This window comes from Gouania willdenowi, chromosome 16 (genome assembly GCF_900634775.1).
Source record: "Gouania willdenowi chromosome 16, fGouWil2.1, whole genome shotgun sequence".
Taxonomy (NCBI): domain Eukaryota; kingdom Metazoa; phylum Chordata; class Actinopteri; order Blenniiformes; family Gobiesocidae; genus Gouania; species Gouania willdenowi.
Genome location: NC_041059.1, coordinates 24,988,538 through 25,060,626, shown reverse-complemented (window position 1 = coordinate 25,060,626; position 72,089 = coordinate 24,988,538). Strand labels below are relative to the sequence as shown.

Sequence of the window (72,089 nt, the reverse complement as noted above, 5' to 3'; positions counted from 1 at the left end):
GTCTGATAGACAGTAGGGATTTATATCCGCGCCCAACCCGAAACCGACGGTTAAAACCTATTTTTTTCCTCATACAAATGACATATTTACACTTGTTTTAGTGGTAAGCCTGGTGTTATTAACAGACAACTGTTAATGTCATCATCAGATCAGCGTACGGGGAAACAATCGCACGTCAAACACAGGTGCAGAATGCGATTGTGCGTCGGCATTCTACACCTAATGCGTCATTTTGTGTGTTTTCCCCCCCAAATCGGTGATATCTTTTGGCTATGCTGCTGAAAATACATTTATGATCATGAACTTTATTTTGTCCACACATAATTAGCTATTTAGTGGTAGTAAATTGTTTTATGTTTTTTTGTGATATTGTCATATTGTTATATTCCTATCAGATTTAAGTAAATACTCGATTATGGATATGGAGATATTTATACTAATTGAATGATCCAAGCTGAATAAAGGTTAATATAAGCTGTAGAGAGGCCACGCTGAGCATCTTTAATCCATTGTCCAAACATTGGCCAAACGCCGATGTCTCTGCGACGTCTGCCCAATGAGCAAACGCTCTCCATGATATGTCTCGCCGATGCAACTTCATTCATCGTGCCGACATCGGCGAGAGTTGTGTGCTATCAGGGATTGGATTACAATATGCAATACAATAAAACAAATTAATTTATAAAATTACATATTGCAGCTTTAAGTATAAGTACAGTTACTGAATGAGAAATATAACGAAAAAAGTAGAAGAACCCATAAAAGCAACTCAATTACGGTAACGTGAGTAATCCATTGCTTTCACCTCTGTTAGTAATAATAGCTTAGTTATTTTGTTTATCATACAAATGAACAGTTTTCACATAAAACATGAGAGCCAAACTAAACCAACTACGATACATTACATAAGGACAAAGGCATCTAAAAAAAAACACAGTTAAATGACTAAATATAAAAACGAGAACCAAAATATTCCAATAATATACATTCATATTTGACATGCAGCTGATTCACTGCAAAGGTTCGAACTGCAATGACGTTTTTGAATCTGAAAAGGGTCTAGAAGTTATGTTAGATTTATGTTTAAAAAAAAAAAAAAAAAAAAAAAAAAAATTGAGTGCAAATTTTCCGACACTCCTGAAGGCAGCACAGGCTCCACCGAGCTGCTCACCGCTGCGGCCATTTTGATTTGGACTCTCAGTCACAGCCACAGCGAGACTTTCCACGGTAAGACGAGATAGATGTGAGAAGAGGCTAAATTTAGACCTTGTTTTCGCTCACGTTTCACCACAAAAACATCTGCTAAATGTATAGTAATGTGAGTCTGTGGATATTAATCGCACTGCACCGTTGCCAGCTATCGTTTCCATTGAGCTAAGCTAGCTTACAAACGCGCGACCCGAGGCCACCTCAGAGTATGACTTCACATCGCTTGGGTTTATTTTTGTCTCCAAACGTCAGCGTTGGCACATGTGTTTACTTATGTCATAATGTTTTAGACTATCAAACAGACGGACTTAAGGTTTCCCAGTGTGTACCATCTTAGCTAAGGCTACCATTGGCGAGTTTATCAAACCGAATTCCTGTGTTAGCTTAATGCTAGCCGTCGGAAGAACACTCCTCTCTGAGGTATTTATTTGATGCTGACGTCAGGTTTCCTTCTGGCCCTAGGTAGACGTGATGTGGGACCAGGGTGGACAGCCCTGGCCTCAGTGGCCCCTGAGCCAGCAGCAGTGGATGCAGTCCTTCCAGCACCAGCAGGATCCAGGTCAGTGTGGGATGCTCGAACAACAAGGGCACCTTCAGCATCAGAACTTTTTTCTTCTTACCTGAACTCATTCAGTGCCAGCCATTTTCAGAATTTTTTCCCTCCTCAGTGTCAGCCGTTTTTGAGCATTTTCACTGATATTTAAAGACCCACAGAATATTTTGTACAATGACGATCTGAAATCTAAACCAGATTCTGAAAGATTAAAGTCTCTACTTTCATCAGAAAAATAATGGTTTCTCATTAATAATGTTTCGTTCTTCTGTAATCTTCAGTTGAATAGAGGCAAGTTTCACACAAATTGCCAGTTTGTGACAAAAAGCTGAGAAAAACTGAAAAAAATCTATTAGTGACTTTGAAGCAATTTTTTTTTGCTTTAGGTACACCTCAACATTGGTTTGCTTCTATAAAACTACAAAACAGCACTCAAACTGGGATTTTGATTGCAAAATTATTGTGTTTTTTTGCTATTTATGTCAGAGTTGAATGGATTCAACCACACAGACGTAATTTACTCTTCCTCCCCACACGCAGAGATTACCCGTTTAGCCCGGTTAGATGATGGTTTAATCTCACGATCGCAGCATAATTATTAATCAACTTAGGTCCACACATGTTCTGTGTTAATATGTGGTGCTGTGAGCTGCTGGATACTTCACAATATTACTCCGTAGCACCATAATATCCCTCGTCCTGCTTCTTTCTCCTTAGCTAATGGTAGCATCAGTGGCTAATCTCTCATATAAAGGTGCGCTATTGCGACCTTCAGGGCACCAGTTGGTCACTACATCACCCTACAGCTTAGATATTGATGAGCGACCTTCATCAGGGTGTATTCTAGTAATCCCCGTGAAAAAACGTAAATGACGTAAAAGTACGTCAGTGGCACTGAATGAGTTAAATGTATGTTGATTTATTTTGTAACAGCTATATCCACTCTAGTGATATATATTGTGTTGTACTCCTGACCCTCAGGTCAAGTGGACTGGGCTGCTCTTGCACAAGCATGGATCGCTCAAAAGGATTCTACGGGACCTGAGCAGCCCAACATTCAGCCTAATGGCCAGGACATCCCAGGCATAGAATCAGCTCCACAGAATAACCATGGAACCTTCCAGGGTGACCAACCCTTTGGCAGAATGTGGCAGCCAGGTAAGCATCTGCAGTGGATCCCAAACTATTTGTTACATAATCTAGGAGTATAAAACTTTCTCACTTTTTATACAACACCCGTATATCCGCCTTGTGTATTGGCCATTACTGCCATTGATCTGATATATCAGTTTGGTTCATACATAATTTAATTACTTATTATGCAGTGTGGAATGTTGGAAAGTGCTTGATCAGGTGACATCAGTCAGAGAACAATTGTAATTTATTAATAACTAGTGATGCACTGAACTGAAAAACAAAGACCACAGCACAAAGAAAAAATGCGCCGTCTGTTCACACGATTGTTGACATTTGCACAAAGAGATGCACTCAAGTCTCTGTTTACATATTTTATTTGCAGAACTGTCAACCTCAGTGGAAAAGTCTATTTACTGTTAAAGGTGCAGTCTGCAACTCTCAGATCCCTCTCTCCCCCTCCCTCCCTCTCTTGCCCTGCCTCCAAACTTTCCTAAGTCCCTCCCTCAGAGGAGCTAACAAGCTAACGTTAGCCCGACAGCAACATCACAGTAATATAAATGCTCTGTTAAAAGCATATTACTGCAGCGCTTCTCTCTCTCAATGTGCACACACGTCAACAGCAGCAGCAACAACACAGTGTCACTTACAGCAGCCACACGGAGGCTACTGTGCGCACACAAACACATGCACTACAGAGTTCTAGTGTAACAATTACAAATCAAACATAATGTAAATCAAGCAGCAGTAATTACCTTTCAAGCAGAAAAGTCGCCAATTCCATCTTCTACTCCTACTGTAAAAAAGACGGCGCTCTTGCTCCGTGAAAGGGGCGGGGCCTGTGAGCAATTGCTGTCAGTCCATCAATCACAATTCTGGCTCTGATTGATTCTTGCTCGGTCGTGGTGCATTCTGGCAATCTGCCAAAGGCTGCAGGAGCAGCAAGGGGGCTCAATGAGCCTGTTTTTTTTCACACAATCTACAAGTTTGATGTAAAGCTGTCCTTACATAGTGACAGCACAACAGCACTCTTTCGCTCTCGTGTGATATTGCTTATTTTTATTCAAGGAGCACTTTACTTAATAAATGCACATAATTTTTTTCCCAATTTGTTTTATACATTTTGATATTGTGCAGAGTGACATCTGTTAATAACGGTGCCTGTGTGACATTTGGCATGTGGCTTTAACTTGTAACTGTTTGATTTTAAGGGTTTTCTTCTGAAAAAGATAAATTAACAGGTACCCTATGCTGTATTAGTTTGGGGGAAACTCCACTTATGATACAGATCAGATATTATTATTTGAGTATTGTCGTTCTGGTTCAATTTTATGCATCGAAGCATCATCTTAAGGACGAAGGCAAAATATGGCTTAAAAATATTGAGATATTTTGAAAAGGCCATTTCACCCAGCCCTATTTTCTATTTGTATTTCCCAGAGTGGGGAATGCATAGCCAGCCCCCTCCCCCGCCTCCGCCTCCTGACCAGGCCTGGGTCCCACCAGGTTCAGGACCAATGGACGTAGTGAATCCCAGTGAGGACAGCAACAGCCAGGACAGCGTGGAGTTCACCTCTGAGGCCCACCACGGGGTTTACCCTCAGAACAGCCATGGGTATGGGGCTCAGCCCGACAGCTACGCCATGGCCCCCATGGCCATAAACCAGTTTGATTATCAGGTATGCAGATGCTACAGTGGAAAACTTTATTTTATTTTGGTTTACGTGTGAAAGCCAAGTAAAAAAGAAGAAAGTCTGTTGAAACATTGCTGGATCCCAGAGTAGATGTGTACAGCAGGAATAATTGGCCTAATGAGCTTCCGGCTGGCATGGCAGTAGACCAGCTGAACTAAACCAGCTTTATAGCTTTAAACTGACTAGGTTACTATCCCTGGCAGGATTCAACGATGAATGCCAGCAGGTAAATTCAAGGGAGAGACGATGATTAACAAAAACTATCACCATAGCAGAGGATCGTTAACAGTTGGAACCCTTTTCTAATATTCAATATGTGTGGCTTTCCCACAGCACGGAGCTGCTTCATCCTTCACGCCCACGCCCGCCGGCTTCCCCTCCCCGTACTGGCAGGGCCCCCCTCAGAACAGAAGAGACACCAGACTTCCAGGCTACAGAGATCATCCCAGATCTCCAGTCCCGCTTCCTGTCAAGCCAGAGGCCCCGGCTCCTCTTGGTAAGTCCTACTCACCTCACAGAACTACAGTTTGAAATAATCTACAACAAAGTGATCCAGAAGAACCAAATATAACAGTTAAAACTCCTGTTTGTCCTTAGATTAATAAGTGCTTTTACAATGACACTGTATTTTAGTTAGGATCAAAATTTCACCATAGTATAGCTTATAGCCTTAGGGCCTAAACATACTCCGGAAGAACGTACGCGGATTGGTCATCAGAGCTTTCGCCAGAGAGCGGAGAGGGCTCAGCGAGGTAATCATGTTTATGGCCCCGTTTAGCGGCAAATTGGGAGCGGGGCGGTGCCTTCGCCGCTGTGCCCTTCCAGGTCATGGTATGTTTGAGCCTCTGCACACAGCAGAGCCCGGACTCTCCGCACTCCTCTAAGCTTAAATACGTCAACGGTGATTATGGTTATGTAAGCAGAGGATGCACACAGGCAGCATCTGGGGCATCTAAAGGGCTGCCGGGGTCCTCAGGTAAAGATGGGAGCGTCCGAGCCAATTACCTGTAGTAAATAGACGGCGCGGCTGATAAATGTGTTTTTCGGTTATGCAGATTAAAAAGAGTTAAAACAACCCGTGCACACCTGGAACTCCCTTTTGTGTCCAAGTGTGCAACAATTATTACGATGGTACCGATTTAAAAAAAATTAAAATAAAACTGAAAATCCCCCCTACGTTGCTGAAAATTGAGCATAGGGGCACCATCGCTCTGTAGGGAGAAAAATTTCAACATCGGAGGCCCCTACGCTCAACAGCGCTGGCAAGAACCCTGCTATGGATGCAAATGTAAATATGAGCAGCACACATGTCTGCGTGCTTTCAGCAAAATGTGTTATTAGTGAGAAAAAATATGTAGTGTAGCTCTGTGCCCCAAGAAACGAAAAAAAAAAACAGTTAGTAAATGACTAGAAATGAAATGGTGAGTGTTTTTAATCTTGCTATGTGCACAAGTGTAAATGCGAGCGCCGTAGTTGTGCCTGCCTGCATTTAGCACAATTAATCATTAGGCAGTGCTGAGCTCTTTGACTTTGGTAATAGACTAGTCCAGACTCTATGCTGCATTCACACTGCAGGCAAATGTGACCCAAATCTGATTTTTTTGGTGATCAAGTGTCCAGATCTGATTTTTTAAAAGCAGTGTGAGCACTCAAATGCGACCCATATCTGACTTTTTCAAATCAGATTCAGGCCACTTTCATTTGTGGTCCTGAATCAGTTACAGATGTGATGTTTTTCGATGCGACCTCAGTATGAATGGTGAAGGAGAATTTAATGCGCATTTAATACGTTGAAGTTACCATTAACAGCTGTGAGACTGCAGCAGTAGTAGCAGCCTGCAGCTCTGCTGCATTCATAGAGTTCTAAATAATGTATAAATTGCACATCAAATTTCAATGAAATATATTTGTTTGTGGGCCATAGTGTAGCAAAATGTTGAAAAGTTAAAGCGGTGTGGATACTTATGCAACCCACTGTAGATGGTTAGATAGTTCATACTTGATTTTTTTTTTTATCACTTTACTTAATAAACTAACAACATTTGAAGATTAAAACAAAAGCCCACACAGGATATTAGGAATATTTTTTTTTTTGCTGTCTTGAATGTTCGTATGGTTTTAGTTAAACCTAAAACCATACGAAGCTCTAAACTGGGTTCTTGAAAATGGAGACATTGACCTTGACAAACTAGTAGGGAACGATACCCTTTTGTCCCGATTCGATTTTAATCCCTGTTTTTGGGTGCCGATTCGATTTAAATTGCGATTTTGATTTTACAAGTATTGTGATTCTACAGTGACGAGTATAACAATTTTAATTTTATTATCCAAACACATGAATCCTACACTTCTAGAAATATGCCACAGTTCCAAAAAACATTGCACGTCACATTCAGTCATTCACTGATTTATTATTTCAACTGAAATGTATAACAAATAAAACCTCCCATTATAAAGTAGGTAAACATGTACAAAACAACACATTTGTGCAGAACTTTTTGAAGTTAATCAAACTGAAACTGTTCATGTTCATCAAGCTATTGTTGGGGAGTGTAAATGTTTTTGTGTAGGAACAGGAGATGATCAACATGCTCTGTTGTTAAAGTGCTCTGCTGAGAAGTCACAATGTCTCCAGCACTAGAAAACGCACATTCAGCGGAAAACGCTTGTCCTTGGTATGCATAATTTCTGCTTTGCCAGCTTTGCAAGAAGAGGATACTCACGGTTTTTGTTTTCAACCAGTGGCAAAGGAGCTGCAGTGTTATAATTTTTAACCTCCTCTTCTGCAATGTCAACAGCTGACTTCTCTGGTTGTACCGGAGCCTGGATCGCATCTCCAAAAGTGTTGCCGAGTAATTCAGCCAATGCACCTCTTCTTTTAGCAGGTGGGGGTCCCTCTTTGTCTAGTTGGTTCTCAGTTTCCTTAGCTGGTGCACCATCGCAGTGATCCTCCTGGTCCAGCCTTTGCACTTTTTCCTTATAATGAATATAACACAGTGACGGGAAAAATATATTAACACTCAAATGAAATGTTCCACTTTTGACAGTTTTAAGGTTGTTTGATTTTGTAAGGTTATTATGCAACGTAAGCACACAAAAAATTATCTTTAACTCACGCACGCATACCCAACTAAAGTTAGCTCTCTCATTTGTATTTTATATTTTATTTAACTGGTGTCCATGATGCTCAGTGACTTGAGCTTTAGCGACCACTTTTGCCAGTGTTTCTTGCTTCAACTCATCGAGCAGGAAAGGCAGGGTTTTAAAACGTGGGTCAAGTACTGAAGCGAGGTTGGTCTTCTCCTCATCGGACATTTACCTTTTTAAAAGGTCTTCGTGAATGGCCTGTTTCATCTCTCTAACAAATGTAGAATCACCAAGGGTTTCATGTGTAGCTCAAAGAAGCTGTGCCTGTAGTGGGGCTATGATGGACTAGCTTCATTACCAAGATAAACTCCTCAGCATTTGAGATGTCTCAGTGAAGGTGCTGATCACAGGTGCAGGTTTAATCACGGGTTTTGGCTTGCCAAAGGGAAATCCCGCGCTGCTGGAAATCTTCCTCAAGTTTGCGATCACTTGTTGGTGCATTACCGCCACCCAGTGGTCGTCCACAAAAATGTGAAAACTACAATAAAAGAAGAATCTATTTTTAAAATTGGCATCCAAAAAAATTGCAATAAATCTTAACATTTATTATTTTTTTCCCCAGACCTAGTTACATGCCATGTTTTTTTGGCTACTCACACTATTTACAGTTCCAGCCAATCCTAGTCAAATCCTAATGTTGACTTTTCTGTAGACTCTTGTTTCCTCTTGTGACTCCTCCTTTGTAGAAGTGGTGAAGTCACTTGGACGAAGATTTGTGGAATTGTTTTTATTGCCTCTAATTATCAGATAAAGAGCTTGCTCAGTTCAAGCCTCACTTTGAGACCCACTTGTCAAGATCCAATGTTCTTTTCACGCTTGGGTGTAATATATTATTTTTAGAAAAAAGTTTTAAGTGCATAATAGTTGAAGCTAAAAAGTAAAACTCAACAATTGTAATTTAATGTCAAATGTCGTTTTTATTTTCTCCCTTGCAACCAGTTTCAGTACAGTCAATACAGCAATATTATAAATGTATAGTGAATCTCATCGACCATGCCTGTTAGCCACTTCTTGCCTGGACTCATTGTAATAATTGTAAGCTAAAGGTACACAGAATGCAATTGCATTGCAAAACTAGGATTTAAATTTTTGGTGGCTTTTATTTATTGATTTATTTTGGGGGGTTTTCAGATGCTGTAAAAAGACGTACGCTACCTGCATGGATCAGAGAAGGGCTTGAAAAGATGGACAGGGAGAAACAGAAGAAGCTGGAGCAGGAGCGCATGGAGAAGGAGCGTGCAGATACTACCAGAGAGGAAGGCAAAGAGCATGTGGTGGACGGTGAACGAGATGGGCCACGTTTGCCCCGCAAGAGCAAGTTTGTAAGCATTATGATTTTTTCTTGTCTGTAAAGTATTTGGCTGTCTTAGAGGGACCTTAAAGTTTCAAAGATGTATCACCACACATAACCATGAGGCACTTTTTGAGATATTGAAGAGTTATCTTATTTGAGCCTGTTCTTCTGTCTACACCAGGACAGCGATGATGAGGGGTTTGATGACAACGATGGTGAAGAAAAGCTCTCCGTTAAGAAGGAATTTCCTGGCCGAAGCCCCTCCCCCCCTGCAGAGGACAGTGAACCTGAAATGACTGACGAAGAAAAGGAATTTCATCTGGTAACATCAATTATTGCCACAATGACTATGATGTTTCCAGGAAGGATAATCTCTTTAAAACCTCTTGTTTATCTCTGCCTTTCACATAGATGGTTATGACTAAAACTCTTCTGACTGAGATTCTCCTTGAGGTGACTAATGAAGAGATCCTGTATGTGGCGAGAGAGACTCACAGAAAAGCAACTCGAGGTCTGCTCATGTCTTTTGTGTATGCATCATCTCTGCTCATCACCAAGACAATAGTTTTAAATCTGGAGCTTATGTGCACAACAATCTCTTCAAAAATAGACAGTCACACACTATTTCTGGGTAACTTAGCAACAGAAGGGATTGCTTGATATCCATTTTTAACCATTCTCTGCTAATGCATCTGATGGAGAGTGGAGAAATGATTGTGGGTGACATGTTTTAGAAACCTTCGGCATCCTGCTGTAAGACTGAACTGAGTCCAAGCTCTCGCCTTTATTAACTGATTGCATTAGTACAGATTGGCTCTTTCCCTCCTGTTCGACTGTTTTGAGTTGAATTGCGTGAAAGAAGTTTGTTTGTTAACTTTGTCTCTTTTCTCCACTTTTTTTTTGTTCTTTTTATTTTGTTACCAAGGGCAGCTCTTGTGAATAGTCCTTTATCTGTGATCCCCTTCTCTAGTGACTCATGCCTTTGAGAAAATGGCAGTATGTGTTTTAATCTGTTGTTCCTGTTGTTGATGTGAATCAAAGCTCCTGCAAAACAGCTGGCACAGTCAAGTGCACTGGCTTCTCTGACTGGTCTCAGTGAGTATTCCTTTTTCTGTCATTTGGGGGTGGGAAGGGGCGGGGGCTAGGGGTCAAAGGCTTATTTTTAGATAACAGGTTGAAACGGTTGGTACGAGACAGGAAAACCAATTCCCTAATTTCAGTTTAGAATAAATAATAATTAAATTACTTTTTTTTCTTTGCGTTTTTATACATTAAGCATGCAGTTTGTGCCTTTAATAAAGGGCTTCTTGTATTCAGGTTAATGTTTATTATCAAGGTAGATTATGTGCCTTCTACCTGGGGTTTGTGTGCGGATTAAACAGGTTTCTCAACTGAAACCTGCATGTAAGAATAGACTCCAGTCCATTTCCAATACTCAGCAATGTGGGGGCTCTGTTGTGGCAGGTGGACTTGGAGACTATGGTTCTGATGAGAGTGAGGATGAGGATGGCCGCAGTGGTCGGGGATCCGAATCGTCTGATACAGATGAGGAAGAATTGCGACACCGCATCCGGGAGAAGCAAGATGCTTTCCGCCGCAAAGAACGGGAAATCCAACAACTTCAAGAAAAACAAGCACAAGAGGCTCTGCTTGCACGTGGTAAGAGATACATTTTATCTACAACTAACATCCCACAGTGGCACCAAACTAAAATGTTAACTCAATACATCAAAGTTCTTTTCTTGCCATGTTTCAAACTACATACCTAGTCTGAGGTGATTTTTTTACACCATCTATACCATACTTGGACTGCGCTTGGTTTTTTCATTCATTCAGCAGTAAAGGATATCTATGGTGATTTTTAATTGTAAGCTCTATCAGAATATCATAAATCATATTAGACATTTAATTGGGTAGCGCATAGTTTGGAATTCATGTTCAAACTGAAAGTAGAGGAAGTTGGTGATTGTTGAAAACTTTAAATGGCATTTTCACATTAAATACTTTACCAAGAATTACCATCACATGAAAATACTAGTTTAATACTGCAAGACTGGTTTCAAATAAATGTTTCTTTCTGTGGTCTGCATGCTTCTTTTAAACATCTTAAGATGTAGTTTGGACTTTACTTGGACAGATTAGGAAAGCTCAAGCAACCAGGACAGGTGGGCTTATTTAATGAAACGTGGCTTCATTTGACAGTTCTAATTATCTTAAACTATATTTGAAATTGGTAATTTAAAGTAATGAAGAATAAGATTAAACAAGTTTAAAAGAAAAACATGTTCTTGGATAAGTCTGTTTGTGTAGTCAAGTTAAGACAATTTAAATAAATAAAATTGGGTGCTAACAATATTTGCTATATAACAGTAGTCCCAACTACTTTAAACACAATTCATGTTTACTTTGAGTAACTAACACTGAGTTTTTAACCTGTGCGTTTGTTGTGTTTTAACAGAAGAACTGGCAAAGGAAAGACTGAGCAAAGAAAAAGCGGAATATGAAGAAACCCAGTTACAAAATTCACATAAGCAGGGAGTAAAAGACAGGGAGGCAGAGGCTGTTGTTGACAGAAGAAGGTCTCGTAGTGAGAGGGAGGGAAGCGAAGCAAAGCACTCAGGCAAAATGAAAGAGCGGTCAGGGAGGGGTGCCAGTGATTCTCCTACTAATGGTCACAGCAGTAGCTCCCGATCCTCGTCTAGCCGTAGCAGCAGCCGTTCTTCCTCAACATCGTCCTCTTCCTCGGCTTCTTCTCGTAGCTCCTCTCGATCTTCTTCCCCTAAAAGAAAGAGGCGACGTAGCCATTCTTCATCCCGTAAGGGCCGGCGGCGCAGCCGTAGTCGCAGCTCCCACAGGCACCGCAGCGAGAAAACTAGAGACAGGAGGAGGAGCAGCGTCGAGCGATCGAGCCGACACAAAAAGGACCGCAGCGACTCAAGGGAGCGCAGGAGCCGCAGGAGCCGATCCCGGTCTAGATCACGAGACAGAGAGAAGGCTAAGGCTAGAGCCAGAGACAGCCGCAGTCGAAGTAGAAACAGAGACAGGGAGAAAGGTAGAGAGAAGGAGAGGAAAAGAAGTCGGGAGCGCCAGGACAGCAGCCACAGACGCAGCAGTAAACATAAGCAAAAGGCTTCCAGCAAAGATAGGGATAGAAGAAGGGAGCGTAGTCGGAGTCAAGAGAAGGACAAGAAAAAGAAGGATAAAGACAAGGATAGAGAGAAAGAGGCAGATAAAAAAGAAAAGACAAAAGTTAAAGAAAAGGGCAAGGATAAAGGAGGCTCTGGTGATGCAGAGGAGAATGGTAAATCAAAAAAGAGGAAAGGGAGTGACTCGTTCCTGGACTCCCATAGTGACAAACGCTCTCGACAGGATAGCAAGTCCAGCAAAAAGGGCTCTGCCAAAGCTAGCAAGAAGCATTCAGACTCTGACTCCAGTAGAACTCCCACCCCAGATGTTAGCAAGGAGAAGAAATCTAAAAAGTCTAAACGTAGTCGCTCAAGGTCGGCGGATAAATCTCACAAGTCTGGTAAGAAGGCAAGCCGCAAACACAAGTCTAAGTCACGATCAAGGTAGTATTCGTTTTTTTCCTCTTTTCTAACTGTTCTAATGTGAATGTTACTGAGATTAAAAAGTTCACTGAATGTTACGGACTGAAAAATACAGCCATCAACTGCATCAAGTCTAATGCAATAAAGGGTTGATTCCTTAATGACAGTTTCATTTGTTAAATATAAAGCTGCTGTGTCAAGCTCCCTTATGTTTACATCTAGAAAATGGCTGATTTGAGTGAGAACAAGTGTGGCATTGTACGGAGTGTGTTGTGCAGTGATCTGTTTTCCACATTCTGCAGTCCATTACATTTTTGTGACAATAATCCAGGGACTGCATGATATGGGAATGGGGGGAGGGAGGGGGGTTTATTTGTGCATGCCTGTGTGACGTCTCTGATCTAGAAGGTGGACAGTGGGCTTTATTAATCCTATGTCAATGTTTCTCTTTCAGGTCGTCATCCCCCTCTCGTCGTAGCAGGCACTGAGGAGCACAGTTTACATGACCTGTGCCCTTCACCATTTTTAATTCCACGAGTTGAGCAGCCTTGTCTCATTATAGAGGCAGTTGTGTAGGTGAAACTCCCCCATGCATTTCTGTCATTGTAAATATGCTTCTTTTAAAGTGACTGAAGAACAAGACTTTTGGAATGGTAGGAGTTTTTATTGGTATCATAACAGGATTTAATAGAACACTTTAAAGTTCAGTTGTATAATTTTAAATCACAAACTTAACACTTTCAAGAAACTGAAAAAAAAAAAGTTGTAAGATATCCAATAAAATTGTTTGCTCCTTTTTTGGACTCCTCATTGGTCTGGATGCCATAAACCGTTGTGTTAAGAAATGCTTATAGAAGTCCATTCAACCGTATCTGTAACAAAAAAGACAGTTGGTTTGAAACATTGAAATGGTTTTAAGGCTTTGACATGAACTAGAAATATCTGAGCACTCTGGATCTGCTTGCTTAAATATGCACAATATAAGGCAGGAAACAGCATCTCTGAACTGAAGATGGGATGTGGTCTCTTGTTAGGAAAGAATGTGGTCCAATTCCCATAAGTAGCAGTAGATCTTGATTACTGTTCCACATTTAGTTTAGGGTGTTAACGCTAAACACTGGTTTGTAACTTTAAATCATCCATCTCAAAGTCAGAAATACTATAATCTCTGATTTTATATTTTTGTTTTTAACTGACCAAAACTCAGTGTTCTATAAGGGCATCCCAATTCCATACCAGCAAAAGAGTATCAGATTATCTGTTTCTACATCTAAATATCTCCAATGCATAATTGGTTTCTAATGGATTTATTAAGGTCATTTTTCAGAGTTTTTTTTATTTTATTCAATTGTAAAAATTCTTGTGTTTGGGGTTGAAATGTATTTACCCATTGGTCAGTTTTTCCCTCATACCTTCTGTTGCTGACCATTTTCCTGAGTGACATCACTTGATAAAGACAATAACATTTCACACCAACACGAGCATTAAAAGCATGTGTATATTTTGTGAAAATATCAGAACAATATCAACCCAAACTGAAATCTAGGTATTGTATTGGTAGTGACAAACTAGTATCGGGACACCCCTAATTTTAGAACTTGGACCCATCACATGGCACTTTGCATTCAACAATTTTCAATAATTTATACTTTGACAACAAAAAGCATAGACAAGGCAACCAGAATATATTACAAATAAAATATATGTCACATTTTTATATTAAGGTATGGACTGTATAGTTAACTCTGTGCCGGGCAAGTCTTTGCAACTGTCATCTACATTTTGTGGAAATGGATCTCCCGCGTACATGCCGCCTTCACACAGGCCCAGAGCGTAGTCTGCTAACCACTCTGCTTGGCTCCTGGTCTCTTTTACTGCCTCAGTAGAAATTGAGCATTGACCAGTCATCACTGTTCCTGCAGCTACAATAGCTGCCACCTTCTCCACCATGGACTCCACTGCACCCCTGACTGCCTCTGGTGGTATCTTGTACCAGGAGGATACCAAGAGGTCCTTCAAATCATCCAAGTTATGAGGAGAAGCTTCTAAAGATCTGAACTGCAGTTCAAGCTCATCCCAGAGATGAGAGATGGGGTTTAGATCTGAGGAGTTTGGAGGCCAGCTCAGCAACCTGAACTCATCATCGTGTTCGTCAAACCATTCCCGGACACTGGGACAGGGTGTGATGTCCTGCTGGAAGACTCCGTCCCCGTTAGGGAATACTGCAGCCATGAAGGTGTGGACGTGGTCTGCAACGATGCGCAGGTACGAGGAAGGTGATAAACCATCGTCTACGCGGATACAAGCCCCCAAAGTGTCCCAGCTGAAGATGCCCCACAGGGTCACGCTGCCCTCATCAGCCTTCCGTCTCTCCACGGTGCACGCTGCGCTCACATCGTGCGCAGACAGCCGACGAACACTGACCTGTCCGTTGGTGCAACTTAATGCATAGTTGGACACCCCGGACCAGGTCACCTTCTTCCACAGCTCCAAGGTCCACATCTGGTGCTCTCGGGCCCAGTGTAGCCGCTTCTGACAGTGCACAGGGGCCGGTATAGGCACTGACACCGGTCTGCGGCTCCGCAGTCCCAGCCGCAGCAAAGCTCGATGCACCGTGTGCTCAGACACCTTCCGCCCGCGGCCATCGTTAAAGTTCTGGGTGACTTCTGCCACCGTGGCCGCGCTGTTGTTCTGCACCAGCCGGGTCAGCCTGCGCATTCCCCGCTTATCGATGAGGCTCGGCCGACCACAACCATGTCTGCGGCTGCTCACCATCTCTTCCGGGCCAGCCGGCAGACCCTGGCCACGGAGGAGCGAGAACATCCGACCAGCCGAGCGATTTCTGACAGGCTCCGACCCAGTCCCCTGGCTTCTACGATTTGAAACCTGACGGACTCGCTCAAATCTTTACCTTTTCCCATGTCTCCCAGATGCAGGCAGCAAATATACACTGCAGGGGGGAGAAATATCAGGTAGAGAGGATGGCAGCTGTAGAGAACCGTGGTATTTCCGGTGACAGCTCAGAGCACTTCCGGGAAATAGTGTCAGTCAGGCATTGATGTAAAACGTACCGCCTCCTGTGTGGCGTAAACCGCAGATGATAAGAGAACGTAAACTATTTACACACCATTGGTGTGACGCGGTTTGAGTGTTGGCTCGTGCACGCAAGGGGTCGAGAAAGAGCAAGAAGACAGGGAGACGTGATTGGTAAAAACAAAAAACGGAAGTCTTTCTTCATTTCTGTCAGGATTTAGAGAAAATTTCAACCAAAAACTTCAAAAGTATATCTGAAGAAAATTACTTACTCTAGCTTTAACCAATAGGTTAAAACAAAAAGTTGTTTCCGCCCGGTCTCGAACCGGGGATAACCACTACACTACGGAAACCGCCGTGTCTGAATTGAGTTGTTGGGATAGATATAAGTTTCGTTTTTGTTTGTTTTTTCCCGTCGACTCCTATAATTTGGTCTATCATCACAGTTTCGCTTTGAATATTTCATTAGCTGTAGTAATTCAGTAGTAGCAGTTCAAGCTATGAGAATGCACAGCATATTATTGGAGATCATTGTTAATGATGGCAATTTTTTTTTTTTTTTTTTTTTTTTTTTTGTCACTGCAACCATCTAATAAAATATCTTGAATGCATTACTGTTGACATGCTTTCATTTGATATTGACACCGATTATTCATGCATTTGTGCCACATGAAGTACTAAGCAGTAGAATGAAATGTATAAATTACAGCGGTAAACAAAACAAATACAATTGCATATCAGAGTAGGCATCTTGTAAACAACTTAATAAGATCATGCTTGTGTCATTTCTCGTAAAACAACGGATTTTTTTTTGTTTTGGGAGAGCGGGATTCGAACCCTCGCACAGAGGAGCTCTTCTGTTCAACATATTTTTTCTACGGGTATTCACCAATAGTACATTTTGCACAGCTGGAAACGTGATAACCACTACTGTCTGTTTCGTTGCTTCTTTACATAAAAAGAATTTTCGCATAATCATGTCTTTTTTCCCCTCATAATTATGACTTCATATCTCGTAATTATGACTTTCTTTTTCTTATGACTCTCATATTTATGACTTTCTATCTTATTTTTATGACTTTCCATAGTGATTTTTTTTTAATGGCAGAAATGAGCTTCCATAAATATCACTGTTATTTGGATAGCTTGTATATAATTTAATGCACTGGTCTCGCGTGTCTTTTTAATAACTTATTTACACTGGGGTATGACAAACCAACATAGATGAGCGCATGCACATTTCTCAACAGTAGGCTGTCATTTGACTTGTATAAAGGGCCTTTGTAGTGTATATACACACAGTATAGATAAAAACAATTTTATATAATAAAAGTAAATTATTTCCATTCTAATCTAAGTAGGAAGCCTTGCGCACATGTCCAACCACTTTTTTAAAAACAAAAACAAAAACAAACAAAAAAATCAGCAAACTGACAACTTTATTGAGGCCAAATAAACATGATGGTGACTACAAGCAAACCAGAAGTTCAGATGCAGCTCACAGCAGTGAAGTTTAATGTAATAAAAATCAAATCTATTGCACCACAATAGAAAATATATTATTATATATTATTAACCCCAATGGTATTTAACCACTCCAAAATTGCTTGCTGAGCTGTGTCAGACGTGAATAAATCCACTTTCTTTAGTCTTTTTTACAGTTGATGGTAGACTTTTATATAATTGGGCTGGATATCAGATAACCCAGACAAATTTTACCTGTTATAAATTATATTTTGGAGTAAAATATCAAGGTCTTGGACCATAAATAATAATGTTTGGGATTAATAAAAAAAAATAACTTGGAAAAAGCGTTGAATAATTTAACAGTTTTGATTAAAAAGTACAACGAACCTCATGATAATATAAAACTTATCCCTTACTCTTAGGAGTGAAGGTAAGATTAAAGATAGAAAGGAAAATGAGGATGAGCGATATATATATATATATATATATATATATATATATATATATATATATATATATAAGATGTTGATTTCTACGTTAATTTACACTTGCCTCTATATACACTAAATGTCCATCAGGTGGCAGCAATGAGTGCACATTTGACAGCTGCACTAAAAACCTCACAGGCGAAGAAGTCAAAGGTAAATATGTTAGCATAAAGAGGAGCTGGACAGACTGAGCACCGTTTAGATATGTATTTCAATAAGCTCCACCGGCTGCTCACTGGCCTGTATAGCCTTAAAGCTGTCCCGGATAGCGGTGTGCTTCGCGGCCTAAGCTGGACTGTGGCCCGCAGAGAGCGGACAGTGAGGAGGAGGAGGAGCGGCTGTTCTGAGAGGGAGCACCGGGCAGGCCCCCCTCTGACCGGGTACACAGCACCCACACTTCCACTGGTTTTCTGGGGTTACTCACACAAACTACCACAAAAACAAGTCAACTTCTTGACTTTTTACTTTACGTTAGTTTTCCAGAGATGTGAAAATGCGGAGTATATTTAAGTATCACAAAATCTACAACATGACATTGTGATACCTACAGGTGATTGAATAACAGTGACTAAGCTGTTTATGAGTGGATGATATTAATGACACAGCAGGTAAAACTCAATACAAACTGACAGCTGTAACCAGTTGTGTGATTTGGTTTTACTTAGCAGAAAAGTTTTAAACACTTTTTCCTACTCCTACTTTCAAATATAAGTGAGATAATTGATGTGTCCTGTAGTGCTGGGCGATTTTGCCTAAAAAAAGAAAAAATTAAGTTTCGATTCGATTTTTGATTTTCGTTTTCTCTAATGCACCTTAAAATGACTGCAGACATCAGCTAAATTCTCAAAAGTGCAACTTTATTGCTGTGATTGTCCTCAGAGTTAAATGCATAGAACAATCCCAAAATAAAAAGTAAATGAGGCTCTGTCATTCAACAATTTCATGCTTTAACCCAGGTTTAAGTAAATAAGTAAGTAAGGTTTAAGCAAAAGTGCAACAGCAATTTCACAGTAGCTTAAACTTTCTGATTAAGAAATCAAATTACATATTTCCATTTGTTTTAATAGATTTTGGAAATTTAATATACATTTTTTTAAAACTTGTTGCTGTCTGCTGATGATGGGTCCCAAAAGCAAGACCAGTTCAGAACCCTGGTTCCTATTGGGACTGAGTTAATCGTATAAAAGCACCGTTAAATAAGTACAATAAATTATCTTTGATTAATCTTTATTTATTATTGTTTTTAATTATGTGATTGTGTATTTATATATTTCCTTTCCTTCTCCATTTATTATGTTTATTTTTTTTCTTCTCCTTTTAATGTAACAGCAAGCTCGTCATCATTACAAAATTTGAAAGAAGAAAGTTTTGTTTCATTTAACTCATGGAATTTAGTTTTTTTTTTTCTTTTTGATAACTCTTAGTTTGTCTGTGGAATTTGTTAGTTCTGGGTTTTTTTTTTTATTGTCAATTGTTTTTATTTTCTTCTTACACAAGGATGGACAGTTATGGAATTATGTTTGCATTTCTTAATGTGTTCATACTGAAATCTTTGTTATTAATATTATTATTACTGGTAATTTTACTCTGACCCTCCCATAGGAGGTGAGGTCCTTTGATGGCTTCATGACCTTTCCTGACACATTTATTTTTCATGTTTCTAATTTACTTTTGTAATCCTTTTATAATGTGTATAATCTAAACTGATTTTTTTTTCTTTTCCTCTATCCCTTCTCTCTACCACACACACATAGAGTATTGTAATGTGTAGAAATTGTAAATTTGTTTCTCGTATGTCAACTGTCAGCGTATTGTACTATGTATATATGTTGGGGAAAAAAAGTAGCAATAAAATAACCTGTTCGTACACTTCCAATTAATTCAAGCAGTGTTGTCTAAACCTACTCATTAGAGCTGCTTTGTGCTTGCTTGAAACAGTGGTATACTACTAAAGTATGTGATTATACAATTAAACTAGTCAACTAGTTGAAAATGTACTAAGGTTTCTTAAAAATAGTTTGAGGTCCGAAGGATGACATGAAGAAATATTTCTTCAAATTACTACCCTCCTGCCAGTGATTTGTGTAATATATTTGTTGGTTTGGTTTGTGTTTTTATGGTTCAAATAAAGAGGAGCTACAGTAATGTGGGCAGACTACTGTGCCTCAGCAGCTGAGTGTAAAAGAGCAGTAGTTTGTGTCTGAACAGATTTCAATCTTTAACGTTCAAATTTATTCTGCAGTTTTCCAACACTTGATGTTTCATACACAAGGCTGTCATTAAGTGTCTGCTAAATTATGACACCTTTGGAGCTATGTTGTCATTTCTTGGGTAAGTTGAAGGGATCTAGTGGGATTGGGTATGGTTAGAGGTTAGGGTAACAAGGGGTTAGCGTAACAAACAACACTTAATGACAGCCTTCATGGCACCTTATTATCCCCTGCCACAAAGTGTGGAAGGGGGATATAGGTTTAAGCTCCGTCCATCCGTGCGTCCGTCCGTCCTAGTTTGAGCTCCGTCCGTGCGTTCATCCGTCCGCGTTAAAGGGGACAGCTTTTCTGAGAAATCGTTTAAGATAGGATAACCAAATTCGGTGTGTGGCTTTAGGGTATCAATACCTTGATGGAGTTCGAAAATGAAAAGCGCGCAAATATTTTTCCCAGAGTTATTGCCCTTGTTTTGTTTTTTGGACCTATTCGAGGTCTCTCAAAGGGGACAGCTTTTCTTAGAAATGGTTTAAGATAGTTAGTAATTTTATATTCTCATGTGATAATATTTTCTTATGTATACATCTAAGTTCTAGATTTAGGACATTTAGGAAAAGGTTGTGAGTTATAATGACAACCATTCTGGCGGGGGATGTTGATGACTGTCTTCTTGTTCATGCTAATGACAGGTGTCATGTTATAAGCTTAATGTCAGGTGTCATGTCATAAGCTTAATGTCAGCCTTTATCTATAAAACTTTATGTAAAGTGTTACCGCATTTTCTAAATCTACAAGTAAGATTCTTTGTATATTTTATTATGAAAGAAAGTCTTGGTTGTTTTTGAAAATAAGTAAGATTTTTTGTAATGATAGACTTGACTTCAACCAAGGCCAAACCTGTGAAGTCTGCATGGTTTGCATCTTTCAGTGTTTTTTTTTTTCATTCTGAAAAAAAGCAACAGTTTTTAATCATTTCACCTTTATAAATGTAACTTTTTCCACACAAACACAATTTCTGTGCAATAATTTGGAAATTTCAAGATGCTATTAATCGTGATAATGTCAGTTTTGCTTATAACTAGGTAATTAAAGAAAAAAAAAAGTTCATCACACCTGTTATTTGTTTATCTTTTCTTTGCATAGTGCTCGAGCAGTTTCTCAAACTACAGTGGACCCGGATGAGGTGAAAAGATTCCAGTCGCTGGCCAGCAGGTGGTGGGATGAACATGGAGAGTTTGCAGCTCTGCACTCCATGAACGACCTCAGAGTACCTTTTATACGGTGAGTTTTTGTTCCATATGGTTCTTTCCTGGAACGGCACAGCTCTGTCACAGTTGGCACAGGTGATTGATTATCAGGGGTGTTGATGAATAGCGTCAGCAGCCTCCAATGTGCACATGGACAGTCAGTCCATGGACAGTCAGCATATCAGGCATGTATTTAAAGTGACAGGGTTTCTCCAGCCATGTCTGTGTTTCCAGCTCACCCCATCCTGTATCTGCCCATGTTTGGGGGGCTGGCTGAGTTGTTTTTGATTGATAAGATCTGTTATTGGTGTGCTTTTCCATCTACATGACAGTATTCTCCCAGATGGGCCTGTGAGCCAGATTCCCTGCCCCCTCTTTGTGCTCTTAGTGGTTGTAGGGGTAAGGTTGGTGATGTGTTCTTATGATGGCAGCCTGACAGATTCAGAGACGATTCTGTCTGAGTGAAGCTGATCAGTCTCTGCCTTCAGGCAGTGTTTGAAGAAGCAGCAGCAGAACTGCCCCTGACGCAGCTCAACGTTTTCTACTTAACGGTTAACCCTGCTGTCCTTTTTTGATTTAATGGTTCCTGTGATTAGTTTGCAACAATGTGGCTGATTGGGTTGACTTTACTGTAGTGGATATACAATAGTCTCAGAGGGTGGTGATATTAGTTGTCAGAATACACCTGAAATTAAAGGTATAGAGGAGCATTTTCTCAAAGTTTAGAAAAGAAACGCCCTCTCCCCTTTTTTGAAAAAGTGCACATGCGCAACACTCTACCTGCTCCCAAGAGCGAACGCCTATTAAACAATAGCGAGAGAATGTGCACAAGCCCGGTTTTCTTCGTGCACAGCTCTTTTTACAAGTTGGTGTTGGCATCGCTCATACAAGCTTACGAGAACGAAGAGCTTCAATAAATGGCTGAAACCATAGTTCACAAAACGCATAAACACTGGTAAAGGTGCGTTCACACAGAATGCGACTGTAGCGACTGCAGTCACTTCAAGTGGTGTGTGCGTGTGTGTGTGTGTGTGTGGTCATATCATAGACAGTGTTGCTTTTACGGTTTAAATGATCAACTTACAGGGTTACTAAAGGATGAGTTTATGCAGAATGTAGGCTTATTCAAGACATTAACCATTTAATTTTGCCCCGGTAAATTCAAGAGGTCCCGGCTGCAGACCTTCGCTGCAGCCGTTTCACTGTAGCGGGTGGGAGGGGCTACTGCCATGGCTCTATAGACAGTGACGGCTGGGGGAGTTGTTGCTTAAAAAGTTTAAATTTTTCAACTTTGAGCGACTAGGTCGCGCTTGACTAGTTGCTCAAATCACGCAAGTCACATCTCTTGAGGGGAGATAACTTGAGGTGGCATCATTTATATTGATTTGAATGCAATCTTGTCGCTTCAGTCACTCCAGTCACGTTGGGTGTGAACGCACCTTTAGTGCGCATGCACAGCAAGTACACTTGTAAATAGTTTTTTGTGAGGATTGTTTATGTTCTTGTTCCATGAATATTTCAGTTCTTTGGCTACAGTGATAATAAAGATGATGATATATCCCTATCATCATCAATAATAGTAATAGTAATAGTAATAATACTAATGATGATGATATTAATAATAATAATAATAATAATAATAATAATAATAATAATAATAATAATAGCAGTATTAAAATAATATAATAAGAATGCAGTAACTATAATACAATAATAAAAACAATATTAATAATAAACATATTAAATAATAATAAGTTAATATAAGAATATAATAATAATAATATAACAATAATAAAAATAGCAATGATGTTACTAATAATAAACAATGGGAATACCAGTATCTATAATAGAAAATATAATAATAGAAATAATAATATGATAATGAGAATATAATGATAATTATAAGAATAACAATAACAATTATACAGTAGTAGTACAATTATATAATAATTGTCATATGCAATATATAGCCTTAAACAATGCTGTCAATAAAACTATCTATCTATCTATCTATCTATCTATCTATCTATCTATCTATCTATCTATCTATCTATCTATCATGTCTGACATTTATTACAAACAAACCCTGTGAAAATTGCTTAAGAATTGAGCGATTAATGACAACTTGAATTGTGTAAGCACATCATTTCTCTATAGATGTAATGCACTGTAGGAGACTTTCACATCCTCATTGTCCAGTTAAAGCTATGTAACTTCCTGTGACAACCTGCTTTACTTAGTTAATAACATGGAGTACTGGAAGCCAGGTCTTCACGATCAATTAAGATCTACGTTTTTTTTTTTTTTTGCGTCGTACTGGATTTTACAGCTCATGAAAAGCAATCGTATGAGAAGTCAAATCCTAGCACCTATTGTGTGCCAGTGCATCCTGCAACAAATTGGTTTAATCACAGATTAACTATTCAGTTGGAGCCTGCAGATTAGTTCTTATCGAGATCAATCTAAGACATAGTTTGCTATGTGCATTTTTTTTAAGGTGCTTTGATTTTTCCCGTCTCCTCTGCAGGGATAATCTCCTGAACGTGCACAGAGCACGACATCCTGGAAAGCCTCTTGCAGGATTGAACATCCTAGATGTGGGCTGTGGAGGAGGACTTCTCACTGAGGTAAGAACACGTGTCATTACAAAGAATCGTCTAAAACCAGAGCAAACAAAGGAAAACATGGTTGAACTGTGTTTGAACTACTTCTTTTTTTGTCAGACCCGGTGGTTTTGTTTTGATGCTCATGCCTATTTTGTGTTTGTTTCAGTGTCAAACATCACACATGCACATGTAGCTCAGGCCCTCCTTGTCACCCTGGTGCTTGTTCTCTTTTGAGCTGACTGGTCACGGGTGTGGTGGATAGGACAGCTGATCGTTTACAGTTGTTTATCTGTTTGTTAGCGCTGATATCTGCGCAGCTCGGAAACAGCTTCCATGTAAATTGAGGACATACAAGCGGTCCTGTATGATCAGAGGAGACAAAATCAGGCCCTGCAGCTGCGCAGCCCTGTCATGTTCCCTCGCTGATGCAAACAACACAAAATGCCAAAAAGTGTCTGAGAATAGTGGTGGTTGCTGTGTGTCATGTCACTATATGGCATTCCTGCAGCACGGATCACCCCTTAGAGGACTGACGCTTGCCCCTGGAAGAGGGAGGGTGTACATTTAGCTTGTGTCCACGGGAAGGCCCTGCAGTGCATGGTGCTATGTCTGTTTTTAGATCAGGAGGCTTGTTAAAAGCAAAGGGCTGCTCGTAGAAAGGACTTAAGAATGTATGTGTGTGTGTGTGTGTATCCATCACAACATGTGTACTGAATAGAGCAGGATAAATAATGGTGGGTGTGAATGTGTACTGATGAATACATTTTTCTTTGTTTTTATCTGTGAACATTGTTGTCCTAAAACCCATCTAGGTGATAAACACAAAGGTGATGTAATCAGAATCAGTCAAATGCAGGTACATAGTAATGCTGCCAGTATCCAGTTAGCATTTGATGCTAACTAAGCTCACTTGTGTCTTGTTTTTTTTTAATTTGAAGGAGAATGCTGATAACCAGCTTCATAGTACAGCTGCTATGTGATTGTGAATGTCTGGTTACATCAAACTGGCTAACAGGGAGATATCAGAGGATATTTATGGGTTGCTTCTGTACTGCCTGTCCTTTACAGCCCCTTGGTCGCCTTGGAGCTACAGTGTTGGGCATTGACCCAGTGGAGGACAGCATTGGCACTGCCCGGCTGCACTCCTCCTTTGACCCAGACCTCCGTCAGCATGTCTCCTACAGTGCCTGCACCTTGGAGGATCTCTGCGCTAGAGACGAGCCTGAGGTGGCCCAGTTTGATGCAGTGGTCGCTTCTGAAGTCGTTGAACATCTGGCTGATGTGGAAATGTTTGCCTCCAGCTGCAGTCAGATGCTGAAGGTGTGTATCTGTGCTGTGTGTTAAGGTTTTGCACAAGTGGAGAAGGGAGCACCTCTTAATGAGCACATGATGGGTTGGTTTAGTGTGTGTGTCATGCGGGTGTTGGTGTGGGGTTTTACTGAGTATGAAAAAGCAGCAGCATCAGTGGTGCATCTGAGGGGAGCTAATCTCCTGGTTCAGTGGGACAAAGGAAAACATCACACTGATCCTAACCTAATACTCTCTACATTTGGGTGAGGCAGAACTGGCTATCACGCCTACATCTGTGGTTTTTCCATCTTTTACTCTTTGAAAGTTAACATGACTGCAGGCTCTGAATGCAGAGACGTCTTAATATGAGTGCCTGCTTTTTAGGATTCATCGTGAGCTTCATGCTTTTAATCTTGGCCTCGCTCAACTTAAACCCTGAGGTGTGTTACATTTGGGAGTCTTTCCACTAAAAGCTTGAAATCCAGCCTACAAATGCCCTCCTGACACAGAAACAACCACACAGTGCACTTTCACAGCAGTGTTGCTTCAGAGAAGCACGACTGAACCCTTTCCTCTTCCTGTATGTGCAGCCAGACGGTTCGCTCTTTATCACCACTATCAACAGGACCAACCTGTCCTACGCTCTGGGGATCGTCGCAGCCGAGCAGCTGCTGCGCATCGTTCCCAGTGGCACACATGACTGGGAAAAGTTTATCAGCCCCGTGGAGCTGGAGCGCCTGCTGGAGTCCAGTAAGTCCTAAAGGTCTTCACACAAAATGGAGTGGTGTAAATAATAGATGATCATTTTGTTGTTGTTTGCACTTAAAATAAAGATATATAGTGCGGCAAAAAAGTATTTAGTCAGCCACCATTTGTGCAAGTTCTCCCACTTGAAAAGATGAGAGGCCTGTAATTTTCATCATAGGTATACCTCAACTATGAGAGACAAAATGAGAAAAAAAAATCGTTTTCTGTAAGTCTTCATAAGGTTTTCACATACTGTTGCTGGTATTTTGGCCCAATCCTCCATGCAGATCATTGTCGTGCTGAAAGACCCAGCCACGTTTCATCTTCAATGCCGTTGCTGATGGAAGGAGGTTTTCACTCAAAGTCTCACGATACATGGCCCCATTTATTCTTTCCTTTACACGGATCAGTCGTCCTGGTCCCTTTGCAGAGAAACAGCCCTAAAGCATGATGTTACCACCCATATGCTTTACAGTAGGTATGGTGTTCTTTCTCCTCCAAACACAACGAGTTGAGTTTTTACCAAAAAGTTCTATTTTGGTTTCATCTGATCACATGACATCCACCCAATCCTCTTCTCATCATCCAAATGCTCTCTAGCAAACTTCAAACGGGCCCGGACATGTACTGGCTTAAACAGGGGGACACGTCTGGCACTGCAGGATTTGAGTCCCTGGCGGTGTTGTGTGTTACTGATGGTAGCCTTTATTACTTTGGTCCCAGCTCTCTGCAGGTAATTCACTAGGTCCCCCATGTGGTTCTGGGATTTTTGCTCACCGTTCTTGTGATCATTTTGACCCCACGTGGTGAGATCTTGTGTTGAGCCCCAGATCGAGGGAGATTATTAGTGATCTTGAATGTCTTCCATTTAATAATAATTGCTCCCACAGTTGATTTCTTCACACCAAGCTGCTTACCTACTGCAGATTCAGTCTTCCTAGCCTGGTGCAGGGCTACAATTTTGTTTCTGGTGTCATTTGACAGCTCTTTGGTCTTGGCCATAGTGGAGTTTGGAGTGTGACTGTTTGAGGTTGTGGACAGGTGTCTTTTATACTGATAACGAGTTCAAACAGGTGTCATTAATACAGGTAACAGTAACAGGTCTGTGAGAGCCAGAAATCTTGCTTGTTTGTAGGTGACCAAATACTTATTTTACCAATTATTCATTACAAATCCTACATGTGATTTTCTAGATTTTTTTTTCTCATTTTGTATCTCATAGTTGAGGTATACCTATGATGAAAATTACAGGCCTCTCTCATCTTTTTAAGTGGGAGAACTTGCACAATTGGTCACTGACTAAATACTTTTTTGCCCCACTGTAAACAATGTCCACTCATTGGACAGTTTGAGGAAGTTGACTCTTTTCTTAAATATTTGCTTACAATTCCCATAGTTCTGTATTGGATGAAGATGCCTGAGTATCCTGAGGACTGCAGTTCCCATATCATTTTACTAATACCAGGTTTTCTTGTGTTTTCCTGTATTCTGTGTCTTTCTTCAGATGGTTTCTCAGTGCAGTCTGTCCAAGGAATGCTCTACAACCCAGTATCAGGAGCTTGGTGCTGGACTAACAGCACTGCCATAAACTACGCCCTCCACGCGGTCAAACTGAGTTCTGGAGCCAGGGACAGTGGCTCTGAACCACAGGAGAACACGACTCACACCAGCACCAGCATCTAGGCAGGAGGTCCACCATCACAGCAGTGAAGTAGAAAGGCCCTGTGGGACAGCTGGGATGTGACGTATCACAGAGCAAACAGAGGGGTTGGTTCAGAGACACTAGTCTGCTCCACAATGATGGAGTTTTACAGAAGGCTGAATAAAAGTGTGTTTGTGTACAACTGAATGTTCCTTCTCTGAACTTTGGATCTTTGCACTTCATCTGAAAATCTATAAGCCCTAAAAAAAGTTGAATGTATTTGATCCAAGATGATGGAGTTTTATCATTTATTTCAATGTCAGACTGAATAAAATCTAAGTTCCTTAACACAAAGTTAATTTAGTCATTTTTTTGGTTATCAACTGATAATCATTACAATAGATCTACTGTAGTTGATCCACAAAAAATTATGTTGTTAACTTTTAAAAACATTTTTGAGGCATTTGGGAATGACCTGTTAAATAAATAAAGGCAGACAGGTGATATGTTCTGTGGAAGCTGCTATAAACTGTTTTAGAAGAATCTATTTCCTTTTTGAAAGAGCAACAGCGAGAGACGCTTTGTGCATCTTTAGACGGTAAATGCCGATGACGACATAATTTGTTCCCGTGTGATTGGCTAAAACAAATCATGGTGGACAGGCGCTTCACCCAATCAGCTTCAAGCATTCTGTTCATGTTCCTCACTGGTTCCGAAAGGATTTGCCAGACATAGACCCAGATCGATGTGGAGAACTCGAGTTAGAGGGAGGGCCACACATCAATCTGGCTCTTGCCAGGTTAGAGATCCTGCCCCAAGAGAAGGAGTTCAAGTACTTCAGGATCTTGTTCATGAGTGAGGGTAGAGCAGGAGACAGAGGCGGGATTGATGCGGCGTATGCATCGATACATCGTGGTGAAGAGGGAGTTGAACCAAAAGGCAGAACCAAAGCTCAAGAATTACGGGTTGATCCTCGTTCCTACCTTCACCTACGCCATGAGCTTTGGGTCATGACCGTAAAGACGAGATCGCAGGTATAAGCAGCAGAAATGAGCTTCTGGAGGAGCCGCTGCTCCTCCGCGTTGAGAAGAGCCAGGTCACGTGGCTCAGGCGCCTGATTAGGGCGCCTCCGTGGTGATGTGATCAGGAAGGAGCCCCCGATGAAGATCCAGGACACGCTGGAGAGACTGTCTCTGCTGGCCTGGGAATGCCGCAGGTTCCCCTGGGAAGAGGGAAGTCTGGGCCTCTCCGCTAAGGATGCTGCCCCAGCGAACCGACCACACAAGAGAGGTAGAAGATGGATGGATGACTTACAATGTCGTGACAACAACGCTAGCTTAAGTCATTTACCAAAAGATCCTTGCTCGTCTCAGCTTTAAGCTTAAAACGTGCAGAGTAACTTCTGTCCAAGATTGTTCAATCATTTTTTTAAATATTTTTTTTTGCTTCACATAAACATAATATAAACTCTATAAGTAAGAGCTGTGGTTGAGTCCTTACAGCAGAGGGAGCACAGTCAGCTCCTCTGGGAATGGACTGGCCTCTCAATGTATTATATAATATAAATATCTGCCAGGGAGTGACGCTCTCATGATGTTCTAGAGAAAAATGTCCTCACGAAGTCAATAATTCGCTCTTAAAGGAACAGTGTAATAATAACACCAGGTCTGATCTGACCTTGCTCAGCTCACATTTCTTGGAGCGATGAACCTAAAACCATCAAGACACGTGACTTTACCTCACATTCCCACGTATTAACCCTCATGCACGATGCGCGCTCCCGTCAGCTCTGCAGCGAGGATTCTAGAGATGAACAGACATTCCTTCATAGACTCACAGGAACCGCTGAGGCCGAGCAGATGTGAGGGTGTATGGGCTGTTTCTTCCTCTCCAGCCCCCGGTATGACCTCCACACAGAGCCATGGTTCACTTGCTGCTGAAGCTCAGGATGAGCATCTTCCTCCACCTGTCGAGATGTTCCACAGTGAGTGATTAAAACACTGTTTTCTTTCTAACTGTTGAACTCAAACAGGTAGATTATGTTTCTATTTGGCTTCAAACATCAGGTTGGCGGGCTTCAGCTGCCACGCCACAAGGTCTATTTGTGAATTTGCCTTGAGATAATATATATATATATATATATATATATATATATATATATATATATATATATATATATAAATAATATAAAAATAATATATATATATATATATATATATATATAGGAACAGCAAAGATACTGCACAGAACCCTCAAGGTCCCAGGACCCGAGCTTGGAGGAAAAAAGAGACGCGGAGGGTGAGGAAGAGTTTATATATATATAGAATTTTTGTTGGGCATCTTTCCTGTTTCATCAAAAATTTATTTGTTGCCAAATCTGATGTCTTTGTTTTTGTTTAGAAAAATATTTATTAAATAATAAATTATTATATACCCATTTTTAATATGTAAATTACTACATGAATGTAAAGGGAATGTTTTAATCACTTTTTGTTTTGTAATTATTTGTAATAATAATAATAATAATAACTAGGCAAGACCTGTATTTGCAAGGTGAATATGTATTTGGCAATTGAAAATTGAAAAAAATGGCAAAAATGACAACCTGTATCTGTATTTGTTGCCAAGTTTGTTGTTTTTATTAATTAAATTCAAAGTAATAATGCAGGAAAAACAGAAGACTGACTTTGACCTTAAATTTCACATTGAACACATTGAAAGGAAATGTTGTTCAATGGTACCAGTTTGAGCACCGTATCTCAATTTGTGGCCAAGTTATAAGGAAAAAAGTATTTTTTTTTTTTGTTTTTGTTTTGACTGAGCTTCGTCATCCTGAGAGCGTTGAGGTCTCATTTTGTTCACTTTTCTGAAGAGTTCATGACCTTAAATATGAACATGGTCACACATTGTAAGGATGTTGTTCAATGGTAGCATTGGCTACGTTATAGGGGAAAAAAAACTTTTTTTTTGTGACGTCATGAACTTTGACCCTACCAATCTTTTTACTGGTAGAACGTACAGCTTCGGTCCAAATTAAATAAAATTCTCCACTTGAGATGAGCTTTTCATAAATGTAAGCATTGAACTTGTATGATAAATATTCGTTTCATTCATTTTTAACACCTGACGTGACCTTGACCTTGACATTTTGGCTCCAAAAAGGGTCAACTGCACATCCTTGACATTGCCCCTATAAGATGACATACAGTATGTGTCATAAGTGCTGCATTAATAGCCTAGGAGGAGTTCTAGGACTAAGCAAAAAGCAATTTACGGAAGAAAAATAATAATAGGAACTCCAACAATTACAATTAGTCTTCGGACGAAAAATATAGTTTTACCTCTCTTGTGTTTGTCTTTTACTTTGTACATTCAGTCTAGAAAATGCTACATTATTTTTAGTTGAATGATTCTGTAAAGCATCTGTCAAACTCCTACGGTCCAGTTTGGTCCGTCGGAGGAAGGAACATTAATCATTTTGTAAATTACCAAATAATTAAGATGTAAATATCTGTCTCTCCAAAAATACAAATTCAATGACACTCCACAGTCAGCTTTAATCACAAATTATGGCAGGAGCTTTTTTTTTTCAAAACTCACAAACATTCGTTTAAAAATTCCATTATTTATTGATTGGACATTATTGGTGCCTTACATTAAGTGTAAACTCGGTTACAATAATTTTGAAAATGCCTCCCAACCGCCACCTAAAATCTGTATCTGTATTTGGCCTCTGAGCAAAAATGAGTTTTACACCCCTGCTAGAGACTATTAATCCACTAAAACTACTTTACAAAGATTACTTTTGGTTTTCTCATTTAACACTTTGTCCTTTTACACTAACTATCCACAGAATTAGCCACTGATTGGACTAAACTAGCTATGATTAATTTCGGTCTTAACAAACATTTTTGTCCTTATGAAGTCATCACACACTATGAGGGAAAAAATAATCAGTCAACACTGTTTTTGTAATAGCATTGTGCATTGGTCCCAATTCAATCCACTAAATGTATCAATTTCCTGTTTGATCATGATCAGATCAATGTGCACATGTCAGAGAAGCCTACCAGCCAATCAGCTCTGTCCATCAGTGGGAACCACTGTTCTCACCTGAAGACTGGGGGCTTTGGTAGGGTGGGTGTCTCCATCACTTGAGCAAGACAATAGGTCTGTTGCAACAAGTCAGCAGAGTTTGTTATTGGCAATCCGGAATATTCTCAACTCTGTCTTCAAAATAAAAGCACAAATAAATGACAATATATTGGTGTTTTCTTAACCTTGTCTGTTTCCTCTCTATGGTATTATTTTTAGACTAGTTAAACAGTAAAATAAATTGTTTTTTATTTTATTTTATATTCTCATTAACGCATATGATACTACAGAAAACTACAAAACAAATCAACAGTGAGTGCAGACTGTATTTGGACTTTACCATTTAAGCTGATTACAAACTGTTATAGATTAGACTATTAGCCTTGACATGAGTAGACTACAGTACTTTTCCTTTGCTGAAAGCTAATTTCCCAACAATTCACCAGCACAACACTCATCTTAGCTGCTGGACAGTCAGCAGCACTGTGATCATAAGACATGCTTGACCTTCATATATGTCTAAAATAAACGTGAATGCAATCTAAAGCAGTGATGTGTGATCAGGTTTATTAGAAGCGTTACAGATGAATTAAAGACACAACAGAGTAGCTTTTTCACTTTTTGATTAGGTCGATTTTTACGAGGCAGGAGTACTACCTGCCTCACTGGGATTTTTTGATCGATCTGGAAGACAAAACCCACATTAGTAACACATATTATGTACTATATTATATACAGTCAGGGCATATAATAAAAGTTTAAAAAGAACCCATTATGCTGGTAACATTCAGAGCCAGCCATGTGCTTTAATTTCTTAGCATGCCTGAGCAGTTTGTGAGGGATGGTTCAATTTAAGTTTAGACAAGAAAGGTAAAATTGTAGTTATTTTAATGTAAATGTAATCTAAATTTAAACTAAAATATTTAGATTATAGATTAGTGGGCATTTGTTAATATTTCATGCCATTATGAATGAACGTTTGTTACCTCATATTCTTTTTTCCCTTCATTCTCTATTTATTATTATTATTATTATTATTATTATTATTATTATTATTATTATTATTAATACTGTTTTTGCACCAAGCACCAAAACATATTCCTTGTATTGTAAAAATTCTACTTGGTAATAAAACTTTTCTGATTCTGATGTCACTAATTCAAGGGGGTTTTAAACTGTAGGAAAGCGAAACCATGCTGCTTTGAAAAAATAACAATAATTTAGCTTGGTTTAAAAGAGTAAATGTCACACCTTTGGGAACATTGCAGTGAAGTAGAAAAATATCAGCATTTGATCGACATTTATTTTGAAACCCTTAAAGCGGAAACTCCTGCCTGAGCTCTGTGAACAGCTTGGTGGTCCGTGTTTATTAACTGTGTAGCGGGCTGAGGGCTATCAGCATCCAGGGGAGATGTTTGCCTCCTCTGGTGCTCCGAGGACGCCGTGAGCCCTGCTGGACCCCCGGCTAGGGCTGGGCCGATGAGGCTCCGCGGCAGGGCGGACACGGGGCGGCTGTAACCGCTGGAAGGGGACATGTACTGGGCTGCGGGCTTCGCCTCGTCCCAGCCGTGTGTGGTGGAGCTGGGGCGGAACCACAGCCTGCCTCTGGGCCAGCAGCAGTCTCTGTATGGATACATCATCGCCCTTCCCTTACAGGACTACGGAGGCATCATGTCAGTGCTGGGCTCGGACTCCTGGTGGAAGAAGACCCTGTACGTCACCGGGGGGGCCCTGCTGGCTGCTGCCGCCTACCTGCTGCACGAGCTGCTCGCCATCAGGTAAAAGTCCTGCTTTATTTTTATCCTGCGGAGGGTGGACCATTACAGCAGGGCCGCTTTAAACCCGAGGGGGGGCTCCTCACACGGGAGTAGCTCGGTCTCACTCCCACTGTTTCCTCTTTGAAGGACACTGGGTGGAGATAAATAATTTATAAACGATCGAGTCACGCATCTGCTCGTGTGCCTTCATCGACGGCACCTGAGCGTGAATTAAAGGAGCGCTCCTCTCCTCCCCATAGCGGTGCGACCTTTGATGAACCATGAACACACAAAAGATGATCATACAGTAAAATATAAAAGCACGATGCACTCAGGCTGTGTTCAGTACCGGTTCATGGATTTTTAGACTTAACATTGCATTGTTACATTTGTCTGTTTGCTGTCATTTTTGTTTTGTATAGTTGTGTGATGTGTTGCCTTAAATTGTAATTCAAAAGACAATGTAAGATATGATAAGATTAGATAACCTTTATTGTCCCACAAAGGGGACACTTGCAGTGTTTCAGCAGCAGTATATGAATAAAACAGATAAATAAACAGCGTAAATGAAAAAAATAAATAAAATAAGAAATAATAATAAAAAGTAAGATATTCACACACGGGCCTGTACACAGTACAGAGAGAAATATAGAATACAATGGTGCACGATGGACATTGCACAATAAAACCAAAACACTATATGCACTAAAATGGCAGATTTTTTGAATTTGTACCAAATGTTTTTTTGGACAGGCTTCTAAAGTACATCCTGTTACAGTGGCCTGTATATTTTTTTCTCTCTCTCCTCCTCCCCCCCTCCCTTCATCATCCTCCTCTTCCTCCCCCCAGGATTAGCTGGGCAACCTTGCGTAGTTTTGGTGCTGCTGCTGAATCACGTGCAGGCTGCTGAGGCTGGAGCTGCATCATCTGCTTCTGCCATGTGATGCTGTTGTTGTTGTTGTTGTTGTGGTCAGGACTGGAAATCGTGTCTATAATGGGATAAGTGTGATTTTTCTTTCGTATATTGTGTTAGTGTGATCCATACTAACGCTGTAGACACTGAGAAATAGTTTCAGCACCAAAAGGTTGTGGACAGCTCATTTTAAAAGTGCCACAACAACATTATAGATGGAGACCATTCATCGTTCCTATTGTTAGGAATGTTTTTGTTTTCTGTACTGTATGATTAATACGAACCTTCTCGTAAATCTGCCTGTCTTGGTTTTGTGAATAGTTGATTTTAAATTTTAACTTTATTCAATAATTCTGTGTTTACTCGTGGTGGTTAATCTGCCCATTTTCCCTCTTCAGTTTCGATTATTAAAGTCTCGATTAGATTACAAACTGATTTTTGATTAATAATGATTATTCATTCAATCGCAGATTATTTATGATTATTGATCTTTCCATTTTTAGTAATCTGCTAAATTATTTGACTTCACAGCCCCTTCATTATTGTGTAGTGTAATTAAAATGTGCCTAATTTGTATTACAATTTGAAAAATTATCAATAAGCAATCTTTGAATTTGAAGAACCTAATGTTTACAGGTATCTCGATCCGATATTGATATCGGATATCGGCCCGATATCGATATTGGTCATCGGGCCGATATCGAATTTTATCGGACTGCATTTAAAATCGCAGATATAAGCGCTCCGATAAGTTTTTCTTGTTTTTGTCCCCGCCCTCAGTTGTACCCACCATATACTGACAGTAAAAAATAACGGAAGTGAACTTGAATTGTTGACTATTGTCCTCTGCTTGAGTAACATCACTTGATCAAGCCTTTTCTAACATTCCACACTACAAAATAGGTAAGAAAAGTATTTATGATTTGTGCTAATATTGCATCGGATTGATATCGGTATCGACCAATTATCAAGGCTACAATATCGGTATCGTATCGGAAATGAAAAAGTTGTATTGGGACATTCTAAAGAAAAACTAGATTTACAACAAATTATGACTTTTCAATGAAAAACCAAAACAGAGACATTAGACATGATATAAGAGTAATTGTTTTCTCATTCTAAGGTAAAAAGAGAAGCATTGTTTTTGTGACTATTCTAGTTGTATGACAGAATGTAATTTAGTCAGTAATTATAAGTCGGATAGGACATGAGTTTTTTAGCCTAAAACACAGAAAGCAAAGACATTGCAGAGATTACAATATGTTCTTTAAAGTGTGATTTGCTTGTATTATAATCAACATAATTCATGAACTTTCTGCTGCGACACAGTTACAAATGACCACAGAGGAAGGTCACTCACACCATGACCCAGCACTTCTGTTTGTTGAGATGCTGAGTCATCATTTGCACATGCACAGCACTGGTGTCCACACAGAGTTACTGCATCATGACTAAACAAAAACTGTGATTCAGTGACTTGAAACGCTTTGATGATGCACAACGATTTGTATTAATCCAGTTATTTGGCACTTGGAAAAACATGCACATTTTTTTTTTAAATACTTTTGAACATATGTTTTCATATCTTCCAGTACTTGTTTTTGTTGTTATTTTGTGCTTACTGGGAAGATTACAATGAGATCATCTTCTTTTTAACTTGATCCTGAGAACAGACAAAAAAAAACCTTCTTGAGATGATCTGAATCCTCCGTGAAAGTCAACCAAGCTTGTTTTCCAGAGGTTAATTTCTGATTATCTTCCACTTCCTGTTTGCAGAAAGGAGCAGGAGTTGGACTCGACAGACGCCATCATCCTCCATCAGTTCTCCAGGCCAAAGAACGGCGTTCCCAGCCTCTCACCCTTCTGCCTCAAAATAGAAACCTATCTGCGGATGCTGGATCTACCGTACCAGGTGACAAACTTTTATTTACATCTGATAATTAATCAGTTTTATCAATAAAACCAAGTGTATGTGTCAGAAAGTGCAGATGTTTCATATTCAGTGGTAAGGCTGGGCAATATATGGAGTTTATATAACAGTTTTTCAGTGTCACTGTGTGCGCTGTAGAGATCCAGAGGTCTCCGTGGGTCAAAAACGTTATAAACAGGACTCAAAACAACTGGTTACCGTCCCTGCACTCTGAACAAAAGAAACTAATAGTTAGGGTTTGATTGTACGCATCAAAGCATCATCTCAAGGCAAGGACAAAATATCGATATATATATATCGCATATCATGATATAGCTTGAAAATATCAAGATATTAAAAAAATCGTCCAGCCCTACTCTACGGTGGCTGAGAAGTGCAAAACACATTTACAAATACCACAACACATTTACAAATTATTGCAAAACTTTTCCAAATGCCACAACAAATTTACAATTTTGAAAACAAATATACATAGTTATTTAAAAAAAAAAATGCAAATAGCAAAACACTTTTACAAATGTTGAGACAGATTTACAAAGGCACATTGTAATTGTAAAAGTGTTTCCATATTTGTTCATTTGTGTTGCAGTAATTTGTAAAAGTGTGGCGGTCATTTGTGCATATTTTATATATATTTTTTGACAACTTATTATAAATTGCCTCGTATGTTTGTGTGATAATCTTGTGTGTTGAAGAGCAAGCTGAACTGTGGTTTTCTATGAACCAAAATAAGGAACCCATGTTGTATGGGATAAGTAGGTGGTGTTTATAGGTCTCTAAGGCTTTCCATTGGTCGATTTTGTATTTTTTCTGTTAGTAGGTGTCAGTTTGTCTTGTCTCTGCCTGTGGGTTTGGTCTCCTGTGTTTTTCTAACACTCACAGCCTTGTTGTGTTCTCATGCAGCTTGAGAAAAACAAACTGGCTTCATCTCATAGTAACTGGATATTTAAATGCATATAAACAGGTTAGCTCAACTGGAATGGAATCATTCTTATCTTGATTAACACTCCCAGATAATGCAATTGACAATCGAACTGATAGTTCACGTCGGCATGTTTGTTCAATTGAGCCTCGTCATCATTTTCTGCGCATGCATGAACTGTTTCTAGGAGATTGAGTTTTCTCATACCTACTGATGTTGACTATTGTTCTCTGTTAGAGTAACATCACTTGATCAATACTTTTCTAACATTCCACACTACAAAATAAATAATAAAAATATGTATGATTGGTGCTGATATTATATCGAATCAATATCGCTATCGGCCAATACTCAAGGCTGCGATATCAGTATCGTATCGGAAGTGAAAAAGTTGTATCGGGACATCTAGAATTTAATTATTGTTCATCCCTGTCAATGATTATAATTAATGTAAACAGTTTCTATTCTTCCAGTGTTTTTAGCTTTAGATGGTAGCATGGCTTTAGGTTTTTTAATAGTTGACTTATGAATAGTACATTTTGACCTTCATGGCTCCAATTAAAAACAGTTATCGGACCTTTTTCTGTGTAACAAACAACAAAAAGTACATTTTCAAATGCAATTGTTTTCCCTCCTTTTGCAGAACTACTTTGACGGGAAGCTCTCACCTCAGGGAAAGATGCCCTGGATCGAGTATAACCACGAGCAGGTGTCGGGGACCGAGTTCATTGTGGACTTTTTGGAGGAGAAATTTGGGATCAATCTGAACAAGGACCTCACCCCACAGGAGAGGGCCGTGTCCCGGGCAGTGAGCAAAATGGTGGAGGAGCACCTCTACTGGTAAGAGATCTACAAACCACTGTAAAGGCATGATCATTGTTTAAAACAAGGGTATATTTTTCAAGAGTTTTAGGATTTTTTTTTTTTCTGATTTATTTTAACCCTCTACGTCGTGACCCCATGCCGGGTCACCTGGAATTTAAATGGGGTTTCCTGAAATGTCTAGTAATTGATTAAAACATTTAAATTACTGATTAAAACATATTCTTCAGATTTAAAACAACACACAATATTGACTGTATTATATATACTGTATATATACATTTATTTTGAATACAATGCACTATAAAAAGCAGGTGCAACTCACAAATCCTTTCAGCTCTGTATTTGTAACAGAAAACCAAACATGATCTAAATATATTCTAGAAGAAAAAAGTGTCTTTTGGGTTGGTAGGAATTCTTTCATTTTAAAATGGGGTCACAGCCCAAAAAAAGGTTGGGAGCTCTACTTTGACTTTTTAATTTTTTGGGGAAAAAGTAATTCACCCTATTTTTGGGGAGCTTTATGGTCTCTGATAATATAGCAACCATATACTTTGACCCTCCCCAGAACAGATATTGGTTTATTGCGTCATTGTTAGGGGTGAGTATTGGCAAGGATGTTGAAATACGATACGTACCGCGATACTTGGGTCACGATACGATATTATCACGATATTTCAATATTCTACCCAGTTTATATTAAAATTATACGTAGAGATGAAAAATGAAGTTTCTGTATATGTTCATCAGAAGATATTGATCATTCAGAGCAGTGTTTCCCAACCAGGGGTACGCGTACCCCTAAGGGTACGTGAGCACATTGCAGGGAGTACATAGAAAAATTAAGAATTTATTTCCAAGATAATAAAGCATATTCTCGGTCATTACATAAGTCAGTCAATAAAATGGTACATGTGCGCTATGACTTGTTTTTAAAATTTAAATGCCTGTTTAAAGGAGACATATTCAAAGAAGCTCCCTTTGTGGTAAATGTAATAAAAGCTGCAGTATATATAACAGGCAGGTTAATTATTTGTTTTGTATTTATTTATTTATATTACTCATTATTTTTATTTATTCTTGTTTTTTTTCTAATTTCAACTATTATTTTTCTTTAATAACCATATAATCATAATATATTAGTATTAAGAACACAGTATTAATAATACAAACCTTTACTCTAATATTATTTCTTATATTTATCATTTGTATTGCCTTAAAGGCAACATCATTTTATGTTTAATTTGAGTTAAATAAGATAATGCCTGAATATTAATTGTTCAATTTATGAAGATTAAATAAAATGACTTGCGTTGAATAATTCAGTTGTGTTATGTTCTACTTTTGGAGAATCATGAACACGTACGAGTGAGGGGGTACTCATGGTATGACAAAAAGGCTCAAGGGGTACACAAGACAAGAAAGGTTGGGAACCACTGATTCAGAGGACAAATTGAGTCAAACTATTTGCTTCAAAACATCCTATTTATTATTATTATTATTATTATTATTATTATTATTAGATCTACCAGAGTGGAGGTGCGGAAGTGGCACAATTCTCAAGGTTTTTATGTAGGAACAGGAGCTGGTCAACATGCCCAGTAGTTCGGCTGCTCCACTGAGAAGTGACAATGTCTGCAGCAGTCGAAAACACACGTCCACAAAAATGTGAAAAATACAATAGAAAAAATATTGATTTAAAAAAATAAATGTTTTAAAAATAAATTAATAAATAAAATGCAATCGGCACCCAAAAAATCACGTTATGTTGTGAAATCGATTATTTCCCACACCCATTGTGCAGCAAGGTAGAACATACAACATTTATAATTTTTCTTAGTAGAACAAGCAAATACAAAATCATCAAAGATGAAACAGCAAAATACATAACAATTTTTATTCAAATGAAGTGTTCTTTATCATTTAGTGGTGCTTACATTGATTTAAAGCTGAAGAAATGCTGTTCTGTTGATAGTGGGAGAGTGAGAGAAGGTGCTGCCACTTAAATGTGATGTTTTCTTAAAACATTATGTTAATGCTGAGGCCGCTGCTGATATAATGTAATGACTCACCTCGGAATCTCCAGGTGACAAACTTGCTGCTGCTGCTGCTAGGAGATGTTTTCCACTCCCCCCCCACCCACCCTCCCCACACACACACACCCACAAAGTGTTTTCCAGTACTTAATAAAAGCTCTTTCTCTCTCCATCCGGATGCTTATCTTACCTTGTTTGATTCTGTCTGAGAAACGCCATCCTCTGTTTGATCACAAACAGAACTGCAGAAATCTTTTCAACAGCTCTACTGATTCTAAACAAAGACGAGGCTGAATCTTGTGTGAAATAATGACCTGACGATCCTGTAACATTAATCAAGAAACCATAAGGTAGCAGAGGACCTTCATGTAACTGACATTGTTCTTCTCCTCCGTCCGGTTTAGAGCCACATATAGAACCACTGGCTGAATTATTTATGTCAGAGAAGGGCACGGTGGCAGGTTGTTGCTCTTTGAGGTGAAACGTAGTCAGGCAGCAGTGAGCTCACATTGAATACTAATGCAGGCATATTTTTACACGCCCCACAATCGTCCTCATTGATTGATGTAGCTATAAAAAAATCTAGTAAGTGAAGAGCTGCCAACATGAGCCTTCGGACTCCTGTCTCATTAGGATGTTGAAATATTAATATTGAAAGAATGTCCACTAAGTGTTTGATGCTATCGTCATAATCTCCCCATCAATAATGTTTTTAAATCATCATTGAAACTTTCTGTGATGAAAATGATAAAATGAAGTAACACCAATGAATTCAATTCAAAATAAAACAATTCTCAGGCTCTAAATATACTGTAGCTACATTTATGAACTCTAAAACTGAGAAAATAACGGCATTTAATGTTGTTTTGGTGCAACACATTGCGCTTAATCTGGTTGGCTATGATTTAATGCATTTGATTATCATCTGGTTATTTCATTTTTTGTAGTTTCACAATGTCCGTTGTTCATTTTAAAACAAAAATTCATAATTTACTCAGTAACGGTTGGTTGTAGAAATGTAACAAATCACTTTACTTCTTTTAAAACGTACTTAAGTACAAGTAAAATGAATGATTTAGAAATGAAAAAAAGTACAAATACCCATAAAAGCAAGTCAATTACAGTGACGTGAGTACTTTTACGTCTGGCTACTAGCTACACAAAGGCAGTAAAAGGAATAAAGATTGCCATTTTCAGCATCCTTCAGTTATACGTCTTCCCTGTTTATTATACGTTGAACAGAAGACGTGACAAACCTTTTCTTAAAGAATCAAAGGAAAGTAACTTAAATGGATCTGATTAGGCTCAATATCAGCTTTCTAATGCTGTAGAGAAACTTTAAATTACATCTCTTTACTTCTCTTTCCTAATTTTAAAGATTACTGTGGAAGTGTCATTTGACACCAGCCTTATTATGTATCCATTTACTGCTGGCTGTTTTTAGCACATCGATCCCAGTCCAGACTGTCCCTGTGAGGAAGTGTCCTTGAGCACAGCACTAGCCTATGAGTTCCTCTGAATGCAGGATTAGCACCGATGGTAACTCTGTGGCCTTTGATGTGTGTGAATGTGGCTGATGATTAAAGCACTGCGGTCTGAACCAAGTGATCACAGGTAAAAGCTTGACAAACGAAAGCTGTTTCAATCTTTTGATATTACAAATGCATATATTTAGAAATTGCTTTGACTCTTGTTCTTTTTTTTTTAACAAGCTGGAGAGCACTTTAAGATAATTATTGAACTGCTCTGTATTGACTGCTTTATACACAGACAGCTACAGTTAATTCATCTGAAACAGGGACGTCCTGTTTTATATTAGTGTCGTCCATGCCTGGCCACTGAGTCAATTAAGTGATCCTATGTATGTATCACAGGGATATGAGATCATACAGTAGAACAGATGTTAGGCTGCTCTGAAGCTTTAATTCAGTTTCCACACAGCCACTGTCTGCTAATCCAGGAGAGTCTATAGCATGACATGGGGGTGAGACGGCACTGGTCCAAAAGTAGCATCAGGCTTTGAATGAGCGGAAAAGCATCAGCCGTTAGGGAGGTAGCACTTTAATCTCATTAGTGTCCACACGCATTGGAGACAGAGTGGAGGAAAGAGTGATGAAAGAGGATGGAGAGCAGAAAAAAGCAGCTCTAGCTGCTGGTGTTTGGTGTGAGGCAAGGCAACCATTGTTGTTGTTGTAATAATAATAATGGCTCCCTTTCTTCAAGGAGACTCAAAGCGCGTTACAGAAACCATTATTCAGTCACATCAGTCACTCACACAGTTGTACAGGTGGTGGTAAGCTACAATGTAGCCACAGCTGCAGACTGACAGAGGCGTAGCTGCCATTTCGTGCCTACGGCCCCTCTGACACAATTCATACTCAATTCATACTCACTCTTACAAGGCAATGTGGGTAAAGTGCCTTGCCCAAGGACACAACAACAATGACTCGGTGAGAGCGGGATTTTGAACCCCCAACCCTTCGGTTACTGGACAACCTACTCTACCACTGAGCCATGGTCGCCCCATGTTGTTGTTTACATCTTAATCTGCTCCACATCACACAGAACTCATTTATTTGCTGCTTTAATCAGAATAAACTTCAGTTTCTCTGATAACTACATTAGTCACTAGTAATAACCGAACTGTCACACGCAATAATAAAACTCAGATATATCACATACATGATTGTTTGCATTTAACTGAAACCTGGCTGGGTGCATACGCATCAATTATTCTCTTTTAGCGTAAGAGGGGAGGTGGCACAGCATCCATTACCACCAACAACCTTGTCACCAAATGCTTTTATTTATAACAGTTCTCCATTTTTATGTATCACTGTATATAGACCCCCAAAACTGTGCACTGTTTTTGATACATCAATTATTTAGGACACATTTGATAGGATTATTTTAATCTGTAATTTGAATCTACATGTAGATAACTTTTTAGATTCTTTTGCGAGAGACTTTTTACATCTTTTCAGTTTTATGGATTTTCATGCAGCTGACTCACAACAGGAGACACACACTGTACCTGGTCATCACCCATGGCCTGTGCACGTGTGTGTCCTCTGTTGTTGACTTGGCTGTCTCTGACCACTACTGTGTGTTTTTAAACATTACCGTTGTTATCCGGCGAGAACAGTGAGGAGGCGCTACATCAAACCTGACGTGATTGCAAACTTGAAGGAGGTCTTAAACAAATATCCACTGCCTGTTTTACCTGCCCCTTGTGATTTTATTGTGGAGGATTTTAACAATAAACTTCAGTCCCGTTTGGATTCTATGGCCCCACTTGTTACAAAGAAGATTCATAACAAAAGTAAACCCCCATGGAGAAACGAGGAACTGAACAGGCTGAAATAAAGATGCAGGGTGGCAGAAAGAAGGTGGAGAAATAACAAAACAATAATTAACCAACAATTCCTTCACCAACATAATAACCAAGCACAACAATAACCCGAAAGTTTTATTTTCCACCAATGATTATTTATTTAACCCTGATTTTAACAGTTCACAGATCACTCCCCTTGAGTTTCTTTGTGAACAGTTTGCAGACCACCTTTGAGCAAAGATTGATCAGATGTAATATTCTATCTCATCGTAGCATAACCTTCTCCAGCTCAATCAGGACAAAACTAAAGTTTTAGTTCTCTGTCCTGAGACCCAGAGAGAGAAACTTTTACCTAAACTTCAAACAGCATCTTTGATTCCTTCTGAACAAGTTAAAAATCTGGCGTTATTTTAGACTTTGAGCTCACTTTTATCCCTCACATTAAAAATATAACAAAATTAGGTTTTTATCATTTGAAGAACATAGCCAGAGTCCGCACCATTCTCTCTCAGGCCAACACGGAGACGCTAATGCATACTATTATTATTAGTTGAATTGACCACTGTAATGCTCTGCTTTCTGGTCTTCCCAAAAAGAGTACCAGTATTTCAAGGTTACAATTATTACAGAATTCAGACAAAGATTAAGAGGCGGGAACACATTTTAAAATCGCTACATTGGCTCCCCATGTGTTTCAGGATTGATTATAAGGTTCTCTTACTAGTTTTTAAGTGTCTTAATGGTCTTGGGCCTTCTTATCTTTCAGAACTACTTTTACCCTATGAGCCTTCCAGGGCCCTGAGGTTCTCTGGCACTAGCCTCTTAATAATCCCTACAGTCAGGACACGCACTCACCGTGAGGTGTCATTCCAGTTTTACAGCCCAAGTTTGTGGAACATTTTGCTGGAGAACCTCAGGGCTGCAGAGAATGTTCCTATTCAGCTTTTAACTAATTGTTTATTGTTATCGTTCATGTTTTTATTGTTATATTTTGTTGTTTTTATAGTTTTAGGATTGTTCTTTTATGTTAGTTTCATAGTTTTAGGATTGTTCTTTAATGTGATTTTTATAGTTTTTAGGTTTATCTTTTAGGATGACTTACTACCCTCTGCACTAGGGGCAGGGATGTCCCATAGCTTGTAGCGTTCCAGCTGTTTGAGGTTATTTTCCATTTCACGGGTCCAGCCGTTCACGCCCACTTGTCACCGTTCATCCAATGATCACACACTGCCAACCCATGGAGCGCTATTAAAAACACCCACAAGCATCCACGTTGGATACTGCTGAGAGACAGACATGCCAGCAAAAGCGTGGATCTCTTACCTGCTGCTGAACTGCTAGTTATCCTTCGATCGTCACCTTGGTAAGAGCCAACAATGTTAGCGCTGGTAGCATGCCAGCGTTCTCTGTTGCCCTGCGACGAACTTATGATTTTATAATTCCGCAGAGTACCGAGCCGTGACTACCGTGGCATTCCCCAACTGAACCCAGACTCTACTGACGGGAGGTACAGTGACTGAAACTTTAGTTAGTGAAGAGTTTTCTTGTGTTTTTTTTCTTATAGTGTCTTCCGGGTTGTTTATAGGGTGGGATCCGTGGTAAAACCCGGAGTGGAGATTCCTTTTCATTCGAGTCTGAGCAATAAGGGAACGGATTCACGAAACCGATTGTGGCGTAAAATACGAACTGGATTTTCATGGAATGGACTGATCATGTAAACTACCTGTGAAATACACAAACTGAATTGAACTTGATGTCTGGTGTATTTCGTGGAAATGTGTATTGATTGTTCATTATACTATTTCTGTTTTGTACGGGTTATAGTCATTTTGTTTTGAGTTGAATTTATTATTATTTGTCAGACCTGACGCTGACTGGCACCCTTTCCTTTACAACATCCCGTTACAAAAATGGCACCCAGTATGGGGCCCTCACTAAAACCCTGAATTTATGAAATAGATAAATAAATAAAATAAAGTTCACTTTTTTGGGAATGGATGTTTTTTTCTCAACACCTGTTGAAATGGCCTCCTCAACGCAAGACTGCAGTCGAACTCAGCCAACTGCAGAGAAAAGGACCACATATTCCTTATTAGATATGGATTTATGTGTTTCATTGAACCCAGATCTGTCTCAACCTCTCATTCCTCTGGCAGTGGCATCTCAGGATGAAGTTGGAAAACAGGATGGCTGTTCGTCTGTATGCTCAACTGAATTAATGGAGCAACCAGTCGACACTGATAAAACAATAAAAGCAACTTTGGAGGAAATTCTAATGGAAACGCAAAAACAACACAAAGAGGAGCTGGAAAAAACAGTTACAACTTTATTAAAAAATGTCACAGCAACCGTAGAACAGCGCTTTCAATACTTACGTGAAACTCTGGACAAACAATCAACATTTCTGAGGAATCAGTTTGCAGCAAACCTTAACTGGCGCTTAACACACCATCATACAGAGACGTTAAAGGACATCAAAGAGTTCATGACCCCAGTCGCACAATCAGTTGTTCACTTGCAGGATGATATGGGGAAATTGTCCCAAACTATGGATTACGTGACCCAAGAATTGGGGTCTATGAAAGAAACACTGAATGTATCTGCACTTACAACAGTCCCTGTTCAAGCAGAACCGAAAAAGGTTCGGCTGGAGGAGGCTCAACCCCAGCGCCTCCAATCCACCGTACTGACTGATAACACAGGTGTGCTTCAGTCTCCTAGGGGTTCTCCTGTGTTGTCTGAGGCCAGGGCACGGATAACAGGAAAGTGTCCTGTGAAATTGCAGTTTCCGTCATTTGGGAAGATGGAAGATGAATCAGATCTAATTTTGTACTTGGAAAAATGTAATGATTTTCTTGTTTTAAATCCGCTGACGGATGAAGAGTTGATGGCGACTTTGAGAAATGTTCTCCAAGGAACAGCGAGAGACTGGTGGGATGTGGTACGTTTAAACACACAGATTTTCAAAACAAGTTCCGTGCTGCCTTTTTGTCAGAAGATTATGAAGATGAACTGGCAGAGAGAGTGAGGACAAGAGTTCAAGGCGAAGGTGAAAGCATAAGAGATTTTGCGTTCAGGTACCGCTCTTTGTGTCAGAGGTGGAAGCCTGAAATGCAGGAAGATGCTGTCTTAAAGCTGATTTTCCGGAACATCAGCCCCCATATGGCAAGCCAGCTCCAAGGCAGAGTAACTACAGTGGATGAACTGGTGAGGCTCGGACAACAACTGGAAAAGGACAGGGCGAGTCAGACGCACTATGAACAACGGAAGAAACTAATTGTAAAACAAAAAGAGAAAGAGAAAGTGGATACTGCTAATGACCAACCCTTGCAGAAAGACAACATTCCCCCTTTGGTTTACTGTTGGAGATGTAAAGCCAGTCATGCTCCATATTCATGCCCAAATTATAATCAGTACAAGAAACCAAGGAGGAGCATGTAAAACCTCAATTACACAACCTGTTACGTAACAATAAAGATGTGTGTACAACCAAAGTAGGACGTACTGGGATACTGAAGCATCAGCTCTTTCTCACCAGTCCTGTACCCATTCGACAGAAACCCTATCGAGTCTCCCCCCCAAAACAAAAGGTGATGAAGGAACTCATCGAGGACATGCTGAAAGATGATGTCATTGAACCTTCTTGCTCTGCATGGGCCTCGCTTGTGGTCCTGATTCCCAAAAAAGTAGGGAAACCCAGGTTTTGTGTCGATTACAGAAAAGTGAATGACAACACAGTCACGGATGCTTATCCTATTCCCACAATCCAGGAGATATTGGATAGCCTCTCAGGTGCTGCTGTTTTCTCTTCACTAGACCTAAATAGTGGCTACTGGCAAGTGGAGATGGATCCAGAGGTGAGGGAAATCACAGCCTTTATATGCCCTCATGGACTGTTCCAATTTAAGGTTATGCCATTTGGACTTAAGAACGCCCCTGCCACCTTCCAGAGACTCATGGAGAGAGCCCTGGGAGAGCTGAAGGGAATGATCTGCTTCGTCTACTTAGATGATATTATCATCTTCTCTTCGTCCTGGGAACAGCATTACTATGATGTCCAAGCTGTCCGAGACAAACTCCGAATTGCAGGCCTCTCTGTGAACATGAAAAAAAGTAAACTGTTCAGAAACTCTTTGAAATTCCTGGGCCATATTGTCTCTGCTACAGGAGTCCATGTTGACCCAGAAAAGATTGAGGCTGTGCTGAATTTCCCTGCACCCACCAACCTCAAAGCCCTACAAAGGTTCCTGGGCATGGCTGGGTGGTATCACGGATTTGTCCCCAACTTTTCCCAGATTTCTGAACCACTCAATGCGCTAAAGAAAAAAGGTGCACGATTCAGCTGGTCACCTGCATGCCAAACAGCATTTAATACCCTAAAACATTACTTGGTTAAACCACCTGTCCTTGGCCATCCAAATTTCTTTTTTTTTTTTTTTCTTTTTTTTTTTTACTTGTCTGCACATGCTGTCAAAGGTCAACACCACAGGAAGTGCAATCATTATGAGACAGCAACGCATATTTTGTTATTGCAATAAAATACATTGATTTATTTTATTGCTTAATTGTGACCATCACCAGCCCTCCCTAAGGAAGGGTTGAGTTTTATCCCACATCCCAAGGCGTGCCAGTGCATCGTATACCAGTATATGTGCAAAAAAAAAAAAACAAACGCTACTGCAAGCCCAGGAACTGCCCTGGGCCCGCAGATGCAGCCAGGCCAGCAGAAAGAGCGGAGGCCAGGGAGCCCCAGGCAACCCCCCCAGATGCCCCCAAGATCCCAGGCCGAGAGGCAGCCACCGCCCCCATACACACATCCGAGGAAGCCCCAAGCAGCCGAGCATCCAGCGCATCCCCCCACCGACCCCAAGGCCCCCCGCCAGCATCCAGCCCCCCCCACCCACCCACACCCAAGCACCCAACCCCCCAACCCCCCGAGGGAAGGGCCCAGAGAGCCCCCGCCCGAGACCCCAGCAGAGGAGCCAAGGCCCCTGCCCAGCAGACGGCCAGAGCCGCGCGAAGGGGGCAGCCGGCGGGCATCCGCCGGTGGGCCCAGAGCCAGCAGGGTCCGGACCCCAGGCCAGAAGGACCCGGAACGGAAGCAGCACCGAGAGCAGCGCCCCCAGGGACGACAACCACGCCCATAGTCGGCCATCCAAATTTCAACGCTCCCTTTGTGGTATACACCGACGCCAGTGAGATTGGACTTGGGGCTCTGCTTGTCCAGATATCTAACTATGGAACAGAAGAAGTATGCTGCCACTGAGCTGGAATGTTTGGCAGTAGTGTGGGCAGTGGAGAAGTGGAGAACTTACCTGGAAGTTAGACTGTTCACAGTCGTTACAGATCATGCTTCTCTTCTATGGGTCTTCAAAACCACCAAACCCAGCACACGACTTATCAGGTGGGCTCTCTGGCTTCAAGAATTCACATTCACTGTCCAATACAGAAAGGGAAAGTACAACACCGTACCAGATGCCCTTTCCCGAGCTCCTACAGAAATCATCCATACAACCGTACCTGTGTGTGCTACCATCACATCTGCTCATCCAAAACCAGCAACAGATCTTCCTGTCTCAATTGAGGCCCTGTGGAAGGCACAACAGGAAGATCCAGAATGTCAGGTTCTGTATCAAAAAGTAGTAGAAACTGGACAAGTCATTAAATCCGACCCTTCATATACAATCATGGATGATCTCCTCTACCGTCTCGTCACTCTCCCATACAAAACCATCTACCAACTCTACATACCTCCCGGCTTCCGCTCACGGTTACTGGACTACTTCCACCAAGATCCCCTCTCTGGACATTTTGGAAGGCACAAAACCTATCGAAGGCTACAACATCTTGTCTACTGGCCAAAAATGAGCTTGGATGTCAGAGAACATGTAAAAAACTGTTACACATGTCAACGTTACAAGCCAGAGAACAGAAAACTAGCAGGAAAACTACAACAAACCCAAACTCGCCATCCCTGGGAAATGCTGGGAGTGGATTTGATGGGACCCTTTCCCAAAAGCTCCAACCAAAATGTTTATCTCCTTGTGTTTGTTGATTATTTCTCGCGGTGGGTTGAACTGTTTCCCATCAGGAAGGCCAGTGCTGAAGCCATTTCTCGGGTCATGGTTAAAGACATCTTGACCAGATGGGGGCATTCCTGACTACATCCTGTCGGATCAGGGGACACAGTTTGTTTCATCAGTTTTCCAAACTGTATGCAAGACCTGGAATGTGGGACACAAGTTAACGTCTGCGTACCATCCACAAACTAACCTTACAGAGAGGGTGAACCGTACTCTAAAATCAATGATAGCATCCTATGTTGGTGACAATCATAAACATTGGGACAAACACTTGGCTGAGTTCCGGTTCGCGATTAACTCTGCAGTCCAGGAGTCAACAGGAGTTTCTCCTGCAGAGCTTAATCTTGGTCGCTCCCTCAGAGGACCTCTGGATGTAATGTTACAACCTCAAGATACTGCTCCCGACACGCCTCCATACACAAAAATCACACAGCTAACAGATCTCTCTTCGTTTGTTGGAAAAAATCTGACTCTGCTCGTCAACGACAGAAAAGAAACTACAACAAAAACCGACGTGATCTTGAATGTCAGGAGCAAGACAGAGTCTGGTTGAGAGCCCATCCTCTATCCAAGGCTGAAAAATCATTTGCCGCTAAATTAGCCCAAAAATGGCAAGGGCCATATTGAGTAGTGGAACAAACTGGACCTGTGAATTATTAAGTTGAATTAAGTTGTTTTAGAAGATTCCGGCAAAGACTTAAAAGTTGTCCACATTTCTTGTCTCAAACCTTGTTATCCGACCGCTCGGGACCTACAGGAGCAGGAGACAAAACGCCTTCTTGAAATCTTCAATGAGGAGTCGGATGAAGAGGAATTCCTTGGGTTTACAGACAGCACCTATTCTCCCTCTAATAAAGGATGGAGGAATGGATCTGCAGTGAAACTACAAAATCTGTAGTGCCCTGTGCCCACAGTCTGTGTCCTGCTCCTGGTGCAGATGGCTCCTTGTGATGTGCCATTGTCCTTATTTTAACTTGTGGTGGAGCGGGTTTGTGCGGGGTGGGTGTAGTTTAAACTATGTAAAAGCACTTTGAGCTGCATTTTCTTTGTGTGAAAAGTGCTTTTTTATAATTAAAGATTGATTGATTGATCAAAATCTTAAGACCAGTTAGAAAATTGCAAGAATTGGCAACTGTTGGATCTTAAGGAGGTTTTAAGTAGAGCTTCAAAATACAAAAATGATAATAAATAATGGGACCAAGAGACCATGGTTATTTATTTAAACCAACAATTTAAGTGAAATAGGATCAAAAGTTTCAGAGCATAGCTTTAAAAACCCAGAAAAACCTACTCAAAAGAGAAATTAAAGTGTCAATCAAAAAGCCTTCTTTTACTTCAAAAATGAGTTTTTGGTATGCGTAATGTGTGTGTCCAGAATACATGGGAACGTTTGCTCCAAGTTGAGTAAAATGGCTTTACAAAGGGAAACCACTGTCTACAACTGATGTCCATTTTTGTTAATTTTCCATCCATCTCCTTAATGTTCTTTTTTGGATTATTGAACATTACAGAATGCAAATTCATGCAATTTTGTATCTGCTTTTGATTTAGATCAGGAGTGTGTAACTGTGTTAGTAAGATGTTTTTCTTTGTCTCTCTGCTAGAAGACTTGGTTTTACATTTTCTTTAATTCTGACAGGAAAAAAAAAACTTAGTCTTTTGACAAAAATGTAAATCTCTTTTGTCCTAATTTACGATGCGATATAATACACTTGATTGTCCCTGTCGGGGAAATTTGTTTTGGACTGCAAGCTGCACAAATAAGCTGCTAACACACCCATCTGTTGCACATACCCATTTTACACAGGAGCTACAGAGATTAAAAACACGGAGACGACAAATAAGAATAAAATACAGCAAGATTAGAAAGACTCATAAAAATAAAAGGAATAAAAAGATGACATAACATAACACCATATACTTTGTAATTTAGGTAGTTTGTCAGAATTCTTTCGATTGATTCTAGGTTGTTGGTTTTTTTTTTACGATTAGCTGAATATTTCTAGTTGACTAAAGAGCCATGCAAAGAGTTCTAGATTTTTTTTTTCTAAATTAAATTTATTGTGATTTTCAAAATTTTGGATTTTGTTTTTGTTAATTTGACAACATTGAGAAAGTGTTGTCTCAATGTTGTCATCAGTGGAGCTTTACATGTTTATGTTCATTCAAATGCTCCTGAGGACAAGCATGACGATGATGATGACGATGATGATGATGTCTTTAAGTGCTGATGGACAGGCGGCTGATTGGAAGTGACTGTTGCACTTTAATTCCTCATGCTGATGTCAAATATCTGTAGACATAAAGCTCTGCTGGTAAGAGGACTCTGATTAATTGTATTGTTGCTATGACTCAACGTCTGTCAATATACCTGAGATTAATAAAGAGCGCTGAGTCATCCAGGATGGAAATAAATAACTGACATGAAGAAAGGCAGCATCTTGTTCAATGCAATTGTTAGTCAGACATCCTACACGACAGCATTGTAATGTTTACAGTGGCTTTAAGAAAATAAATGTAGACGATCCAATGTCTCACACATACAACTGTAGATCTTTGATGACGAGCGTAAAGCCAACGTATTGAGCTCATAAGACTGAAGTGAAGATCAATGGTGATAAATGAGCTCCGATGATGACAATCTTCCATTTTCTGCATGATTAGAATAAGTCACATTTGAGTGTCTTAAAATAGAATATTGTGCACACGTGTGTGGAGCATCCATGTGGAACTGCAAACGAACAGTTCTCGCTGTGTGGGTAGCTTGTCACATATGGTGATTTCATGGTTAGTAATGTAATGGCTGTCCTGTTATATAATGTTACATCATGTGGATGCTTTATTTTCACTGTTGAGACACGTGCAATATTCTAGTAACATTAAAATTAGAACACAACATCAGCCCGAAATTAGGAATTTGAGGTTATGAAATACAACATTTAAGAATGTGATAATAAAAATAGCAGGTGATGTTTAGAACTCAGAGGATTTGCATGATATACATATACGTGTGTATTAACTGACGGAAGCTCAAACACTAATCTAGTGCTACTTTAAACATTTCCCAATAAATAAAATGAAATAAGCACATTAAAAACCAAAGTAAATGCTCTCCTGATGCTAGTGAGAGTGTTGATGTTCACGACTCTACTGTGTGTGTGTGTGTGTGTGTGTGTAGGACAATCGCCTACTGCCAGTGGGTGGACAACCTGGAGGAGACTCGGAAGCTGCTGGCCGTGAGCGGCCCTCTGAGCGACACGCTAACGTGGATGCTGAGTCACCTGAACGGCAGCATGGTGCGCAGAGAGATGTACGGCCACGGCATCGGACGCTTCTCCAAGGAGGAGGTTTACACGCTGATGGAGAAGGACATGAGGACGCTGGCTACGCTGCTCGGTGTGTTCTCAGCGTTTATACTAACTGTTCATTTTAACAGTACATTTTGAGTCAAAAGACTTTGCTTTCATCAGGACCATTTCATTTATAGTCCAGCTTTAGTCAACTAAATGACTTCAGCATTTTAGTTAACTAAATCTGTATTAGTCAAAGATTCAATCACTATTGATCAACCTGATATGGGATGGTATTATTGTTTGTAAACACAAATAGATTTGATGTGATCAATGCTTAAGACCACATAATCACATGAGTTCTGATCGGATTTTGTTCATGTAACAAAATGATATCTTTGTTTTTATTAGTTAACAAAAATATAAATATTTATTAAGAGAGTTTTAGTTCACATGTTCTCTTTTAAATTAGTCATAGTTATTGTCACAGTATCACTGGGCTGATGGGCTACCTTAGCTTAGCAATGAAAGCTGATGGCAAAATGAAACGAATGGATGTTTTTGAAACTTAATTACCGATATTGCAGCCTTGCATATTGGTTGGTATTGATCTGATACGATATCAGCACAGATCATACACACTTTGATTTCTCATTTTCTAGCGTGGAATGTTAGAAAAGGCTTGAAGTGATGTTACTCAAACAGAGAACAGCAACAGTTTGAGGAAAAACTAAACCATTTATTATTAATAAATACTAACCTTAAACATAAGAATATTCTACAATTAAATAAAATGAATGAAAATAAGATTGAGAAGAACCTGGAAAATAACCTCAATAAATCCAATAAAAAAATAATATATATTTTATCTGAGATTTTAGATGGAGACGGATATAATCTGATACTCATTTTCTTGCTGATATTGAACCGATATCTGATGTCACTATTGGATCGGGACACCCCTTATTTATAATTCTTTTATTTTGTTTGTGTTTTACTATTTAAAGGGGGGTATCATGTTTTTTTCAGACACATAGTACCATTCCATAGCATACTCAATGCAGCAAATATAAAAAAAATACCTTTCCTTTATAGCAACAGTGTTCATGATGCTTCGATTTCGCCTCTGTCTCTTTAAGAAACTTGTTGCCCATTTGACACGCCCATGAACACATCATCCCAACATTCATGGATGCTGTTTACTTCTGTTTTTCTATTTTTAACAATGGCAATGCAGGGTATTGTGCTAGCATACGGCCAAGATCCTATTTCCGAACCAGATAGTGATTTACCTCACAAAACTTTTGTATGTTTCCTTTCTTCAAGTCAGAGCAACAGTACCATAATGATATTATTTATAAACAGTACTGTACTGTATGTAGTTCAATCGGTTTGTTAATTATGTAGGCCATGGTTTGGTCACAACCAAAAGTGCATACATTATGATGGCACGCACTTAACGTCACGTCTTGTAAAGTATTAAATAATACTTTATATTCTATAAAACATACAAATGTGATTCTAACACATCTGTATGTTTTACTACAGCACTAAATTTAAAACACAGAATATTGTATTATAAGAATAGTACAGTGTATGCTTGCTCCAATACATTAGAATGGTTATCAAAGTGAGGAATGCTAGCACAACAACGTTGCGTTACAGTATCGCTTACCCGTGCTGCTGGCTCTGAAGAAGTAGTCCCCTTTAGAGTATGGATCACATTGTTTTTTAGTGTCAGTGTACTTATTAATCCACTTTCAAATAAGCTCTTGCTTTGAAAGCAGTCATCTGAAAAGTGCCTGGAACAAACATAGCAGATCTTTTTGGGACGAGGGCCACTTCCAAAGATGAACTCCAACCATTGTTGTTTCATCCTTGGGAAGTGTAAGAAGAGGGCTGTTTTCTTTGCATCCAAAAATACATTTTTTCGCTGAAGGCAATTTTAAAAAGTAAAGGCAGGTAGCTACTACAGTGAGCAGAGTAGAGCGATCGACACGCAGTTCTCTCTCTGAGGTGCGTCCTTGAAGCAAGGGGAGGGGGGGCTAGTTTAAAAAAAACCAAAATGTTTTAATGTGTACATAAATGAGTACAGACAACATAAGCCAGGGGTTTCTTACAAAAGTATTTCAAATAAGTAAATTAAAAGCTAAATCTGCAGAAGCGGGTGCTGTGGGCTGAACTGAGGAAGAGAGCATTGGAGGGGTGAGGGGCCTCGTCCTCAGGCGGAGCCTCGTCCCCTCGAGCAAAACAGCAGTAAAATGGCTGCTGGCAGGAGATTCAAAGATTACTCAAAAATCCATGACTCACTCTGAGCAACACTGGAGAGGTTTGTTTTTCAGGATGGAATGACACACTAACATGATATAAAGCTTGAAAAAGTGATTTTTACATGATGCCTTTAAAGTGCAGCACTGATTAAAGAATTTATCCTTTTTCTATATCCAACGATTGCACTGTATGAGAGACTTTTCCTCCTTACTAAAGGCCAAAACAGGTCATCAGTCCATCACTGATGGTTAAAACACAGTCTGCCACATCCTAGCAACAGAACGTTTGAGTGTTAATTGAAAGCAGGGTAAACTTCATCCAGTATTTTCAAACACAAAAAGGCAGTGAGGGTCAGTGTCATTTCTTCTTTGAGCATTCTGCAGAATGACCAAACTCAATGTGTGAGGACACAAAAAGGTAAACTGTTGAAAAATGTCAGCTATATCCATGTAACAAATGTGTTTTGATAGGTGCCATCTGAGAACGCCATCTTTAACACCAAAATGGAAAAAGAGAGCTATGTTTTATAAACAGGACATCTCATTGAAATGTTGTGATGGAATGAAGCTAAAGTGCTCTGCATCGACCTGTTATGAGGGGATTGAGCACTTGTTGTAAAATGGAAAGTTGATGTCAGAGTGTAAACATCTACACTATTTCCAGAGTGCAACCATTGTTGTGTGTCCACTATGGGTTGTTGGTGAAAACATGGCTTTGTAACCCAGTGTTTTTAAAGCTGCTGAGATGATCATTTTTACATCAGACGAAGACATAGTGTAGGCCTCATAGATCAATAGATCATTTGTTAAAAAAAAAGATGTAAAGGTTGTAATTGCTGCTCAAAATTTTGTTTTGAGTTCCACTGTTAACACTCTTTAATTGACATTGTCGGTAAAGTTCCACGCATTGCATTGTGGGATGTGTAGACAGATGCATAGAAGTGTTTTTACTTTATTCTTACTGTGATTTATTGTGTTTGCCTCAAAAGACTCTGCCAAAGTAACTTCCCAACACATTTCTGGTGTTTTCATGGCAATGGCAGATGTTTATTTTGGGGCTTACACGGAAATTAAATTTCTCGCAGTGAGGAAATATCACGAGGAATACTGGAAACAAACTAGAACAAAAATGGGATCAAGAGAATAAAGTAAGAATAAAGTGAAAACACTTCTTTGCATCTGTCTACGGACTCCACCTCCCACAATACAATGCATGAAATGATTCTTTATTAACTTTATTGAACTTTATTATTAGAAGCAAATGATCTTCAATTTATTGATCTATGAGGCCTACACTATTTATGCTATTTTTCTGATAAAAAATGATCATCTCCATCAGCTTTAATAGAGCGTGATAGTTTGTTTCCATGAAGTCATTTAGTTAAAGACTAATTACTGTACATAACCTGACTCTACCTTGTCTTGTCTGTTTAATGCAGGGGATAAGAAATACTTCATGGGTTCAAAGATGTCCACACTTGATGCCACTGTGTTCGGCCATTTAGCCCAGGCTATGTGGACCCTGCCTGGGACTCGACCAGAGCAACTCATCAAAGGTACTGTATGTGTGCAAAGCATGCTGGGCTTCCTTTACAACAAACACAGCCATTTAAACAACACAATACAGGAACAGGAAGCACAGAAAGACTGAAACAAACGTGAATGGACTTTGTTGACACTTTTCGTTCAGAACGATTTAAGACTCAGACTCTCTCAAATTCAACCAAACATTGAAACATTGCAGAGTTCGTTTAATCATCTCAACCTCACCCTTCTCATTAAAGTTGTAGTGAGTTGTATTTCACAGTTTTAGGGTGATTAGTATGTTGTATTACTGATATATATATGTGTGTATATAATTCCTCAACAGGATAGGTAAAATTCAGGGACCAATTTCACTGTAGGGATATAATGTACCGGTACAGTATATTACATTTCATTATTATGTTTTTTAAATGTTTAGAAGTAGGGGGTACATGGCTTCAAGGTTAAATATCTGAAGGAGTACGGGACTATGAAAAGTTTGGGAACCACTGCTGTACATGAAATGAATATGTGCATGGAGCAGCATATTGGCAAAGGTGCTGGAGATCATTACAATAATGACAAATGTTCAGGCAAAAGTAACACATGCTTATTATTAGGCTTCCGTTAGTGTCTGTGTTTAAGATTATTAGCTAGTGTTTTGGTCAGGGTTAACATGTATTTCAGATAATGTTCTATGTATTAAAAACAAATCAAAACATGTCCAAATGAATGGTTTTCCCTACGCTGGCAGATTCATTCAACTACTTACCCATCATGCGTTACCACCCGTCAAGCATCTGATTGGCCCCAAACTAATGCGTCGATGTAGTAATAATGTCAGACAAACAGCTAATGCCGTGAAGAAACATGTTTATTCAGATCATCAATCTCGGTTGGTCCTACTATCACCCAATTTCCTTAAACTTTGTGCAAGTTAGAAATTATGCTATTTAAAAAAATATTATGATTTATTTAAAGCATCTCTAGGTTTATCCACCAGCATTTAATTAATGAAATAAAATAAATTTACACAGTGCTGACTGTATGCATTTTTACATTGAATATCTGCGGATTGGTTCAATGGTTTTTCTTTTCTCATAATATCTTGACCACTAGAGGGCAGCAGTACTCCACTGCAGTGCAGAGTTAACAGGCTCTTACTCTGCATTTAGTTTGTCTCCTCTCATTTCAGAGAACAGAGTGAAGAATCTATGATTTATTACACATAATACAAACAAAATAAAAACTGCGAAACAGTGATTGAACAAAAGCAGATCCACACTTCCATTCCCCCTACTGGTTTCCTTCCAGTAAAGGTGTTTTTCTGCTGTCTCCACAGGTGAGCTCATCAACCTGGCCATGTTCTGTGAGCGGATGCGGAGGCGGTTGTGGCCTGAGTGGTTTGTAGAGGTGGAGGACGTGTACTATGATGGGGACACAGACAGCAGCAGCAGTGCTGGCTGTTCTGCTACAGGCCTGCTGGACTGTGGCCTCTTCTCCAGGACTGACACCCTGGAGGACAGTGACGGCTGCAGCGGACACTCGGCGGCACACTCGCAGTCGGCCGACTCAGATCATTCTCTCTTTGACTCAGACGTGGGCACGGGCTCTGAAAACGACGTACAGCTTAAAGAAGAGCCGATGCCGGACTTGGAGGTTTGATGGATTGAGCCTGAGGGCCCGTAGCAGCCTGTGTGTGATTTGTAATTGGTTATTCGGGACCACCTGAACCTGCAACCTACTCATCAGCAGGCTGGGAGTTTCTATTCAGGGGAACTGGACCTCATTGCGAACACATACTAACATGTGGTTAATCCTCTGTCCTGGTGGCAGGTCCTCTTTGCCTTACTCGTCCCGTCCCACAGGTACCGACGCTGACCATGACGGGTCAGCACAGAAAGCTACTACAGCATGGGAGAAGTCATAGAAGAAGTTTCCCAGCAGGACAGGCAGCACTTCGCTTGTCATGAAATGATGCAACTAATCGCCACTCAGCCACGTTTGCTAACCGCACAAAACCTGCTCAAACAGGCGGGGATTGATCATGTGGCTAAAAGGCAGCAGCTGCTGTGTCTCTGCCGCTAACCAAATGGAAACACAGAGACTGGGCGTGGTAGCTCGTGCTTCAGATCAGTCCTCATGTTGTTTTCCTTGTACTGTATGTGGGACCAGTCGGAATGACACAATGTTGTGTGTGTCTGTGTGGCTTAAATCCTTCATCCTCAGTGGAAATTTGGTAAATGTGAGCAGAATTGTGCCTGTTTCATTGACTGGTTGCCATCCGGGTTTAATCATGTTGAATTTTCTTTGTTTTACTTCCAAACAGGTTTTTTCACTTTTAAGTTCCTCAGTTTTGTTCTGATAAGCTGCAGTTCTGCAAATTGGTACTCAGAGTGAGCATTTTTACATCAGTGGTTCTAAAACTAGGACCCCATGCATTTTTTAAAGTCCGTGAAAAGCAAATTCAGCCATTTTCTTCTAAACACATTGAATCAGTCATAAATGTATTCCTCAAAACATGTAAAAAGCCATTCAACCATTTATAATTTTATTGTGGAGCTCGGCTTCAAAATTCAAATTTCTGTGTTCAGGATTTAATGAACAGATCAGAAATCAGGGTTGCGTTATGTAACGGAGCCATCATTAGCGTAAACCAAACTTTTGCGGCATCCAGCGAGCGCAATTCGGCCCCTAGACGAAAACAAACCACATATTCGGACTCAGGGGAATAAAACGCGTCCGCTGGTGCCAAATTTTCCATGAAATTAGCACATTTTTTGCACCAGGAATGTGTGTTTTGCCTCTAGCAGTTCTGAGAGATACACATATTCGGACTCGGGTGGAGCAGACCTTTCCACTGACACTTAGTTTGGCCCGATCCGAGCACTTTTTGGAAAACCAATGGGAGAAGCAGCATCTCTCCCATAGACACAGTACACGGAGGCGGCGCCCTTCCCACACGTGGGCGTGGTTCCAGGGCCTCTAACGGACGCGCCCCTAGCATTTCAGAGCAGAGAAGTGCTTGTTTTTCTATGATTTTGAGACTAATTTTATATACTTAACAATTTTTTTCATCTTTCAAATTTGACTCAGTTGTCAATGACACATGTTTCTGTGGTGTGATAAAGTCATAACACACATTTATTTTTGCTTTACACAGACTTTAAGCCCTAACTCGGGTAAAACAGAGAAGGTTGTAATTGGATTTAAAGGAGTTTTAGAGTTTGGGATAAACCAACATTGCAGAAATGATTGGAAATAAAGTTCTGCTTTAACATCTATCAGAACTTCATCTTTAATCCAATCTTAAGGCTGTTGTGACTGAGCACAACAACAAATCAGCCTCAATACTTAGATTATTAAAACACAACCTGGTTGGAATGGCTCCGCTGCTGCTTCTTTTGTGGTTACATTTATTATCCGTGCCACCTAATTATCATTGATTTAGTCTTTCTATCAGATGTATATATTTTTTGTTAATCTCTGAGTTCCTATTGCTCTCAAAGAGAGTCATTCTTTTTGCACAGGTGGAAGCTTATTTTCACTTAGTTTCAGTTGGAGGCTGACAGGCAGTGTAATGAATGGGAAAAGCAGGGACGCTGAGTGTTCTCATAATGAATGGAAGGCTGTGAATGTTACTCGGTATGAATGTCATCAGCGAATCAGTTGATGAAAAAGTCTCCACAGACTGAGTCAGGGACAGAGTCAGAATACCAAATCAGGACGAACTGAGGGTGGATTTAAACAGGCTGATGGAAACGCGTTTAAACGTGTGGGCGATAAACATGGTTGTAGCGTGTGAACGTACAAAGATACGCCGTTTAATACTTTATGTGCAACTAAAAGGGTTCGTGTGACACAAAAAGCATCTTTGGATTGTCACTGAAAAACTTTGAATCAATACAATTTGTTTATTTTAAGCACATTTACAGAACACTTCAGATTTAATCCAAATTGCTGCTGGAAAATATTAAAAAATGAAAAGATGACGTTACCAACTATTTCACTACACCCAGGGGCACTCAAGAACCACGAGCGCTCCTCGGACCATACATGGAGAAAGTTTTTGCTGGCTATGGTTGAGACTGAAATGCGCTGCTTTCCATAAGTTATACAACTTTCTTAAGCCTCATACAAGATTTTATTTGTGACCAATACTTATCAGGCACAGAAATAAATTTTCATTTACTGAGCAGAACCTACAATTAAACATTATTATGGTATTTAAAGAGTAACTAAACCCCAAAACCACTTTTTTTCTGCTGAAAACAAGTAGAATTGTTGATTGTTTATTGTCCAATTCTTCACATTTTAGTCAAAACATTTTAATTTTAATTGCCCGCATTTAGTTGTAAAAGTGTAAGTGACTCTTCCCTCTATGGGTTTGTGATATTTTGGGGGATTCATACACCACTGTGTTAGCCCCGCCCCTCCTATAAAAACTAGCACCTGTGGACTCTGCAATTTGTGGGATTAGGTTAGATTAAAATAATTGCAAATAGAGAGGTATTATGAGTATTGGGTAGCTAGTTAGCATAGCATAGATTGTTCTTTGAAGATTTTATAGAGACTGGGTGTGTCTTAACTGGTCCAGAAGCCCCCGTCCATGATCAAGATTTAAAAAAAAAAAATAATAATGTAATGTAATAATGTATTTCCCTCTGTTTGCAGGGGTTTAGTTACTCTTTAACATGTACTGTATATATTTCTAATACTGGTAAATTCTAATAGTTTTCCCAAAAGCAAAAATTGTCAAATACTTAAATAATAGGAAGAGAAGAGATGAGAGTTTTTCCGTTATATCCATCCTGAATTAAATTATTGGATAATTTCATGTATTATGTTTAGTTCACACTGTAAAGAAAAGTCAGTTTTGTGTTGTTTATAGCACCCCCAGCTGGCCAAGAATGGAATGAATACATTATTCACCAAGGAGGTTAAGTTTTGGCTTGCGTTTATTTATTTATTTGTCTGTGAGCAGTGTAACTCAAACACTGACGGACAATTTTAGATTCAATTTTCATTAAAAATCTGAAATGGGATAAGGAACAAGTGATTAGATTTTGGGGATGCTCTGGATCAACATCCCGAATCATTTAGACGTCAATGCGTTATGGGGCTCTGCTATGGTATGGTGGAGGTCTGCGTATGTTTTGTCGTTCAACATTTTGGTTGTCTTTGAGTTAAAGATGTTAAAAGTGCAACAAAAGGAACCGAACCCAACACCACGACTTTGAATAACTCATCCAAAACTCTGCAAACTTGTATTTTTGCTTTGGTGAGGAATTGGTTTTGTCTAGGGTTGGTGGTTTGAGGAGCAGCCGTGGTGGTGTAATGGTTAGCACTCCTTGTGTGGAGTTTGCATGTTCTCCACAAGCCAAAAAACCTCAACGTCAGGTAAATTAGAGTCTGTGAATGAATGGATGTGTGTATGTGATTGTGTCCATTCATTGGCCCAGTGATCGACGGGTAAATCCTCACCTTGGACCCAATGTAGGCTGGAATAGACACCAGCAGACCATGTACAGGACTGAGAAGGTAGAGAAGAGTAATGAACGATTGCTTTGATGTTTGCTCTGGGCCCGATTTAGAGTTAAATCCTTGGATTTGGTGGAAAAGATCTTCCTCCAACATGACGCTTCCAGTCCCAGAGCTGGGTTTGGAACGATCAACTACTTTATCTAAGCCATATTAAAACTCCATGTCTTGTGAATGGAATTGTGTCCTTAAGTTACAGCTGGTGTACTGTAAATATGTGTGATAATGTACAAGACGCTGATCCAAACACATGTGACTGTGCTGTCGGGCAAATCGAAGAGACTGGTAAAATTTCAATAAAGAATAGCTGTGACAATTTTGAACATGATATCAGAATGAGTTTCCTCTGCACTCGACCATGTCTGTGTTCATCAAACGATGTCCTGCAGGTACTTCACATAGCACAGGCGCCCAGTGCTGTATTTGTATAATATTCCTGACTGTATTGTATGTGAGCAGCTGTGTATTTTTAATCAGACTAACAAGTCGTACTCATTTAGTTGCAGAGGAGGGAGGATTAGTCTGCCAGCTGCTGGAGACAGGAGGAGCATGAGGATGAGCACTTTGTGGGAAGGGCAAAACTAGGCAGAAGAGAAAGAGATAGTAGAGCAAGTAGTGAAGTAACCAGGGGTGAGGAAGAGGAGGGAAAGAGCAGGTGGTGGAGTGGAGCGAAGAGGTGAAGAGGCCAGGGCGGAGGAAAGGGGATGTGATGCAGGCACAGGGGAAGAAGAGGAGGGAAAGAGTTAGGGTTGGAAAAAAGAGAGAGAGAGGGAAGTTAGAGAGGAGGGGTTGGTGGAGGAGAAACGAGGGCCATGGATCAGGAACCAGGCTCCCGGGGGACGGAGCAGGTGCAGGCTGCGAGCGAGGCCTTTGGGCCTGAAGGGGGCTGCCAGAGCTTAAAACAATCTGCACTGCTCCTCTCATTTTTTTCATTTATTTATTTTTTTATTTGGCGCTGTGAACAGCCCACCCTCTGCTCTCACTGTCTCTCTCTGTGCTTAACAGATCAGCGATCCACAAAGAGGGCTAAACACACAGCGAGCGAAATGAAAACCGGAACTCCCCTGGCACAGAAAAACAAATTAGAGCAAACAAATTACTCAGAGTCAACACACAAACAGTGAAGCATCTGTGGCTCCCTGGACTATGGATGTGGTGGTAGCTCCAACACACACACACACACACACACACACACACACACACACACACACACACACACACACACACACCGTCCAACCAACCCACTCCGATAAATTTCCCTCAGTCTGTGTTTACTACCATCTCATAGAGTTCTGTTGTGTTCTTATGTTTGTCCTTCCACGAGGCATCTGGAGGAGATGTTAAAGAAACTTCAGATCTCATGTTTTAATGGCAAGGCAAATGTATTTCTATAGCATCTAGGTTCCCAAAGTAGGGTACGGGTACCCCCAAGGGTACTCAAAGTAGGGTACGGGTACCCCCAAGGGTACTCAAATTGTCATAGAGAAACTAGAATGTAAATCAACCAGCAGTCAGGAGCCTGCAGGCATTGCCACAAATTACACATTAGCTGACATAAGACTACCCATGGTTACAGATTATTGTTATTATATATTGTTCCATAACAGGACAGGCAAAATTCAGGGACACGACTTTAATGTTCTTATAGGTTTTAAGCTGTTGATTGTTTTCTGTTGCACTTTTTGCCTTACCTTGTAGGGTTACATCATATGTGACATTACATCAGTGGTTCCCAACGTTTTTGGGTCGTGACCCCATTTTAATATCACAAATTTTTGACATCTCCACAGACTTTTTTTTCCTTTCTAGTATTAGCTTTTAATAATGTTTGTTGTTGCCAGGATTAGTGCACAAAGCGACAACATGCGCCAGCTCCATTATTTTTATACTGCATTTTAATTGAACTATACTTGAGAATGAATGTGTAGACTAGTACAATTTTTTTAAGCAGTACTTGCTCTTATAAATTACACAATTCAGGGGACCTCATTTGATGCAGGCAACCCCACATGGGGTCACGACCCCAAGGTTTGAAAACACTGCATTGCAATTTTATGCATGCAGGAGTCGGGGGTACATGGCTTCAGGTTAAATGTCTGAAGTGATTCGGGACTGGGAAAAGTTTGGGAAACACTGGTATAGCGCATTTCATGCACAAGGCAATTCAATGTGCTTTACATGACTAAAAAGTGCAACAGAAAACATTAGCATTTTAAAAATCAAGAAGAACATTCAAATCAGCAGTGAAAACATTAAATCAACAATAATATGATTAAAAATCTCCTTCTCAGTCATACATAGTGGAGAAAAACAGTGTCTTTAACTTGGATTTAAACATGTTCACATTGGATGCTGACTACAGCTCTTTGCAGCATAACAATTAAAAGCAGCGTCAACATGTTTGCTGTGAACTCTGGGCTCCACTATCTGACCTGTGTCCATAGATCTGAGAGACCTGCTGGGTTTATACCTGACTAACATCTCACTGATGGATTCACATGATGTGCACAACCCTAGCCACTGATGGCCGTTGTGCAGAACCGCCTAGCTTCCTGTTTTAGCGATCATCCACTAATCAGTCAGAAGTGCTGTCAGCAATAACACACCTGATGAAAAGTGTGTTGAGCCGCCTCTTATCTGATTAGATTGATGTATGTAAGCTCAGGGAAAACATGCAAACTCCCTACAGTGAGAGAAGGGCTTGAACCTGTAAATGCCACTGTGATCCACATAGTTGAACCATTGCTCTATTTGACAGACAGCTGGGGCTGGGCAATATGGACCAAAACTCACATCTCAATATTTTTTCTCAAAATGGCGATATACGATATAAATCTCAATATTTTAAATTCAAAAAAAGTCAGACCAGAAAGAGAATTTTTGGGTTCAATTTGCTGATGCAAAATCCAACACAGGCACATTTAAAAACAGTTGCGCAATATGTACCACTTTTGGCTTTTTCTCCTATAAGAGACAGCATGTGTGAGTGAGTTCTGCAGTGTGGATGTTTATTGTTTAGGAGAAGGTCTGGGTTTAGGACGCACTCAGTAATCCATCTAACTTTGCTTTTAATGCTTTTCTGAGCAAGCAGTGACTCCTAAAATGAGTATTAAAAAAAAAAAAAAAAAGCTATACAATATGTATATATACAGTATATATCGATATAAGCAATACTGTAATTTTCGCCAAACTAGAAAACTTGATATATCTTCATTCTGAATTAATCGCCCAGCCCTATACTGACAGGTCCTTAGATTGTTTTCAACCATTAATTTCCCTCTCTCTCTCTCTCTCTCTCTCTCTCGTACCCCTGTAGTGTCTTTGCGTATCCCTAGGGGTACACATACCCTCATTTGAGAAACACTGGACTATAGACCACACAAACAAGTACTGCATGATAAAGACATACATAAATAGCATTTAACAAGTGTTAAGGTGCTGGTTCTGATATGATGAGGGGGATAAACCACACAGTAAAGAATGGGGACCTCTGGTTTAATGTATAGCATGACGTCCTGTATAAGTAATATAAATAAACTGTTTCTGTTACGTATACAAAGTATTTCATACATTCCTTGTTTGGGGATTTGAAAGCTTTTCTGCACTAAACTGAGTTCCTGTTGGCTGGCCCCGTCTCCAGGCCCTTGTGGCCCCCTCTGGCCCTTTGGCTATTACTGTGGCCTGTCCATCTGCTTCCTGCTGCACAGGTCTAGAGGGACGGGGTCCGTGGAAGAACCCCACACATCCCTCCAAAACCTCCTGACAATCACAACAGAACATCGTCTCCAGCCCCCCTGACCAGCTGCTACGGCCCCCAAAATCTGCACAACGCTGCCAGGTGGGCCCCGGGAAATGCAGTGGGACCCAAAGGAGCACGCACGCACGCACGCACACTCACACGATACCAACACAATACCAACACATATGCTCCGTAAGCCGCCTCACAAATGGACACACACAGTTATATGGGTGGCCCACAGGAAAATAAAAACACACACACACACACACACACACACACACTGCTCTGCCCAATGTAATAGGCTGAGTTGAAAAGGGTAACAGACCAACAAGTGGCACAGTTTTCTTTACTCATTACACTTTTATTTATGACAGTGTCTATTTGTACGGTTGCTGTACGGACAACCCCTGGCGTTATTGGTACGGTTACCAAAGTACACGTACTGTACGTAGCGTCTTAGGGTTAGGGTTAGGTTAGAACCCAATATTGCAACATTTTTTAGGGTTAGGTTTAACGGTAAGGATTAGTCTTAGTCACATGACCTAAACTGACCAACGACTGACTTATCACGTGACCTAAACTGGCCAAACAGGGGCGCTAAGTGTGGAGAGGATGTCGGTATATTGATACGGCAACCGTACAAATAGCCACTGCCTTTATTTATTGACCATTTGGAGACTGATGGCCTGCATCTACACAATATGAAAGCCACCTTGTGTGTGTGTGTGTGTGTGTGTGTGTGTGTGTGTATGTGTGTTGGTAGGTACGCAAAAAAAATAAAAAAAAATACAGAAAGTATTTCTCCAATCCTCGTAAAACGAGTGATGTTTTTGTGTTGAAATGCTAATGCTACATAGCTACAAGTATTAAAGGTAAAAAAAAAAGTTAACGTAAAGCGTGAGTTATGGTCATAAAGTCATGTCATTTGAGTGAATAGTAGCTAAAAAAATAAATTGCACATCTGCAGGCGGCCACTGTATCTACTCGGTTGTTAAGTAATAATAGATTCATAAATGAATACATTCATGGCAGATATAATCTTTGGCAGAGACATGAGAATGTAAACCTTACATTAGAGGCGTACTTTAGCTGGAGCAGATGCTTCCTGATCCACAGCTTGTTCTTAAAGTTAGACTTGGCTTTTTCATCTCCATCACTAAACAAGACCTTTGGATGTTTACTGTATGTCTACAAATGCTTGACCATGAGAAACCTTCTTGTGATTTCTAACACTGTTGAAGACATGTGACGTCAGGGATTCTTCTGATATATACACTTGTATAATGGCGGGCAGAGCCTGATTTATCATAGCTCCCCTTCTGTCAACACATGATCTGTTTCCCCTCTTCTTCTTCTTCTTCCTCCTCCTCCTGCCATTCTCTGGATGTTATCTATAGCTGCTTACGCCCTAATACCCCAATTGTTGTGTTTAAAAACAATAATATACCAATCCCATATGAGGCTGAGGGGTGAATTTACCAGCTTTCTTCTGATGTGTTTTCCCTTGCTTCCCCCCTTCTTTATCCCTCCTCAATTTTTCATAAAAGTAAAGAGAGGTGGAGGGAGGGATTTGGGGAGGTGTTGGCAAAGCCTCTTTAAATTTATGGAGGATTATTTTGTGCTGAGATCCCCCCTTTTTTTTTTTTTTTTTTTTTTGCTTTCTCTTCCTGGTTGTGGCAGACAAGCAAGGTAAATAGTTTGTGTCACACTTGATTGCATTTGAGAAATTAAAAATCAGGGATGACAATAGAGCAGGGCTGGGGGATGAGGACTGGTGGGACACTGACACCATAAGACCCCGGTCTTTGGGGACCCCTGGAACGCAGCCCTCTCAGCCACAACAATACCAGTGCTCGTCCTTCAGAGACCAGTGCTCACTCCCAGTCTCTGAGTCTATCTGCATGAAGCCATCTGCTCCTTTTCCTTTAGAAATCCTTTCACAGACATGGTTTGACTCCAGCTCCATTATTCAACTGTGTTTGCTCATGATCCCTTCAGCAGGTTGGAGATGTGGGAGTTTGTATACATTTTTCTAAACATATTTACTTTGTGATTCACAGGTTGGGGGGGGGGTCAAATATAATTGTAATTGCGTAATTGATAATTAATTACAAATATGACACACTTATACTTGTAATTATAAATGTAAAAATCTGTTTCTGTTGTGATCGTAATTAAATTGTAATTGAGTTTAGATAATTGACATTGTAATTGTAATTGCCATGAAAATGTTATAAAAAATTGTCAAATGTAATTTAATGCAAAACTGGGGAACCATGTTACAGTTCTATGTACAGTTCTACACATATGTAGTTAATGATTATTAAAATATGTTTCATATCAAGCTTTCATACATTTTATCATTTAAAAAACATTGGAATTGAGGGGTATACTGACACAAAGAAGGCTTAGATAACCAAATAAAAAATATTAAAACCTATATATTAATTGATTAGGAAACCTATCGAGGTAACCAATAGATAGGAAAGAAATTAAATGATAGATATTTGTTTTTTGTGTATTTTACAGATGATTTAGGACCAGTTATCATAAGAGATGCTAACAGAAAGCTAACACAACAGGAAGGTTCACTTTTATTAGGCTATTTATTTCAGGCTCAGTAATTGTGATGAATTGTAATTGAACTTTAGTAAGTGAGAACGTAATTGTAATTGACTTTCTGACGATAAAAAAATTATTGTAATTAAATTGTAATTGAACATGGGTAATTGAAAATGTAATTGACCCCAACCCTGATTACAATTATGGTGTAATTAATTGTATTTGTAATTGGGAAAAAATCTATTGCTGTTGTAATTACAATTGAATTGTAATTGAGTTCAGATATTGGCATGGTAATTCTATAAAAACTCAATTACAATTTACCGAAACACAACCATGTTACAGCTCTAAACAGTTCTACGTTGTTAGCATTTATTAAAATATGTTTCATATCAACGCCCACACCAAAAATATTAATATCAATATTTTCATTGATTAGGAAGCCTAACAAGGTGACCCAGAGATGAGAAACAAATTAGATGATAAATAATATATTTTTTAATGTATTTTACAGCTGATTTAAGACAAACTGACCTGTTATCATAAGCGATGCTAACAGAAAGCTAACACAAGAGGAAGGTTACATTATAATGGCTTATTTAAAGGCTCTTTAGTAATTGAGAACGTAATTGACTTTCGAGGGAAAACGATAACTGTAATTGTAATTGGAAGAAATGCCTGTCACTGTGGTCATAGCTGAGTTGTAATTGAACACGGATAATTGAAGACTTAATTGTAATTGAAAAAAAAGGAATTGATCCGAAACCTGGTGATTGACAACCAGCTTCTTTGCTATAAATCAACCTAAAAGTTCAAATAGAGTCAAAGATTTAGTGATAACACTCATTAAACCTCAGCTGAGGACAAAATTGCTAAACGGCATCATTTGGAAATGCAATAGTCTCTGCTGGAGTGCAGATGTGCAGTGTGCCATGTAAACAGCTGGGGACAGTTCTGTGCTGTAGTAAGTGTGTAGCCCTGCAGAGGGCAGTGTGATACAACTGATTGAAACAGTGTACAACGAGTAAGAGATGCTATCTATGTGCTGAATTAAAAAAAAAAAAAAGTGAGGGTATGAAATACACAAGCTGCATACTTGAGAAACATATATAATGCATATGATATATATATATATTTATTTATAAATATCCACAACCATTTTCTCTGCAAATTTCAAAAATGTCTATGCAAACAAGACCTTTTTTATTTTATTTTTGTAAAATTATCACAACTAATATTTCTGTTCCTACGTAAGGAACGTAAAACACAATGCGTGTGCAAATGTACATAAATAGCTTCTACAAAGCTAGGGCTAAAGCTAGTGCTGGTAAATTAGCTATGTATTTTTACGCTAACGTGAAATTGCTAGCAACATGTAAAACTAACAAAATAAAACTGAAATATTTAAACTTTCAAATTTTACCAATCCAATATTACTCAGTACAATTAAACCATGCTAGTCCAATATAGTCTGTAGCAAAAAGGAAGCTTTTAAGGTTGATGATCATTATTGACCGTATATCAATATAGCGTCAACAGTAGAGATGAGTGATATCATTGGCCCACTGATGTTATTGGTGATATTAGCCTTAAAATGTGATATTGGTTGACATCTGTATTTGATATGTTCTGTTTGACACAACAACTTAAAAACAAATATGGTACTTCTTGAATTACTACAGTTGAAATGTTTTTTTTTTTCATGTTGCACCAAAACCTGTTATTTCCGCATCTATCTATCTATCTATCTATCTATCTATCTATCTATCTATCTATCTATCTATCTATCTATCTATCTATCTATCTATCTATCTATCTATCTATCTATAGTATTGGTATCAGTATTGGTTAGCAGATTTTGTGTTGGACAATATCGGATATTGCCAAAAAGCTAATATCGAACATCTGTACAGTTATTTGTTTTTAAAGTATATCTGGTATTATCTCGGTTTTGTAACATGTTAAAGTTAGATTTGTTACTTCTTTCAACATTTGAATTGAAAACAACTGTTTTCTGCCTAGTTAGACCTGGAAGTGAAACGCAGTCCATCTCAATCCCATAAAAAGCCAAAGGTAAAGCCTCCAACTGGCAGCAGGTAACATCACTATGCATACATATATGCTTACAGTAGAAATTACAGCATCCAAGCATACAAAGACTTTAAATCTGACTAAAATTAGAATCGTGTACCTATTATCAGTTTCTACTTTCTAATTGGTGTTATATTACATTACAAAATGTAAATAAAATAGTTTTTTGACTGCAGGAGAAAGGAACAGTCTCAGCAGGACTCAAACAAGTTCCAATCATCCCCAGAGAGCCATGCACTGCCTCATTTCCTCCATATCTTTGCTTTGTGTCACAGCGTTTATGTTTGGCCAGCTCGAGCCAAAGAAACCAGCTTTAAGCACTAACCCATTTGTCACGCTGGGCTTACTTGCCACTTGTTTGTGCTCTCCCTGTGTTACAATCAATCATGTTCAATTCAGTCAGCTTTACTCTGCTAAATCAAATCAGGAGTTTTGGTAGGAGTTTGCAGCTACTCGTGCAGCAAGTTTGCTCATGATTATTTGTATTTGACAATTTGGAAGGCGTAAACTGAGACGAGTTCCACATAAGTGGTCACATGTTGCATGCATCGTGGGACCAATAGGCACAGATCTGCCTGCAGCATGCAGGCCTAACCTAATATATAATCTGTTGTTACACTGTCACCGCAAGAGGCTCAACCAACCCCGTGGAGATGCCACTGAAATTCATTAATCTAATTAAATATGTAGCAGTGCCCAAATGAGACTCTGGTAGGGCTTTGCTGCAGGATAAGTGCAAAGTAAGTCTGGGTCCCCCAAGACTAGCATACAGCCAATGTGCGCTAACGCTACTGCGCTTCATTACACTCTTAATTACCTATTGTTTCTAACTAGTTGGTGGCGTTTTAATGAGAATCTACAGGCAGTTAAATGTAATCTAAATTTTCTAATCTACTGGTCCATTACCAAGGAGTCAAAATGTTATTGGTTTTGTGAGTAATCAGACTTTTAAAAGGTGCTGATATCACTCCCTGGGGGCAAGAACTGGGTTTCGGGTGTGTAATTGAATTCAGATTTGTTTTGTTTTTTTTCTTCCTCCATCGCTTCTTCTTCCTCTTCTTTGCTCGGAGCAAAGAGTACGACTTTGCTTCCTCAGCTGAGGGATCAGATGAAGGAGTTGGGCCTCGGTTCCTACTGGATCACAGAGTTTTTCTTCACGTGGGTGAAAATCTGACCTCTTTAAGGAAAAGACGTGCCCGTGTGTCTGCGGAGTAACTGTGTGTTTATATGTAAATGTGTGTACATGCATTGTCGTGTGTGTGTGTGTATTTGTGCGCCAGTCGAGCTCTCTGTTCTGCTGTGCTGTCACCTGCAACCAGATAAGCCAAAGGATTTATCATCTGCTGAATTGCTTTTGAGTGGTGGATAAAATGGTTCCAATACATTCTTATATGAAAACGCTGCGAGGTTAATGAGAGCCAAATTCACAGAGGGATAAATCTATTATGGTTTTCATGGACAGAATCAATCAACAGGCACCACACCGGCTGATTTGTCATATTGAAGCATTGGCCGTTTGAAATCCAAAACACAATTCTCCTTTCGGAATGATTCACTTTGATTTTGATTGCCTCTTCATCAAGACGATGACAACTATGAACTGATTTTCTTTTCTATCACGTTACACACTTATTAGCATCTTGGCAGATGATAATGGATTTTCTTACTTTGTGGAGGTACAGATGGATTTTCCATTGGGTTCTTCAAAGGGCCCCTGAGCATGTGAATTATTGTTAAAATAACTCACTTTTATTTGTGTAGAATCACCTCTGACTGATAAATGTTCAGTACGATTCTTCGCATTCTTAAAGATGTCACAGGGAGCTTTTACCCAAGAATATATCATGTAAGGCACACAAGGGCAATTGGCGGCA

At 39.8% G+C, this 72,089-nt stretch overlaps 3 protein-coding genes across 6 annotated transcripts; all 3 read left to right on the top strand.

Moving 5' to 3' along the window:
- The first annotated feature begins 1,117 nt into the window (after positions 1 to 1,117).
- pnisr (PNN-interacting serine/arginine-rich protein) lies at positions 1,118 to 13,337 on the top strand. 4 transcript variants are annotated; one of them, XM_028470613.1, is made up of 13 exons: positions 1,130 to 1,227; positions 1,672 to 1,768; positions 2,744 to 2,920; positions 4,337 to 4,575; positions 4,924 to 5,086; positions 7,389 to 7,475; positions 8,869 to 9,059; positions 9,213 to 9,353; positions 9,443 to 9,542; positions 10,073 to 10,126; positions 10,496 to 10,690; positions 11,490 to 12,600; positions 13,034 to 13,337. In XM_028470613.1, exons 2-13 carry the CDS (start codon positions 1,681 to 1,683, stop codon positions 13,065 to 13,067), a joined length of 2,580 nt encoding a protein of 859 aa, XP_028326414.1. In that variant the 5' UTR covers positions 1,130 to 1,227; positions 1,672 to 1,680; the 3' UTR covers positions 13,068 to 13,337. The 4 variants fall into 4 exon arrangements, with proteins under 4 accessions (XP_028326416.1, XP_028326417.1, XP_028326414.1 ...); XM_028470614.1 differs by lacking the exon at positions 7,389 to 7,475 and having other exon boundaries at positions 1,132 to 1,227; positions 13,034 to 13,336; XM_028470615.1 differs by lacking the exons at positions 9,213 to 9,353; positions 9,443 to 9,542; positions 10,073 to 10,126; ... (1 more) ...; positions 11,490 to 12,600; positions 13,034 to 13,337 and having other exon boundaries at positions 1,118 to 1,227; positions 4,337 to 4,511; positions 8,869 to 9,004.
- Positions 13,338 to 17,690: 4,353 nt separating this feature from the next.
- Positions 17,691 to 27,609, top strand: coq3 (coenzyme Q3 methyltransferase). Its single transcript, XM_028471208.1, has 6 exons — positions 17,691 to 17,947; positions 20,918 to 21,055; positions 23,549 to 23,648; positions 24,696 to 24,947; positions 25,508 to 25,667; positions 27,169 to 27,609. The coding sequence occupies exons 1-6, from the start codon at positions 17,772 to 17,774 to the stop codon at positions 27,345 to 27,347; spliced, it is 1,005 nt and encodes a 334-aa protein (XP_028327009.1). The 5' UTR covers positions 17,691 to 17,771; the 3' UTR covers positions 27,348 to 27,609.
- A 5,325-nt stretch (positions 27,610 to 32,934) lies between these two features.
- On the top strand, positions 32,935 to 58,540 carry faxcb (failed axon connections homolog, metaxin like GST domain containing b). The gene is made up of 6 exons (XM_028471662.1): positions 32,935 to 33,179; positions 35,848 to 35,983; positions 37,567 to 37,763; positions 52,377 to 52,594; positions 56,198 to 56,314; positions 57,625 to 58,540. Exons 1-6 carry the CDS (start codon positions 32,935 to 32,937, stop codon positions 57,945 to 57,947), a joined length of 1,236 nt encoding a protein of 411 aa, XP_028327463.1. The 3' UTR covers positions 57,948 to 58,540.
- Positions 58,541 to 72,089: the final 13,549 nt, after the last annotated feature.

What these genes read in the sequence shown, in the direction of transcription:
- pnisr (XM_028470613.1), top strand. Translation starts at nt 1,681, where the DNA reads ATGTGGGACCAGGGTGGACAGCCCTGGCCTCAGTGGCCCCTGAGCCAG. An exon ending in TAAACCAGTTTGATTATCAG is followed by an intron (nt 4,576 to 4,923) that starts GTATGCAGATGC and finishes GCTTTCCCACAG; the next exon opens with CACGGAGCTGCTTCATCCTT. An exon ending in AAGAAAAGGAATTTCATCTG is followed by an intron (nt 9,354 to 9,442) that starts GTAACATCAATT and finishes CCTTTCACATAG; the next exon opens with ATGGTTATGACTAAAACTCT.
- coq3 (XM_028471208.1), top strand. Translation starts at nt 17,772, where the DNA reads ATGTATTTCAATAAGCTCCACCGGCTGCTCACTGGCCTGTATAGCCTT. An exon ending in GCAGGCCCCCCTCTGACCGG is followed by an intron (nt 17,948 to 20,917) that starts GTACACAGCACC and finishes TTCTTTGCATAG; the next exon opens with TGCTCGAGCAGTTTCTCAAA. An exon ending in GCTGCAGTCAGATGCTGAAG is followed by an intron (nt 24,948 to 25,507) that starts GTGTGTATCTGT and finishes CTGTATGTGCAG; the next exon opens with CCAGACGGTTCGCTCTTTAT.
- faxcb (XM_028471662.1), top strand. Translation starts at nt 32,935, where the DNA reads ATGTACTGGGCTGCGGGCTTCGCCTCGTCCCAGCCGTGTGTGGTGGAG. An exon ending in TGCTGGATCTACCGTACCAG is followed by an intron (nt 35,984 to 37,566) that starts GTGACAAACTTT and finishes CTCCTTTTGCAG; the next exon opens with AACTACTTTGACGGGAAGCT. An exon ending in GTGGAGGAGCACCTCTACTG is followed by an intron (nt 37,764 to 52,376) that starts GTAAGAGATCTA and finishes GTGTGTGTGTAG; the next exon opens with GACAATCGCCTACTGCCAGT.